General features: G+C 42.8%; 1 protein-coding gene across 1 annotated transcript; it reads right to left on the bottom strand.

The window, feature by feature from the left end:
* Positions 1-40,211: 40,211 nt before the first annotated feature.
* Positions 40,212-44,785, bottom strand: DMRTA2 (DMRT like family A2). Its single transcript, XM_060771559.2, has 2 exons — positions 43,574-44,785; positions 40,212-41,350 (listed from the first exon to the last, which is right to left on the bottom strand). Exons 1-2 carry the CDS (start codon positions 44,124-44,126, stop codon positions 40,269-40,271), a joined length of 1,635 nt encoding a protein of 544 aa, XP_060627542.2. The 5' UTR covers positions 44,127-44,785; the 3' UTR covers positions 40,212-40,268.
* Positions 44,786-72,089: the final 27,304 nt, after the last annotated feature.

Here is a 72,089-nt window from a genome sequence, read left to right as displayed (position 1 = left end):
TATATTTTAGCCAATAAAGATGTGCATGAATAAGTACATGTGTAGGTTGGAATATACACAAGTACACACACATCCCATTGTTCTCCAGACAGTAAACATCATTCCCTTCTTCACACCTGAGAGATGGATTGAGAAGAAAGCCCAATGAGCTTCATAGCTGAATGGGGATTTGAAAATGAGTCTTCTCATTTTGTGTCCAGTATTCTAAACATTGGACCACACTCAGTAATATCCATAGTCCTCCTGGTGTGATGTAATTCCAGTTTTCAGCAACCAAACTGGACAATGTGAAGTATGACATATTAGTTCATCATGCTCAGGAAGACCGAGTCTTCCTCGCGGCTGACATGGTGCCTCCAGTTTAGAAGGTAAAGATGTAGCCTGAAAGGAAACAACTGGAGCATGCTGTGATAAATTGGTTGAAGCCAATATTCTCTGTCACGACCTTAATCTTTTATTCTGTCGTTATTTGAAGCATCTCCACTTTTTTTTCCTGGAGTCTATATTGAGTAAACATGCACTTCTCGAGAGACAGGTCTTATGAAGCAGATGTTATGCTTCGCAGAACTGCAGTAAACAATATACATATTCAAGACAGCAAAAATACAGGGTGTTAAGCTGGATTTCATTGCAGGAGCATTTGAGCTCTTCTTAGTCCTGAACATTGCCTCAGATGTCTTGCTTTGGAGATTGGGGAAGGAAAAAAGTATGTTCAAAATAATTTCCTGCCTCTTATATTGGAAGAAAAGAGCACTAAAGCATGAATATGGCACTAAAGGTGAAAGCCATTTTCCAAATCATCTGGGCAGGCCCTGGCTTTCAGAAAATTCCAAAATGAAAATAGCTTCATTGTGAAGTAGCAATCTTCTCTTTTTAAAGTTGACCAATGTATGCCCCTGCCCTGAGTATAAATGTAAAGATAAAGACAGACTGATTGGGCGGATTTCACTATTACCCTAACCAGCACCTTTGGTTATATAAAGTGAGTGGCTTGTTTGTATGGGTACAACATCATTGATGTTTCCCAAATAAAACATAGATACAAGATTATTATCAAAATATTCATTGTCTAACTGTAGATTGGAAAGTAGACAATATTCATCCCTCTAGATTCTGTCAGACTGCAACTCCCAGCATTCTTCACCCTTTATGATTCTGGCTAGGACTTCTTGTGAGTTGCAATCAAACAACATCTTAATGCTTGGATTTTGTGCATACCAAGTGCAGGATCATATTTAAGCCAATCTATAATAATGCAATGCATCTCGGGAAATTTGCTTATTTTTAAATGACAAAAAAGAGAGGATGCTTATTGCATGAAACCAATTAATATACACATTTTTAAAATTATTTATTTATTTATTTATTTGCAGTATTTATATTCTGCCCTTCTCACCCTGAAGGGGATTCAGGGCGGATCACAATGCACACATACACGATAAACATTCAATGCCTTTTTTAGACATACAGGACAGACAGACAGAGGTATTTCGGCATTTTCCAGCATCTGGGATTACATTCAATTCCAGCCACAGGGGGTGCTGTCACTTCATCCATTATGACACCGAGCCCGACATTTTTATGTTGTCTTAAAATACCTCCCGACTTTAAGAGGTGCCTAATTTCTCTACTCACAGCTCAGCTGTTTTCGAACTACTTAGGTGGACAGTAAGTTCAATCCAACTTGGACTTTGAATGTACCACCTTCTGGTTAGCAGTGATCTATTGCTGCTGGCGATTAACCAGCTGTGCAACAGCCCGACCCAACTTGATGCGCACTTGGGGGGGGGGTGTAACCCTTCTACCAGCATCCTGTATCATTATTAGTGGCAAAAGGACTGTTCCTCCCATAGCGAATATCAGGTCAGAGGGAGTAGTGTTTGTTGGGACAATGGTATTGGAAAAGACTTAATTCTACTGTCCATGAATTATAGTCCCAGTCATGTTTTGTGAAGACTATCAAACATGGAGGAAGAAGAAGAAGAAGAAGAAGAAGAAGAAGAAGAAGAAGAAGAAGAAGAGGAGGAGGAGGAGGACTAATGATGGAAGGGACCAGGGTTGAAGGCAATGAAATAAATTCTGAGTCCAACATAGTCTGTGTTAAGATTTAGGAATGCCAAGATAGATTTTTCTTTTGAATAATAACACAGTTATGTTACACACAGAATTTCTTTGATGCATAAGAATTAAGTGCATGTGTGCGCGGATGCACATCAGCAGAGCTTGAAAGTTGCTTTAAAGAAGATAAATCATTAGACTGATCCAGCTGCACATTAGTCACTAGACTGATCCAGCTTGAAAAGATCTATATTTGCTTACATGGCAGCCCATCCTTCCTCCATAGAGCTCAAGAGGGTTCCCTAGTAGTAATTTTTACAGCTTTGGGGGGGGAGGGGGGACTGGAAATGTATCTCAAGATTTTTAGCATTTTAAGATGTGTCTCCAATTTCTCCTGTGGGTTACATTGGGCACTTTGATCTCCTTCATACCAGGTTGTCTTCATTTCAGCAGTACAGCTTAAGCTACATCTCTACATGTAGCCTAAAATCTGAGTAGTAACCGTCCTCAGGGGTGGTGCATTACCTGTTTTCATCTCACAGTGGTACTGGGTTGTAATCCAGACTTTCCAGCTGGGCCAAGATTGGTTTGACCTTGCCTTGGATGTCCCCTCTTGCTGCCCCTGGACCAAAATAAAGCTCCAGAGAGTTACTGCCTATTGCCAGACTCCTTTGATGACACCCCTCTTTGCTGATATCAGCAAAAATGCCCAGTGACAGCCAGGAGCTCTTGGGATCCATGACAGTCTGCTGCAATAATGGGAAGGAGGCATGGGCATGACCCATCCCTTTCTCCTTGCACTACTGGAGATGGCAGTACCTGAAGGTCTGGACAGTGTACCAGTTCAAATAGCTGTCCACACTAACCCTAGAGTGTGTGGTTGCTTCAGAGTTTTGCTGAAACAATGGAGCATTTCCTGACCTCTTAATGCTGTGTAAAATTGTGCTGGGCAGTTTTAGCCAGTGTTATGAACCAAAAGTTCCTGGACATCATGTGAATATCCAGGAGCAGCTTCTGTTATATGGCCAATGTAGACAATCCCTTGGTCCCGTTGCATCAGATATACCGGTGAATAGACTCTCTTAATCTGTAAACATGTGTTTCTTTGCTTATAAAAACATTTATATCTCTTTCTACCCCACATCAGAGATGTCTCAACCCTGCAGGCATAATAACAAATCATAAAATAATACTTTGAAAGAAAGGAAATGCCAACAGCAGAGCAGCATCAAGCCCCCAAAAGCAGCATGCATACAGAGACCAAGGAAGAAACACACACACACTCTCACATATACACATACACAAAGAGACAGAGAGATAGAGAGATCAGCTCTGTAAAAAGTGCACAAAGACAAAACTATAAATGCCTTCAGCAATTGCAGACTATTGGCTTTGATGTCATGGAGGAGTGAATTCATTCTGAGATAGTCCCAATTTTAAAGGAGCTAGTCCCAGTTTTAAAGGAGCATTGAGTCCTATTTCTAAAATAACTTCAGTACTTTGGCTTCAGAATATATTTACCACCCCACCAGCAACAAATTCACAAAAGTATTATCCTGGCAATGATTTCTAGAATCTACGTAATGCTATAAAAATGGAATTCCAGTCCTATATATGGCACTGAACAAAGAAACCAGATCTTCCCTAGAGAGTGCAAACTGCAGGAATTGTCCTTCAAACAGCAGTTTAGAACTTTGAAGGTAAGATGCAACACCTTGAAGCAGGTGTGGAAGCAAACCGACTTCCAGTTCAGTTGAGCTTACACCAGCATAATATGATGAAAGACTGAATTCCTTTCAACCCTGTCGCTGCTTTTTGCACCACTTGAAATTTCCAGATATATTATGCCATTTTCTTACATAGTGCCCCTTGAGAGTTGCTACAATTTGCTTTTGGTTTACTGAGGTTGCGATTCTACATTCACACAATTACACGGTGGTTGTGATACATCACCCTTCTGCTGAATACTGACATAATACAACTGATTGTCTAGCTGCCATTATTATCCCAATATGCAATGAGGAATGTATAGTAGAACTTTTTGCAATCACAGTGAATTGAAGGCACCTGTACTTAGTTACACACACCATCCTAGAATATATGACTCTATGCAAAATGGTTGCACTTGTAGAACTTTGCTCATGGAACCATGAACTGCATGCATGCATTGTACAACAGCCAAAAAAGTACGACCTTACTGTATGTGTAAGTAAACTTACACATCTACATGACAATAACAGGATCCCATCCTATGAGTCAGGGTGGCCATGTGTCCTGTTTTATAGAGAGCAATCCTGTATTTGAGGCCAGTCTTCCGTTTGGGGATGGGGTTCTCCGAGGTCAATTTTCCTTCTTGAAAATGTTCACTATTTGAAGACCTATCTGATCCAAGTGCAGTGAAAAGATAAGGAACGATATTACGAAGCAAAAGGAAAAGTCTGAAGTTGTCCATCATCGTAGACAGAAAATATAACAGCAAACATAGAAGTCTCCCCCACTATAGTGGCATATGCTGATGGAAGCTAATTATCTCCATCTACATATTAGCATATAAAATTGAATGCAACCAGGTGCCTTCTTTGTCCTCTTTTTTGAGATATAAGTATTTGTTTATTTCATACATTTTTATCCCGCCCTTCTCCCCACAGGGGGACTCAGAGCGGCTACCAATTGTTGTGAAACAATTCTGAATATAACATAAAAGGGGTGGAATAGTCAGAAGGCACTCCTACTTTATCTCAATTTGTAGAATGCCCAGTCAGTGGCAACCACTCATGTCCGAGTATGATTGCCTTCCAAGTGTAAGGTCTTGGAGGTAGGTTCGTAGGTAAAGACCTATTCTTGATCTGCATGTTCTTCTGCAGTGAGAACATCAATTTTCTGGTGGAAGGTGGACTTGGTCAGGGTTGACTTGTTGCACCTTCCTCTTGACACATTTTTTCCTTTCTCCATTTGTGCCTCTTCGAATTCCACATCACTGTTGGTCACAGCTGATCTCCAATCAGCATCTAGTATTGGTTGCCTGTTGTGATGGTTGTCTGCTGGTTTTTGGCAAGGTTAATTTGGAGGGTTGAGAGTATGCCGATGGGTGCTTCAGACAGATGCTTCACCAGTCATTTCTGATAGCAAAGCCAACTCTATGTATTCTTCGTTCTTCCTCAGGCAAACCCTTCCAGAAGAAGGTGTAGCCTCCTTTTTCTTCCTTCAGCTATCCCTCTCCTGCTCTCTGGGTCTCCTGAAGTGCTGCTATGTCGATGTTAAAGCATCTCAGTTCCCTTGCAATAATAGCAGTTCAGGGTGTTCACTGTCTTTGTTGTCCAACAGTGTCCATACATTCCGTAGTAGAATAGTATGTGACATGTGACTAGTCTGTAAGTGGATTAGGTAGGCAAAGTGGCACTAAATCCCACCATGGGCACATCTACACTGACCACCTAGGCTGATGTGACCTCAGATCAGCTCAGGGCTGATCTGTCAAAACCTGGGGAAGCCTGCCTTAACACAGCTTCCAGGTTAACTCAGGGGAGAAACCCAAATCTTGGGTCAGGATTCAGGTTCTCCCCAAAGTTAGAAAGTGTCAAAGTAGCTGGGCCAGTTCCTAATCAGAACCTGCCAAGGTCCCCAGAATCAGGCGGCCTGGAAAGGCAGGATGGCAATCCCCTCTCCCATGTCACGGCTAGTGACAGTCACTAAACACAACAGGGAGGGGGCTATTTAGAGTTGTTGCTGAGCCATGCAAAACTGTGTTCATCATGGCTGGGCAGTGGGGATTCCCTGCCACCTCTGAGGTGGTTGAAGAAGACCATATCGGGCCATCAAACAGACTAGATCCAGTGTCCAGGATGGCAGATCAAGCTTACTTGCTGGATCATTGTAGAAGGGGCCTCAGTCACCTTTCCTATTTTTTTTTATATGTCATGTCAGGAATGACTTGAGAAACTGCAAGTCGCTTCTGGTGTGAGAGAATGGCCGTCTGCAAGGACGTTGCCCAGGGGATACCCCGATGTTTTGATGTTTTATCATCCTAGTGGGAGGCTTCTCTCATATCCCTACATGGGCAGCCGGAGCTGACAGAGGGAGCTCATCTGCACTCTCCCCAGATTCAAACCTGCGACCTCTGGGTCTTCAGTCCTGCCAGCATAGGGGCTTAACCCACTGCACCACCAGGGGCTCCTTACCTCTCCTATGATGTGTGCCATATATATTAAGACTTGGTGAGCTTAGATGCCTTCACTTCATTTTCAGCTTTATAATTCTAAAAGGCAAAGGGCACAAAACAATCTGTTCTGAGTACAACATTTGGAGGTGAGGTTATAAGTGAACTGCTTTGCTTGTTTTATTTCTTCAAATAATTCTGAAAGGGGGAAAACAAAACCAGTTATGATGGCAGCAAGTAATTGAATTGTGAAGACAGAAGCACAGATGGATAACAACTCCCTTTTCTCATTTGTTCCTGAAACTTCCTAAATGAAATTCACATCAAAATGTGAAAATCTGCAAAGCATCATTAATTTCAAGGGATCAAAGTAAGATTTTAAACAGGAACTATGAAATAGTTTCAGAGTGTATGCTTCTGATGCCTTGCCTATTTCATCTAATTAACAATAAAACAGATGTCCCGTGACACAATCCATTTTTTTCCATCCCGTAATGCTTCTGACAATCTAAAAATGCCAGTCCCTTCACATATGTAACTTAAATGTCACTGCAGACAGTTGATGTGATTTGGAGATAAAAGCAAAGCAAATTATTAGCATTGCCTGGATAACTGCAGGGGTTCGTCAATTCAAGGTGTATGCCTCCAGAGGAGAAATGTTTTTTTCCACATGTTGTTGTTTTCCTGACAGAAAGCAAATTAAATTAGTGCCACTTTCTTTTTCTACTGTCATTGCTCTGCAAATCAAAAAAGAAACTCATTAGCCCTGTACAGCCATTTGGGGTATGTCCAAGTCAAGAGATTTCCCCAGAAAGGAGGCATATGCCTTCTGCAGATCTTGCTTGTCAAGGTAATCTGTACCAATTGAAAACCAAGTTTCTGGTTTTCAAAAAAATGTTTTGATGAAACAGATCTAATGCAGCTAGAAAAATATTCATCAACTTTCTTCTTAGGTGGCAGGTGAAGAGGGAAATCATGAAAATTGTAACTTCCAAGGCCTGATAGAGATGCCATCCCAGATGGAAATTTTGCAAAGCAGCCTTTAGACGTATCTCCAGAATCTTCTGTGGTTTACCAATATAAAAACAAAGGCCAGAGTCCTGTATCAGCTTAACTTATTACTTAACTAATTGCTTTTATTGACCTATCATGCCAACACCTGATAGAAACATCATTCAATCATCTACTGATCGTCAGCAAAATGAATGTTTTAATTAAGCAGAGGTGGAGAAACACTGTGGGCAAATGTAGTGATATTTACCAGGTGCCCTTTCTAAGGGGTTGAAACCTTGCTAAGTGGCAGAAAAAGCAAAGAAGTGATACTGGAATATCAAAATATGATACCTGGGAGTTTCCCTCCCAAAAGGCTTTGTTTGCCCTCTTGGGTTCTTGGTAGGCAATTGCAATGAAAATTACATATGGCTTCCTCCTGTTACCCCACCACCAATTTGAGAGTTTGTGTTGACAAACTCTCATACAATTGGTAAAAACCTGCAGCATTTCAGATAGGATCATCAGGCTTGCTCTCATGTAATTATGTTTAACTATGTTGATCAGCTTGTCCCCATGTAAGCCACCCCAAGTCCTTTCGGGGAGATGGAGGAAGGATATAAAAATAAAGTTGGTGGTGGTGGTGGTGGTGCAGAGGCGAGGGAGCTATGGTGAGTGAAAAATTGTTAACTGTCTTGTTTGCTACTCAATTGCTACCAAAGTCATAGAAAGGGCAGTAGGAATGGGAGTGGATGATGGAGATGACAAGAAAACAAATGAAGTGCAAGCCAACATAATAGACATTTTTCAAAACACCAAATACTAAATCTGCTATGTGTGTGCATGCACACTTTCACATCAACTGGGGTTTCTTAGGCAAGAAATACTCAAAGATGGTTTTGTCCAGTTCCTTCCTCTGAAAGATCAACACACAGATTTGTTGTTACTTCTACCATCCCTAGAAAGAGGCTAAATTTAAAGATGCTTTGATATAAGCGGCCTAGCACATTTTGTTTCCTGGTAGAGATGGGATCACTGCCCAGTGGTTTTGGATGGTATTGTTAGGTTTTAACTGAGCTGTAAACCTTCCCACTCTCTCCTCTCTCTATTGCTAACCCATAAACACTTTCATTGTTAAACCCTGAGACCTGTCCACAAGTAACTAAGAAGTAATCTTTGGCTTTAGAAAAGTGCAGCTGGTAAATTAGCTCTAGATATAAATTGCTGAGGAATAATTAAGGGATAATGTTTGAAACACTGGAGCATTTGAAGCAATAAGGCTTTTTTGTGATGAGATAAATGCTGAAAGGGAAGCATTTATTGCAAATGTATCTCTCTATGCTTGAGTGATCGTGTTTTGATGCAGTCAGATAAAGCGTGTAGTTTTCTTTTCATGTCTCATTCTCGTTTTCCTCAAATACAGGCTTCTTTTTAATGATTCTGTAAACACCCCGTCCCAATAAAAGCTGTTTTGTTTTAAGCACCGTTGAAAAATTCACATTAGTGCCTGAAACCATGGTTGTGAAAGCCAAGTAACTGAAGATTAGTAATACTAAGATTGTAGTGGTTTGAAGATAAAATAGAAGCCAAGCTCCTCAAATCATCTTGGGATTCTCCTTACTGAACTTCTTCTACTCTCCATAAACTGTATCTGAGGGCTGTAAAGTCATCCAGAGTAACTAACCTGGTTTTATCAGGGGAGGCAGAGAAATGAATAGGTAATTTTCATCATGTTGGCACTGCAGTGCCGGTACGATTATTGGATTTAAGCTATAATTTGACAAATATTGGTGTCTGGTAATATTTGATAGTTCACTTATTCAGTCAAGACATATATTATCAATAATTTATTATTGGAAAGTCCATAATCTATTGGAAATTCCAGTGCACCATATTGAACAGGTAAAAATGATGTCACCTGTTTGGCAAAATGTGAATCTCTATGAACATAGAGACCACTTGAAAACCACAAGTCAAGAATGGTGTGACATTGTTAGAAGTCAAACCTTAAGACAAGTGATATTCATAAAGTATTAATGTAGTAACACCACAGTTAGCTCAGCTGTTAGACATAAGGAACCATGTCCTTGAACAGCCAAGGATAGACAGGCCACTACAAAAATATATCTGGTTAGCAGAGGGTGATTGTTTGAAGTAGAATTTGCAGTTATAATTGCTATTGCCCAAAAAGATATACACTCCCTTAAAACAAAGTAGTCTTCTTTGAAAAATAACATATCTTGTTTACTAACAAACTTGTATATATTCAGTATACAGGCACATAGTCTTGAAATGTCTTTAAATATATCTGTACTCACTCAAGTCCATGAGCACACACATCCACCTCCAATGAAGTGGTAAGCAGACTTACAACATTGAAGTCCCTGAACACACATCTACCTAACTGAAGTTCAAAAGCAAACTGAACACAAAATTGAGTCCTGAGTTTGCACATGCTCAGTACAATCACATCTATAACTCCTCCGACACCAAAGAGATAAACCAAACTGGCAAATCAGCATATACATAGATTGCAGGCTAACAATTATATGCATTAACAAACAGTAGGCGGAGGCTTGGAAGGTTGCTCTTTCAAAAAATTATTACATTTGACAGTTCGTGTGAAATGCCATTATACTCCATAGTACATTTGGAATATCTGCAAATGTTGTGTTTTTTTTTTGTTTGTTTGTTTGAACACCCTGGCAAGTTATGACGGGATGAACCTGCAGAGAACTCCTACTTTTGGAGAGTATAACAACACACCCTATAGTAACTAGGTTAAAAGGTATGGGTAAAAGTTTAGCATGGTAAATAACATTAATTCTGAATTTTGATAGCCATTCTAAAAGAATGGTGTTCATGTAAGGATTTATCCCACCAAGCCAAACCAATACTCTCCATCTGGATATGATCAAGCCTGCAAGGCAGAAGCTCTAATCGGACATATTCCTGTTTCCTTGGGATTTATGCATGCAAATATCTATTCTTCCCTTGCGACATAATTCAGTGGAGTCATAGGATAACTGGGCTAGATGAATGGCCAAGACTGCTGTTCAATCAATGGTTCTATTAAGGATCAGAGAACATTTTGAGGCATTTTGAGTGGGTTCCTTCCACACAAATATGGGACCAGGATTCTTTGGCAAGCAGGTCTGTAATCTCTGTACCCACATAAACAGGAAAGCAGCCACCTATTTCATTAGTGCTGGGGTTAATGGATGCTAACAGCCAAGGCACTATAGGAGGAACAGCTTGGAAAATTGCCCATGCACATTGATGGAAAAGATAGCACTTCCGATCATTGCCACTCCCCAAGGTTTCTCCTGTTTGCCATCATCGTAACATGGTCAATTAAAACTTGGCTGAAAAATCACACTTCTCAGTTAAGGCTGATGGTTCTCCTTAATTGATCTATGCAGTCATATTATCAATTTCAAGTCTAAATAATGCAATTTGGCAATGGCTGATATACCTGTGCATGCAATATCTGCAAACAATTTATTTATATCAATTGGTTCTAATGTATACACTGGAGGTCTCCCATATGCAATTTGTCCTTATTATGTTAGGTAAATATGGTTAGAGGGAATAAAATGGAAGGGAATTGAGAAAAGCAATTGTGTAGTTCTAATTGGCTAGCTGATTCAAACAAACAAACAAAAGCATTTTAATCATGGAGAAATTCAGTTGAGATTATAAATAATCATGGCAACTTTGTTTTTATAAGTGCATGTAAACTGTGATGAGAAGATGTATTGTCGAAGGCTTTCATGGCTGGAATCACTAGGTTCTTGTGGGTTTTTCGGGCTATAGAGCCATGTTCTAGAGGCATTTCTCCTGACGTTTCGCCTGCATCTATGGCAAGCATCCTCAGAGGTATGAGGTCTGTTGGAATTAGGACAATGGGTTTATATGCTTGCCATAGATGCAGGCGAAACGTCAGGAGAAATGCCTCTAGAACATGGCTCTATAGCCCGAAAAAACCCACAAGAACCTTGTGATGAGAAGATTTAATCAGAGGATAAAGATGAATTGTAAAACAAACAATCTGAGAGTACAAAAACAGCACAACGAAAGGTAGTAGCTTTGATTTCTTGAAGATTGGCACATTGATGCAGATGAAAAGGACAGCTGCAACTAGTCCACATCAATGTTGGTAGAACACAATCTCACAGAATCAATGGACCAGAAGGTCAATTTATGTATTTTATCTCACTAGTGTACAACATGGTGTTATAACATGTGCCATTTATGATCACATGGGTTGCTGAAAGGCCTTTGGCATGATGTGAGGATGGAACAGTCCTAAGCATGAATGCTCACTTTAAAACAATGGCATTTAATCCATCCTTTTAGGTCAATTGGTTCCTGGTACCAGTGTGGCACAATTGGCCACAAGATTACATTGGAACTTGGTCACTGCTTCCCATGTAAGACTGTGTGATAAAACAGCAGGTGACAGCATAGATACCAGTATGATTTATCTTTTTTTAACAAGGCACACAACCGAACATCTCTTTTAGCACAGTCTCTGCTGCCCTCTAGTGCATCTATGGGATTTTCAGTAAAAATATATTTTACCTGCAGGCCTTGTTTAAAAATTACTTTGTTTTGGGTTGCTGTGAGTTTTCTGGGCTGTATGGCCATGTTCTAGAAGTATTCTCTCCTGATGTTTTACCCACATCTATGACAGGCATCCTCAAAGGTTAAGAGGTCTGTTGCATATTAGGCAAGTGAGGTTTATATTTCTTTATTTGTTTGCCAGTTGTTTCCTTTGGAGAGTCACAATTTTCCAACACCACCCAACCAAAGATAAAGTAAAGCAGGGTAAAGGGGAAGGGAAAAATTTGATAAAGCCTGCATTACTGTATAGGTTAGTACATTCATGAAAACTTTCTGCACCTCACAATATTTCTTCAAGTCAAACTATAATAAGAGCATGTGCCCTTTTACTACATATGTAAGCAAACCATTTTTTCTTTTAAAAATACAAAATAAATGGTAAAATGATTGAGTAGAGGTGCAAATAACAATGTTTTCTTACTTGTTTTGAAGTTTCTTCGGTGTAATATAAATATAGAGTATACCGTTGAAAGTTCCAAGATTTAAGTGACTTGCCCTTTTTCTAGCCTCGGGGCAGGGGAGGAAATAACAGAACAAGCCTTAAAAATGACTTTTATTGGCAAATAAAAGGAGTGGTCATGGGATTCAATATGGCCCCAGCATTGGCCAATTTATACATGGGGAAGAGCTGAAAGTGAACTCACCTGTCCTGGAATTACATTCCAAAAACAACTGTTATCTTGGTCCAGATTGTGTGTGTGCATGTGTGTGTGTGTGGAAAGGGAATGCAATCATCTCCTGAAATTCAGTGAGTGGGTATATTCTAGGAACACTTATATACAATTTTATATAGAAATCAATAATTCATATGTCACTTTTTGGATTTAAAAGTTTTTTTAAAAGCACAAGATCACCCTATAACTTATAGAAAACCTACAGACACCAACACATTTAAGATTTGACAGCTCACATTCCTTGCTCTCCTTCTCCCTCGTCCCATGCATGGTCACGGTGGCAGGGGCAGTGGTGGAAGAAGGCAGAAAAGCTGCACATGGGGCAAGGGGGAAGGGAAAGGTGTGCGCTTCCTCCCATCACTGCCTCCCATTTCTGCTTCCTCCTATCACTGCCCCCGCCTGGCTGTGCATGGGACAAGGGGGAAGGAGAGCAAGGCCATGGAAAAGCCTGCTGCTGGGGCTCCCTTCTCCTCTGCCGCTGCCACCGAGGAAGGCTTGCCTTTCCCTCCTCCTCCCTCGTTTCGTTCCGTGCAAGGTTTCCTCGGCGGAGGAGGGAGCCATGGCTATGGGGCTCGGAGGAGGGAAAGACACAGGGGGGGGGGGGGCGAGGGAGAAGGAGAGGTGAGAATCATGGTGGGAAGGCATGAGGAAAGGGTTCTTCTTTCAGCCCCACACACTCCCGCCAGGACCCTCACCCAAATATAAGCCGAGGGGAGGTTTTTTAGCCTGAAAAAAGGGCTGAAAAACTTGGCTTATAGTTGAATATATACGGTATTAGAAATAATTCACATCCCCCTGTTTTGCTCTGCAATTGGACAAAAGCACAGACATAACAAAGTGAACTTATTGTGCAACATTAGATAAGATCACAAGATTAAAAATTCTAAAACTTAGTGTTCATCTCATTGGTACACACTACAGGTGAATAAGTATTTTACATATTACATGAGTTTATATCTCATAACATGGATTGGTTGAAATACACTAGAATTACCACAAATGAGGCATGACCCATGTCTGAAAACCTTACTGCAGTTGTAGCACAGATTAAGGAAATCATACCATTGGTGACTTGGTGCCACTGCAAACTACATAAAGAAGCTGTCATTTCTAAGAAGATACCAGAAAAACTAAAACAGGCCTTAAATGCAACAGTCAAAATTGTTAGTTTATCAAAGTAAATCACTAAACGCAAGCCTTTTTGAGTAGATTTGCAAAAATATGGAGAATACCATCAGCTTTTGCTACTTTCTAGCGGTTGTAGGGACTTCTTTGCTACAGTGCCCTAGTTGTGGCCAGATTTAACACAGTGTTGCTACTGGTCTTGTTCCAATTTAATAAAAAAAAACTCTGGGTTCTGAAGATCCCCTCTAAATCTGCATAGGTATAATTCTTTGACTGAATTCTCATTTTTTAAAAACTGTATAGCCACTTATTAATATTTGGTGGATTCAATGATCAAGACTTGTGAATTGAAATTTGAATTGAGGCCCAAATCAACGGATGGCACTTGAACTGATCAAAGCCAAATCAGATCTAAATTACCAAATCAGGGTCCAGATGAAATCTGGTAGCAAGGTCAGACTTATAACTGCCATGCTGGTTTCCATTTTGGGGTGGGTTCTTTTCTTTTTTGTTGTGATGATTGTCATGTCCTGGGCAAGGTTATATGTTGCTTTTTAAGATGTGTTTTTGCTATGATTTAATCTGCTTTGAATCTTGTGAACAATCAGAAGAAAAATTAAATAAAACACAAACAAGGAAGTGAAACACAAACAATTATATGTTGGTTCACTGGTAATGTGTAGTGCCATCAGAATGATAGTGCATTAGTTCTAAGTAAAAGGCACAATATAGTTCTTTAAAAAGAACAAGTATTTTTAAATTAATGGTTGTCATGTGACATGCTAACCTCACTGAAAAGTAGGTCTTCATTGCTTGTGATAGAAGAAATAGAAGTATATGCAAATTTGCATTGTTACAGAATTCTCTTGAACCAAAGGATTTTGTCAACAAGTTCAAAACTCTGGGAGACACTGGACGTCTGCTTCTAGGCATTTGCTCTTTGAAACAAAGAAGAAAAGGCAGGGGGAGGGATTTTCTTTGCTTCTCCATAATATGAAATTCCCGTTATATTGGAAATCAGAGTGTTCCAGAAAGCCAGGTTTTACCTTTGCATGGGGAAACCTGTCTGATATACAGGAAGGGGTACTTCATGTCTTGGTGGAGTATTTATTGTTAATTTACAGACAGAGTCTTGAGCAAATCTAATTTAGGTGAGAAGTGCCATGTGTACAGCAGGGTACAACAGGATTAACATTTCATATGAGGGTGATAGAGAAGAGAATTCCAGGAAAGAAACACCTAGAAACAGAATCTATGAAATAGTTCCTGATACAGGCTGATCAGAGAAAAATACATGAGAGGTCTCCTCCTGTTTCTGTCACTCTGGAAGAGAGGTTCCCAACCTATAGTCCGTGGACCACCAGCAGTCCGCAAGAACAAAAATGGTCCACAATCTCACCATTACACCATTGCCTCGAAACCACACAACAATGAGAGCAACTGGTCTCACAAAACCCTCTTATAGTGCCGAGGCAACGGGAGTGTCGAGAGGGAGAAGCTGACTACCCACGAAAGATTACAACTACCTCATCAGCTCTAGATTATTAAATTCTGTATCAGAAACTACAGCTGGTGTGATCTATCCAATGCAGCACCTCAAATAACCAAACCAAATCTAAAGTTGACCAAAAACAGATTCATAACTCTTTTGGTACTGTTGGAGAGTCGTTCCTGGTCAAGTGGTCCCTGGTTTAAAAAAAACTTGGGAACCACTGCTCTAGAACACAGAAAGCAAATACAGTGCACTGACTGCAAAGAAAGTAAAGAAAAGAGCAAGTGAGGATCGCTCTTTATGAAGGATGTATGTTGATCAAGTCGTAAACTACCAAAGCAGGGTCACTTTGAACTTTTTCCCCAGCATCATTATCTTAAGAAGCACTATTATAGGAAGTAGGAAATACCCTTGACAGATATCTTTGTTAGATAAAAAGTGGCTGGATTTTTCAAAGAATGAGAGTATGTCTTCCCATCTCCATCCCACCCACAACATTGTCTTCTTTTCTGCTATGCTATAGATTTATCATCACTGTAGTGTAGTGGCCTGAGTGTTAGACCAGGACTCCTGCTCAGCCATGGAAACTCATTTGGTTGATCTTGGGCTTCTCTCTCAGATTTAGAGGAAGGCAATGGTAGGGTCATCATAAGTCAGAGTTGACTAGAAGGTATTTAAGGATAACAAAATCTCATATTCCTGCTGTGCACTTTATAAAAACCCAGATAAAAGTCAAATGGAATTTCTTGAAAAAAATGGATGATATAAAATGAATCTCAGATGCATGCACTCTGGATAGATAGAGAGGGTACGGGATGTACATTAAGGACTTGTAGTATATAAGTACATGAGTTTGAATTAAATTCTTATTATTCGTGCTAAGCTTGGCTGAATTTGCAGAAGTCAGCCACAGAGTGGCAGCAAAACCCAAAACTGTTGTAAAATCTTACCTCCATGCACATATGGATCCTATTGTAATTCTTGATAAACTGCATCTTATGATAAAACTGCCAGGCATATGTTATGGGAGCATTTTATTTTTTACACAAAAAGGGGCATTTACAACACTGTCTGGATCAGAGCTATGTGTACTACCTTGTAAGTAAAAAAAGAAAGAAATCCTATTAGACTTATTTGACATATTGGACCCAAAGATTGAAATAATTCAAGATTTTCTATATCTTGGTTTAGTCATTAATCAAAATTAGGTTTGCAGTCAAGACATAAGAAGACTGGGACTTGGAAAGGCAGCTGTGAAAGAACTAGACAAAATCCTTAAGTGTAAAAATTGCAACTGAATATTAAAGTTAGAATTGCCCATTATATTGTACAGCATTTTCCATTTCTATGCATATTTGTGAAAGCTAGACAATAAAGAAAGCTGATATGATATAATCAACTCATTTGAAATGTGATAGAGAAGATTTATATTGATACCACGGACTTCAAAAAAGACAAATAAATAGGTTCTAGAGCAAATCAAGCCTGAACTATCACCGAGATGAGATTGTCATATTTTGAACCTATCATAAGAAGGCATATCTCACTAGAAAAGTAATAATGCCTGGTAAAGTAGGACACAGTAGAAAAGGGGGAAACCTGCATTACAGATGGAATCAATCAATCAATCAAGGAAGCCACAACCCTAGAACTATCAGACTTGAGCTTAGTGACTTGGAGGTCTCTCATTCATAGGGTCACCATAAATCAACATTAAACGGATGGCAGTTAACAACAACAAATGGTTTATCATCAGGTCACAAAACTGTACCATATTATAATAAATCTAGTTTGTGCTAATGAGGTGGTGAATCTGTTCTGGTTCTCATTTCAAAGGTCTAGTTCCCATTTCAAAGGAGCTGTCCAAGGTGTGCACTGTTTTGAGCTTAAATTATTGTTTTAGATGCTGTTGGTTTTATCTTCTATTGTGTTATGTTTTTATTTTATGCATTGTTTTAGACACATTGTGCCAGATGTAAGTCACCCCGAGTCCCTTTGGGGAGATAAAGGAGGGATACAAAAATAAAGTTGTTGTTGTTGTTGTTGTTGTTCTTATTATTATTAGATAACACAATTAAAACTTGGAATAAAAGCTGATGTTACTTATCTATTCCACTGATATCAGAGCCACCACTGGTCATTGCTGCAAGCACAACCCTATCACGTGGGCCAGCTTGAGAATCCGAGATCATTCAGTGGATTGCATACCTTGCTGTATGCCAAGCTATAAGCAAATATGTTGGTGTTTGTCTGCTGCTTCCCACCCACTGCTCTTCAACAACCATGAAGTGTCTGGGTTTGGTAGGGCTTCAAGGTGAGAAAAGGTGGGGTTGCAGTGGGATTTGAAGGCTATTATAACTGTATCTTACTGCTATGTCTCCCAACACCAGACCATATATTTTGATTGTTCATTGACTGTATTGTATATTCACTTTTTTCAATCAATGCAGTATTGGAAAGGAAAGGAGGAAAAGACATTGGCAGGGGGTAGCAGCAGGAAAAAGAGGCCAAGCTTCCTGCTTCTCTAGTGCATTGTTTCTAGAGGGATCCTTGCAACCAAGGTAGTCTGAGAGAGGATGTCTGAACAGTCATCTGTACCATGAAACAGGGAATAATCCAAGCCACCCTATCCAAAGCACCTTGGATTCACCCCAAAATCAGTTGCATTGTAGAAATGGAGGCCACAGATGTATCAACCTTCTCTTCTCACCACCATACCACTGGTTTCACCTCCTTGCACAAGCTAGGAGTAATGGGTTATTAGATATGTAGTATATATACCAACAGGATTCTTGTCAATCTCTATAAGAGTTATGTCCTATACTTCAATATACTTATATGATCTAGTTGATATCCTCCCATAGTTATACATACTCCTATATCCTTCAATAGTTCCAATATAGTTAATGAAGCCATCCAAATTTCCTTCCCTAGCAACAGAAAACTTGTTCTTCTTTTTGTCAGGTTGCCTGTGACCCAGGGTGGCACGACTGAAACACCTCTCTCCCTCCTTCCCTTTCTCCCATAGTCGATAAGTTTATGTTAAATCCACCATCTTGCTTCATTAACAAGGGGCCCAAGATTATCTTAGGCAGTGTTCACTCTCTTTCACAAGCTATAATTTTAAAATGATTTTTAATAATTAATGTACTTAATGCATAATACATTTAATAATAATGATTAGAGTAGAGACGCATCTGATGATCCCTTGTTCATTTTAATGGCTTCAACAGTCTATTGAAGATTGACATCCAATTTATGTGTATGGGCCCAGTTATTTGTATATTTCTCCCATAAACCTAGCAGTGGATTCTGGCTTTCAGAATGTAGACTAAACTTCTAAACAAGGGGAAAGTTTTCAAGTCTTATGGCACTGACCAAAAAAAAAAAAAACATTCACATGGGCTGATTGCAGTGCTATTGGCACAAGGTAATGGTGTCACTTCAGAACTTCTCACATCACCAGACTAAAACCTTTTTAAACAGAAGATTAAACCATTGCAAACAAAACCATTTCTGCTCTCCCTTCAAGATGTTACAAAGAGCTTTCATACACTGCAAATTATTTTAAAACATGTGAAATATATTACACTCCTGCCATAAGTAAGTCCATCAATAATGAGGAATATCAGAATTTTAATGTAAATTTTAATTGACTGAATGGTATTAGGAGTTTAAATTCAAAAATTAACTTTTCTGAGCTCTGGAGAAGTTGCCAAAATGTTCCCAAGGACACCAAAATGATGACAAACCCCTCAGAGGACGTTATGAAGGAGAGGATACTTTCATGAAAATAACTAAACGTCACCTTACTGAGAAGTGATTGATTAATACTATTAAGCTAAGAGGGTATTGGGCATTAAGATATCAATGACAATAACATTCCCAGGAATAGGTAAAATGGCAAAATTGGCAGTACCCGTAATGACTACAATTCAAGCTAGAGAAACTTAAAAACTATGATTGTTGTTTCTATATTGACATCAGTAACATCCCAGAATGAATGAAGAGTTGAGCCTGGAACCACGGGTTTCAGCAGTGCCCAGGGGAGCTTTCACACAATTAAAACTTGTGCGCTAGTTGTGTACCTTGGGAAGTTAGACTTGGCCATGGTAGTCCATGCTCTCGGTAAATCTCACAGACTACTGCAATGCACTCTATCTAGGGCTGCCTTGAAGACGGCTCGGAAGCTTCAATTAGTCCAACGGGCAGCAGCCAGATTTCTAACCAGGGCAATGTAAAGCAAGTATATTACTTCTCTGTTACGTCAGCTCCATTGGCATCCAGTCTGCTACTGAGCCCAATTCAAAGTGCTGGTCTTGGCCTATAAAGCCCTGTACAGTTCTGGTCCAACTTACCTGTCCAAAAGTATCTCCCTCTATGAGCCTAAAAGAGCTTTAAGATTGGCTGGAGAGGCTCTGCTGTCCATTCCAACCTCTTTGCAAGCACAATTGGTTAGAACGAGAGACAGGGCCTTCTCAGTGGTGGCCCCTCAGCTGTGGAACTCCCTCCCCAGTGACATCAGGCGGGCCCCATCCTAGTTTTTAGAAAGAAACATAAGACCTGGCTTTTTACTCAGGTGTTTGGTGAATAGGAAACTACGGAATGAGACTTTAATAGCTTTAATAATGGATTATGGATTTTGGAAAATAATTTGGACATGAGATCATGACTCTGCATTTTATATGTGGTTTTTAATCTGTTTTGATAGGTTTTATGAGTTTTAATTGCTTATATGCGTAGATTATTTATATTTTTATTAGATAGGTTTTATTGTTTAGCTGTGTGGCATTGAATTTTTGCCGGATTTGTAAACTGCCTTGAGTCCCCTCTCGGGTCAAGAAAGGCAGGGTAGAAATGAAGTAAATAAATAAAATAATAAATAAGGGGAAAACAAGGAGAATGAAGATAAGGTAGAGTGTAAGATACTGGCCAGCTACTTGATGTTCGCTCATTAGATAAAGGGGAAACATTGAGACAGAATGTGATTAATGCCTTTGTGGGTGAGCAAGTGGTCCCAATCATTTTGAGAGATTCAACTGCTTCTTATGAACACTCTGGACAAGGTACTAAAGAACCTGGTGATTATTTTTCTTATTATCTAAACTCCTTTCAACCTGGAATCAAAGCTGGAATTTTAATTTGATTTTAATATAATATAATAAACAAACAAACAAACAAAGGAATGGCCCACAAGTGATGTTATTTATATCCAAATGGCCCTTAGAAGAAAAAAAAGGTTCTCCATCCCTGGAATGCACAGTCCTTGTGGTCTCTCCCAACTCTATGATTCTAAGACAATGTAGGATCTCAGCCATCATATTTTATGGATTTGCTTTGGGAATATTTATGCAGACTACATTGTACTCTAGGCACAAAATGTTTCTTCTAAAGCACCAATTTTAAAAGCTGGGCTGCTCTTATCCACCATTGTCTCTAATGGTTCTTACTAAATCTTCTGTGTAATTATGAAGCACAGTTCCCTAACCCATCCAAATGTATTAAAAAGTGTAGAGTACAATATAATCCTTCTTAATCCTTGTTTAATTGCCATCTATCTTTTTATAACAGCTACAACTAAGCACAATGTTATAATAGCAGGAGTCGCAAACATTAGAACCCCTGTCTGACATTTCATCAACAGCATTTGTAAAATAAACATCCTAGAAAATACAGAGAAGATGGACTCGCAATTAACACTTTGAAGTGTTAATTAGACAGAGCTTTTTATTATTATTACAAAAAGGTTTTATCATACTCTCATGTGGTCAGGAGTAAAGAACTTGTTCAACAGCAAGAACGGCATTAAAAATCATATCATTAGCTATAAACAATTTGTGGTAGCTTTCTCATTTACTATAAATAATTTTGACTGTTATAGACCACTAATTGTGATGGAGCCACTAGAAACTGACCAAGAAATCAGCAGAACTATTAATGGTGGATTAATCCCTGATAACTCAACTAATGTTTTTCACCTATATATTCTTAATTAGTAGGATGCAAAAATGTTAAAATTCACTACAACTCTGGTGTTTATAATTTCCAAACTCTCAGTTTCCATTCTCACCTGCCCCAGGATGCCAGGTCCAGGGTTGCGCAGAGCACAACTACTCAAAGTGGTGGTTCTTGGACCAGTGGCAGTCTGTTTGGAGTTTCCAGAAAAGAAAGGAATATTGCAACCAGTGGATACAAATGTGATGCCAGTTTATGGCATGTCAAAGAAAAGAATGCCAGTGCACATATCAGCATTTTAAGAAGCTCTAAAGTATTCATAAGCATTGGTGCCATTACGTCTGTTTGCACCAGTTTACCAGAACCTGTTGTTAAAATAATTAAAAGACTTAGAGACTGGGGAGTTAAAAGGGGAGCTAGGCATAGCAAAGGAGGAGCATGAGACCAGAGTGAATGGGGAGAACAGAAAGGTAAGATAACCAGAAGGAAGGGAGGCATGACTCCTCTGGAGTCTTGTGGAAGGGCTGGGGACAGGAATCAGTTGTTAATTATGTTGAATTGAACCGCTGTTCATAAGAAAGATGGAAAACAAAATGTTGTCTACAAATGTGCTGGTTAGTATCTATTAGAATCAATACCTGAATGGTGAGTCATAGGTAAATCTAATTCAATGGCTCCACTCCAGTCAGGACTAACTTATATCCAATGGCAATTTTTCGTGTTTTCCAATAAAAGAATTGGAAACTTTGAGGAACAATGGAAAAAATACTCTGATTACGTATTTTCTCTTTTTGAAATAAATAAATTATTTTTAGACAAATTTTTACATAATCAAAACACTATATTATATAGTGTAAAGCTTTCTGTAAGACATTAACATTATAAGCTAATCATTCCTGCAGACATATATGCCTTTCTTCATATATTTAGTTCATACGTTAACTGGGTTAATGCAAAAGCTGGGTTGCAGTTAAACATCAAAAAAACCAAGACCATGGCAACAAGACTGATTGACAACTGGGAAATAGAGGGAGAAAATGTGGAGGCTGTGACAGACATTGTATTTCTAGGAGCAAAGATTACTGCAGACGCAGACTGCAGCCAGGAAATCAGAAGACGTTTACTTTTTGGGAGGAGAGCAATGACCAATCTCAACAAAATGGTGAAGCATAGAAAACATGGTCATACAACCCAAAAAAACCTACAACAACCCAGTGATTCTGGCCATGAAAGCCTTCAACAATACTTTAAAACTTGCATTTATCTTGTAGGGGTTCTGATCCCGACACAACATATGTAACAATTAGTTTGCAATGCATTTCTTTGGGATTTAAGCCATTTTTAAACATTGTCTTTTACTGTATGCTTTTATAGAAAATCCAGAGTTTTAGTTGTGTGACAGCATCACATCACTGAGTCACTGAGAGGAGAAGTGAGTGGTGGGTGGAATTGGTTGGTAGGGGGTGAGCATTCCCATCTGGAAGTGGGCACTTTCCCGAGTTTAATTTTTTAATGTTTTTATTGAAGGTTTGTGTGTGCAGATGTTCATATACCAGTGTATTAATATTAGCACACCTCTACTAAACAAAAAAATATATGTATTTGCATGTGTGGTGGGAGGGTGGGAACTAAGCATCCACTGCCATATGGTCAAAAATAATGTGAAAATTGGAAGTGTAGACTTCCTCCTGACACTGAAGTGTTCATTGTGGGAAATATGTGGCCAATTATGGCAATCTCATGATGTGTGTCATGTTTGGTGTTCACAAGTTTACTGCAAGGCTAATGCAGACTGGGAAAATAGGATGCCAAATAGATGTTTTTCCCCATCACTGTATACAATTCTTTCATCTAATAGTCACTGATGCCTTTATGGGGGGATGTACAGTGGATACTTCATTGCTTATGGTAACACTGTACTGGAGAATACAGCATTTTCAGTGTTGAGTTAAACATATTATCAACATATACTGCTAGTTCACTTTCAAGGACTGTAATTATGAGACTCTTCCTCTCCCCACAGAGCACATTATCCCATTTATTGCGAAAGCTATCTCTTTCTTGTCACATGCTAACATCAGTGTCCCCCTGTATAGGGCATATTTAGCATTTCACTCTGCAAAACTACAGGTTTATTTTTTTTAATTTCATAAACATGCCAGATAAAATAAATTTAAATACTAGGTTATGAATTCAGCCATTTCCCCTGCTGAAAGCAAGAGCATAAGCTCAGTTTGATATATAAAAGATCATTCTATATGTTTCCAGTTTTCTCGATGTTTATTTTTCCCAAGTAGAGGAATGTGGCCCTTCCCATAAACCATAGCTTCAGAATTTCCAGAAATTTCCACCATTAATCTATAGGTCCCCCTCAAATAATCAAATCAGAAATAGGCATCAATCCTAATAATGTCATATTAATAATTAATCTACATCACAGTAATGAATCAACTGGAGATGGAAATAACAATGACCAGACTAGTTGGGCATTTAAGAATGTGTAACCTGGAGTTGCACACTCATGATTGTTTCATATTCACAATCGATATGTAGTCCTCAGTTTAGGACAGATGATATGTAATCACCATGAAAATTCTCCAAACCCCACTTAACAGACAACATCTGTACCCCTGTCAATCAAACAGCAACTGGCCAATGTTTGCAACTATCCCACTTGTGTGTTCAATCTCTGGAATGAAGTGGAATTACAACAGTTGTCCTGCTTCTTTCTGTTGCACCAAATATCACTCACGGAAGGGAATAGGAGAGTCAGCAAGGAGTTTCCTGAGCAACAAAGGCGCAGAACTCCATGAAGCACAGCTGCTGCCGCCGAGTAATTCGTTGCATAGCACCTGAACTATGATATATTGCTTATACATTTGCCTATTGCATCACTAAGGGTATGTATAAGAGGGCCAACCACACCAAGTGACATCATCAATGGGAATTATACCAAAATGACTGTCTATATAATGTTTGTATAGTGTTTAAGTGGGAATTATTAATGTTTATTTTTAAATATCCCTGTAGTTAGATATAACCTCAAAAATCTTTTTGTAAACCCAGTTTACATGTACTATACCAATATACCCACAAAGCTAAAATACTATGTTCATTTACTTTTTGAACCTTCTGATGGGCAAGTCTGGTTGGAGTTGTCATTATTATGCAATTACAATGATGCTACAAATCAAATGATTTTGTCTGTACATACTAGAAGCAGGTGCCGTTGTTTTCATTACTGCTGATTATGTCAAATTTTCACAAATTTTATCTACAATATTTTGATAACTTTTCATCGTTTCATCTAACTTTTAATTTTTCGTCTTACCCCATATCCAGTTTTTTATCCCACTGTGTTATTTTTCTTTTATTGTTTGTATTTTATTTGAGTTATTATCTTCTGTATATATTTTATATTGTTATTGTATTTGCTGGGCTTGGGCTCATATTAGCTGCCCCAAGTCCCTGAGGGGAGATGGTGGTGGGGTATAAATAAAGTTTAATAATAATAATAATTGTTCCGTCTCCCAGGAGCCTGATTTGCCTTACTTTATAGTTGCTTGAGGTTGCTTCCTCTTGCATTTTCTCCCAGGGCTACTGCAGCTTTGCAAGAGTCCTAAAAGTTAATAGTGTTAGAGTCTACAGGCCTCTTTGCAACTATTGGCTTAGATAGCAGCTCTTTGAGTTTAGGGACCGCCTTTTCTCCCAGGGAAAGATCTCCATTTTAGTTTCTCCCCTGCCTTTTCAGTTTGAGGAAAGACTTCAGACGTGCTGACGGCTAGGCAGTTAGCTCTGGGAAAACCATTGCAAAAACTAAACTGAGTAAGCTATATTGAGTTAATATAGATAGTATATTGTGTATTGAGCTGTATTGAGATATTTTAGACAGATAAGCTTAGTTGAGAAGATTGAGTTATAGTTATAGAAAGTCGTGACTACTTTGTCTCCAGGACTGACCTTAAGTTATAGATAGGGAAAAAACCTGCCTTTTTCTAAACCACAACAGTTTAAGGCTAGGGTGTTAAGATTTCAGGATCTTATCTGCCATCTGGAGAAAGGGTTGCCTCTGTAACTAAAGAAAAGAAAGAATATTTGTAGCTTCATCTATTGACAGTTTGTTTGCAACTTTGATGAACTGCGATGAACTGTGCCAAGTCTTCAAGGACTTTGAATAAATAAATATCCTTTTTTGATGTTTAAACCAGTCTGAGTATCTCAAGCTTCTCAATATAGACACCTGCAGTTCGCTCAGACATAGAGAGAAGCACATCGCAGTTCTATTTTTTATATTGTTTGGGCGGATGGCATAATAATAATAATAATAATAATAATAATAATAATAATAATAATAATACAGGAGGAAGTCCATGACGGGACACCATGAGTTACCACACTGTATGACACCAATCTTAGTTATGCTAGTGGCACTTGCAACTGTCTAGCACAGTTCCAGCTCCTGTCTTGAAACAGCAATCTAGTAATATGCTATTATTATTATAACAACAACAATCTCCCAGAGGGACTTAGGCTGGCTCACAAAGCACTCAAAGGGGCAGCCACACAAAACTATACAGTATTCTATAATCAAGATAAATAAATGTCAATTGATGATCAATCAGTAATCATTCATGTGTGCACACACATGCATACACATACTTATCTTGAAGATGTTCAAAGAACACAACCTTAATTAGATCACAAATACAAACCAAACACAAATAGCTTTAGCCTCCTCCATGCAATATATCGTAGAAGAATATGAAGGGGGCCTGCTCTGTTGTGGCACCTAGTTTTGAATGCCTTACTTTCAGAGGCACAGTTGGTACCAATGCCGGTGTCACTCCAGCTTTAAGTCACAATGTGGCTTTCTGTTAAAGGTTTCAGGGGTTTATTGATTTTACCCCTACACATATATAGTCAGCATCATTTTAATTGTTTTAACTGGTTTTAAATTGTCTGGTTTTAAATGATATGCTGTTTAGTCTTTTAAAAATATTGATATGGTATTTATTTTGTTAAATTGATTATATTGTTCACTGCCCTGAGTTCCTCGGTTATAGTGTGAGATATATGTATTGAGAGCCAGCATTGTGTCATGGACAGAGCATTGAACTATGGCTTTGGAGGTAAGGATTTGATTCTCTGCTTAACTATAGAAACTTACGTCCGTAGCCCCAAAAAGACCTTAGGGTCACCTTAGGTCAGAAATTACTTAAAGACACAAAAAAAAATATTTTAATCGATTAACAAATAAGTTGCAATTAATTATAAATAAAACAACTTACCGGAGTATCTGTCCTTTTGTTCTCTTCCAGGGGACATGCCATCTAGGAGAGGCCTTTTAATTCTGGATTCTTGGAATCTTAAACTGACCTCCAGAAAATACTTGAGACGTGTCCCTCGTCTGCACAACAGGTAACCAAAGTCTTTGGACTGCCATGCCTTTATTAGAGTCACTGTGCAGCAGCCCAGGAAGACCAATGAATGTTGCAGGATGCAGTCATTCACCAGGCTTCCCTAGAAGGTTACTGTCTAGGGCTCCCTTCCAAGCCTAGTAACCTCTAGGATTTCTATGCCCCTCATTCCTCACCACAATACTGCTTTCGTAATGGTTGTTTTATTACATGTTATTAAATGCTTACTTAGAATCATAGAATCAAAGAGTTGGAAGAGACCTCAAAGAGTTGGAAGTGACCCTAAGATCTTTTTGGGGCTACGGACGTAAATTTCTATAGTTAAGCAGAGAATCAAATCCTTACCTCCAAAGTACAACCCCCTGCCAAGAAGCAGGAATATTGCATTCAAATCACCTCTGACAGATGGCCATCCAGCCTCTGTTTAAAAGCTTCCAAAATACAGGCATATTTCAGTTAACAACACCTCTGATAAAGAAGCTACTTTTTACAAAGTCTTATTATAGCAAACCAACCCTTCATAAAGGTCAGCATTCTCCATAAAGAAATTTCAGAGCTAAAATGTGTGTATCTATTGTTCTAAATTATTTTCTTCATTTTTCCTGCTGTTTATGTCATGCTTCATTTGTACTTTGTATGTTAATAAATAAGTGTACTCAGTTCCAGAGATTCGGGAGTGTAGGACTCCCTTTGCATTACTCATGTTCATTTCATGAGGTAGCCTTGATCTACATATGCAAAAAATATGCGCACAATTCTTCTCTTTCCATTTAATGTAAGGAGTAGTTCCTTCTGTGCTAACTACTTTGACTTCACACATGTAACAAAAACTTTGAAGGTATGCAGAAATGTCCCTGTCACTACTGAGAAACTACCATTAATCCCTAAAATCTGGAATTTTAAGATTCTTAAAGTTTATGTTAGGAATGAGAAACATTTGACCCTTTACAACTAGGCCTACAGCTCCCATTGGCTCCAGGCAGCATGGCCACAGAGTTACCCTAGTGTAGCTGTTTGTGTTTTAGGACAGCAAAGAGAAAGAGGTTTAAATTCTTACTAGGTGACCTTGTGCAAGTCACAAACTTTTCACCTCAGAAGAAGGAAATGGGAAACCTCCTCTGAAGAAAATTTGCCAAGGAAACACTAGGACAGCATCACCATAAATTGGAGTCAACTTGAAGTCATGTAAAAACAATGGCACACAATTCTATAGCATTGGTATAGTATTATGTAAGAGATAGTCAAAAATGTTGGGGAGGGGGGCTAAAGTTTCCTCACTTTTTCTTTAGCTCAGTGGTTCCCAACCTTTTTTTTTTCAGGGACCACTTGACCAAGGACCACTCTGACCAGGGACCACTTTGACCAGGGACCACTTTCCACCATTAATACCAAAAGAGTTACGAAGAGTTTTTGGTCAACCTTAGAGTTTGAAAAAAATACAAAAAGTGGAGCACAGGACCCAGTAAACTGTCCCCAACAGCTTGAAGAAGAAGAAGAAGAAGAAGAAGAAGAAGAGGAGGAGGAGGAGGAGGAGGAGGAGGAGGAGGACGAGGAGGACGAGGAGGACGAGGAGGACGAGGAGGACGAGGAAGAAAGTAGTTTGGAAAGTGTTTGACTTGTGATTTTGTGATATGAAATCCAGCATATATATCTTGTTTGCTGTGACATACTGTGTTTTTGTGTCAGTAAAATTATTATTATTATTATTATTATTATTATTATTATTATTACTACAAAGTAGTAGTCTTACAAAGGGCTGCTTTCATATTGCAACTCTTGTGTTTGGCAATGGGAGCTAATCATCATCATCATCATCAGCCGTTATCAAAATCGAACTGCAAAGGCTCTGGCCTAAACCAGTACAGGTGGTCCCAGTGGTAATCAGCACACTGGGTGCCGTGCCAAAAGATGTCAGCTGGCATTTGAAAACAATAAACATTGACAAAATCGCAATCTATCAACTACAAAAGGCCACCTTATTTGGATATGCACAAATCATTCGAAAATACATCACACAGTCCTAAACACTTGGAAAGTGTACTTATGATTTTGTCATATGAAATCCAACATATATATCTCGTTTGCTGTGACATACTGTGTTTTTGTGTCATTTTTTTGTGTGTCAGGGGCAACCTTTTTTGTGTCAAGAGCAACTGCAAGTTGCTTCTGGTGTGAGAGAATTGGCTGTCTGCAAGGACGTTGCCCAGGGGACGCCCGGATGATTTAATGTTTTATCATCCTTGTGGGAGGCTTCTCTCATGTCCCCGCATGAGGAGCTGGAGTTAATAGAGGGAGCTCATCTGCCTCTCCCCGGATTCGAACCTGCGACCTGTCAGTCTTCAGTCCTGCCAGCACAGGGATTTAACCCACTGCGCCACCGGGGGCTCTATTATTATTATTATTGTGTCATAATAATAATAACAACAACAACAGCAACAACAACTTTGGGGCCACTGACCTTATTTTAGGTCTTGTGGCCCATCAGTGAGCCATGACCCATTAGTTGGGAATCACTGCTTTAGCTCAAGACCCAGTGAATCCATACAGCCCTGTAAGTATCTGCAAACCAAACATTGTAGCAATTAAACTCTCAGCGAGTCTCTTTCCTTGGCTATTCCATGTCCTTTCCTCTTTTGAAGACCCTGTAGGTGAGGAAGGAAAAGGTCCATTTGGAATGAAGAATGCCATGTTGCTACTAAACTGTTAGTATAATTTTATCTTTATTATGTTGTGGATTATGACTGATTTCTATTAAACACCAGGGCAGCTAATAAACCTCCTGGACTTGCCCTGTTCTCAGTACACAGCCAAATACTGAAAATGCAACTGAACGGATTAAGATTTAATTAACAGGAAAGTTTGCAAATGCTGGCACTCTGCCTCTCTACTTTACAAATTATTTATACTCGCTTTGTTGAATTGGATTCAACTGCCAACAATTTTATTGTAGTTGTTGTTAAATTTATGTAGGGGTGGAAGAAGCAGAGAGGAAGCCTAATGGCTTTTAGATTTCCTCTTTGGGTGGAAAGTTCTGCCCTTCTCACCAGGGAGTCTTTCTGATTCCACCAAAAGGGAAACCAAAAAGAAAACTACACTGTATTACAAGCTTAACTCGGACTACACTGCAATATTGCCTATGCTGTATTATTCCGTTATATTATATCATATTATATTTACACATATACAGATAGGTAAAAAGATGATCCAGAAGGCCTACACAGTAAAATTTAAGCTATCAATTTAAACAGTAAATTTTAAACCACTTTATTAGTCTGAATAATTTTAATGTGTTTTAAACTTAGATTTATGTGTTTTAATTATTTTATGTTTCATCTATGTCTTTTAATTACTTTTTCAGCCTTGAGGCAGAGAATAAATAAAATGTATTATTTGTATTATTATTATGCAATATCATGTATATTATATTATGTAAAATTTCACAAGACTAAAGAGGACAACTCTTGTCATAAGAATTTGAAGGAGAACAGATCAGTAATTTTCCTTATAATATAGATGAGGCATGGGTAAACTTCAGCCCTCCAGGTGTTTTGGACTTCAACTCCCACAGGAATGGAAGTTCAGAACAACTGGAGGGCTGAAGTTTGCCCATGCCTGATATAGTTTAAAAATGCTTCCCAACTAGTCAATTTGACACCATCAGAGTGTCCAAATCTGTTTTATTTGACTGTCTTTAAGCAAATATTACATGAGGATGGAGAATTTCTTTTTGCTCTGATTCAAATTGATCACAAAGCCTGTGGTTGGATCCAGTCACATGCACCCACCACTGAGAGGTTCCCTGCTCACTTTCAGAGAGAGCTTGGAAAAGTTCACTTTGGGACTACAACTCCCAGAATCTCCTAGAGGCCATGTTGGCTAGACAATACTGGGAATTCTTGTTATTGTTGTTGTTGTTGTATTTATTTGTACCCTGTTTTTCTCTCAGGACCCAGACCCAATGCAGCTACAAAAAGCTGTAGTCAGAATAGTCCAAGCTTTGCTTTTTTACTCCCTCAGAAGAAGAATTGTTTCTCTGGAAATTGCTCCTGATCACCATACAGGATAGTGGTGCTTGTACAAACTGGAGGATTCTGCTTAGCTTGCAAGACAAAAGGGGAGGTGGAGGAGGAGGCCATTTGTCTACCTGCGTGACCGCATCTCTGTGTACGAACCCACACGATCTCTTCATTCATCTGGAGAGGCCCTGCTCACGATCCCACCTGCATCGCCAGCACAATTGGTGGGGACGAGAGATAGGGCTTTCTCTGTGGTGGCCCCTTGACTCTGGGACTCTCTCCCCAAAGACATCAGGCAGGCCCCGTAGCTAGCAATCTTTAGGAGGAGCTTGAAAACATGGTTGTTCCAGTGTGCCTTCCCAGAATAGGAAACTCCTAGCATTATGTCCCAACGCACTTTATCAGAGATCTAGGATATCTGCATGCCCATCCCCTCCAAACACTCCACCTAGTCATGCCCAGCACTTTTAATTTTAATTATTACATTTGGCCCTGCCATTGTTTTTAATTGTGTCATTGTGTGTTGTCAATGTTATTGCTTTGTTTTCTGAGTTATTTTGCTGTCTGTTGTTGCTGTTGTTTTTACTATTGTATTTGGGCTCAGCCTCTTGTAAGTCGCACCGAGTCCTTCGGGAGATGGTAGCGGGGTACAAATAAAGGTTTATTATTATTATTATTATTATTATTATTATTATTATTATTGTCTCTCTGGACTTCGTGAACCTGAAGACCATTTCATTTATGATTTTGATTATGGTTATGACTATGATTAAGATTATGATTATGTTGCCTCAGAGAAATCCCAAGGAGGTAAAGCAAGGAAAAGAGTGGACTGAGGAGGCCATTGTGTCTTGTGTCGCTAGAAAACTGGACTTGGTGAACCTGAAGACCATTTTATTTATTATTAATGATTATGGTTGTGATTATGATGCCTCAAGGAAATCACAGAGAGGGGAAGCGAGGGGAAGGGTGGGCTGAGGAAGCCATTTTCTCTCTCAAAGGCTAGACCTAGTGGACCTGAAGACCATTTTATTTATCACTAGCTGTCCCCTGCCACATGTTGCTGTGGCCCAGTCTGTGTATATGTGTTTTGTGTGTGTATTTGTGTGTGCATATATTTGTGTATGTGTGTGTGTGTGTGTGTGTGTCGTTTTGTGCATGAGTTGTAATTTTTTATTTTTGGCTTTTTAAGCCTCTTCTGCTGTGTTTTTTCAGTGTTTTATGAGTGATGGCCACTCGTTGGCCTGATAGGTGTATTGTGTCCAAATTTGGTGTCAATTCATCCACTGATTTTTGAGTTACGCTAATCCCGCAAACAAACATTACATTTTTATTTATATAGATTGTGATTGTAATTATAGTGTGTCAAGGTAATTCCAAGGAGGTGAACTGAGAAGGAATGTGTTGAAGAGGCCATTTTGTCTCTCGAAGGATGTATCTGGTGAACCTGGAGATCATTTTATTTATGACTATTATTATGGTTATGTTTTATGGTTTTTATTTACAATACCTTGGGGTAATCCCAAGATGAAGAGAAGAGAAGTGGGCTGAACAGGCCATTTTGTCTTTGGAAAGCTGAACTTGATGAAGCTGGAGAATATTTTGCGATTGTCATTGTGATTGTGGTGCCTCAGGGAAATCTCAAGGAGGTGAAGTGAGAAGATTGTGTTTAGGAGGAAGGAGAAGATTGGGTTCAGGATGCCATTTTGTCTCTTGAGGCTGGACTTGGTAAACTTGGAAACCATTTTATTTATTAATATTATTGTGATTATGATTACTATTATGATTATGATTACTATGTTTGGGGAAAACACAAGAAAGTGAAGCAAGGAGAAGAGCGAACTGAGGGAGGCCTTTTTCTCTGTGGAAAACTGGACTTGAAGAATCTGGAGACCATTTTATTTATTACTAGCTGTCCCCTGACATGTGTTGCTGTGGCCCAATCTGTGTATATGTGTTCTGTGTGTGTATATATGTATGGGTATATGTGTGTGTATTTATTTGTGTATATGTGTATATATGTGGTTTTGCGCATGCATTGTTTTTTGTTTTGTTTTGTTTTTTGTTTTTTTGTTTTTTGCTTTTTTAAGTCTTTTTTGCTGTGTTTATGAATGATGGTCACTTGTTGGCCTGATAGGTGTATTGTGTCCAAATTTGGTGTCGATTCTCCCAGTGGTTTTTGAATTATGTTAATCCCACAAACTAACATTACATTTTATTTATATAGATTATGATTGTGATTATGAATACTATTATGAATACGATTATGATTATTATGTTTGGGGGAAACCCAAGGAAGTGATGCAAGGAGAAGAGTGAGCTGAGAAGGCCTTTTTCTCTGTGGAAGACTGGATTTTATGGACCTGGAGAAAGCTTTCAAAACATGGAGTCTTCACTGAGGCCCCTTCTACGCTGCCATATAAAATCCAGTGTATCTTCACTTAGGCCAGTGGGTCCCCAGATGTTTTGGCCTTCAACTCCCAGAAATCCTAACAGTTGGGGGGACGCACATGTTGGGAGTAGGATTTTCTGGGGACGCACATGTTGGGAGTATATGCAATCTCATACACATTTCTAAAGAGACATACTTCCTGTTTGTACCTGCTGTAATGTGAACTCTTCACATTCCAAAGTTTATGGCACCTGATTTAAATATGCATGTAAGCTAATAAGTTGACCACCATCTGATATGTGTCCTAAGTCACTTAGGCTATCTGGGCACATGTTTGGAAGGGTATATAAAGGGGATTTATTCCTTTGTTCCCCCCATTTTTGCCATTTGCCATTTTGCTGTTTTGTTCTTCTTTGCTGCTTTTTGAGATGTAACCTTTTTGGAGAAGAGAGGCCTGCTTACCATCTTAAGGCCCGACTCATTGCTCTGAATGTAACCAAGGATGATTTGTTACGTGTGTGTGTGTGTGTGTGTGTGTGTGTGTGTGAGAGAGAGAGAGAGAGAGAGAGAGAGAGATTTACATCATGCATGCTCTTTTCTTAGTAAGTAAAGCCTTTTATCTTTAACTCTGTGTCTGAACTAGTTATTTGCATTTCTAATAAGGGAGAAAGCTGGTGGTTGTGTATTTGTTGGTCTCAACCTTCTTTAAGCCCTAGGCATTCACTACCTAGCTCTGGTCCCCAAGTTTCTTGCTTTGTGCATTTAAGGCTATTGATAAGCCAGCATTGATCTGATGTTGTAATGATCATCAGTGTCATGCAAATATATTTTTTCTATTACCACAGGTTGAGAACCACTGACTTAGGCGATCCCTCTGAGTATGATGGCCTTCCAAGGGTTGTATTTTTCTTGGAAGACACCTGACCGACTCCTGACTGTGAGTTTTTTTTTAATGTGTGGAGATCCGATCAACACAAAGTCTTCATATAGTGAGGGTCTCAACCAATGGCATGGTTCATAGGTGGCTTCCCAATCTGTTGCATCTGCTTCTTGAGGTCTTCAGGTCTTTGGGTTGTGCTTGGTCTGCTTTGAACTGGATTATATGGCAATGTAGATTCATATAATCCAATTCAAAGCAGATAATGTGGATTATCTGATTTAATAATCTGGATTATATAGCAGTGTAGAAGAGGCCAGAGAGAGAGGAGTTCATTCTTCCTGCCTGGCCTCTCATCCTTCATGGCCCTGTCCACACTCTCGCCCAAGAGACACCAACCCTCCCACTCTTTTTGCTTTCTTTCCAATTAAAGTGGAATTAGGCAAGGCAATCAAATTAGCTCACTCTCCCAGCCCTTCCTTATTAAACTGTTTTATTGTCGTTATATTACATTTCAACCACTGTCGGAACCTGAGAAGAAAGAAACGTTTCCCTCACAGTATTGATTCGGGGTTGAGGCTCGGGTCAAAGAATTACCTCAAAGTGTGGTCTGTAATCTTGAGCACATGGGGGATGTCACCCGATACAAGAAAGAGAGAGAGAGAGAGAGAGAGAGAGAAATAACATTGGATTTCAATGGGGTTATTTTTGAGGAGCATTATAGGGCGGATCTACACCAGGCCTGGGCAAGCTTTGACCCTCCTTCTAGGTGTTTTGGACTCCAACTCCCATCATTCCTATCAGCCTCAGACCCCTTTCTTTTCCCCCTCAGCCGCTTAAGCCGCTAAAGAAAGGGGTCTGAGGCTGTTTCTTTTCTCCCTCAGCTGCTAAAGAAAGGGGCCTGAGGCTGTTAGGAATGATGGGAGTTGGAGTCCAAAACACCTAGAAGGAGGGTCAAAGCTTGCCCAGGCCTGATCTACTCTGTAGAATTACAGAATGGCAATTGAGCCTCCTCTTCTTGTCCCTCTATTAGTAATAGTATTTATTATTCTTTCTTCTGCCTTTCCCCCCAATAACCACGCAGGAATCCACCTCTTAGCCCCCCCCCCCCCGCTCCCCATCCACCCCAATATATTAACTGGTTGGAGCAGAGCTGTCAGATCCAAGGCAATGTTTACACAGTTATATTTGAAGTGAGAAAGTAAACAGTCCAGCTGCGCTACAGAACAGTTGGGTGGGATTAGGTTTCCATACCAACCAATTTTAGGAGCTTTTGCCGTCTTAATTCAACCATGCACTGAACTTGTTCTTTGTGAGTAATAGTTTTCCCGGGCCAAACACTCCCCGGGATCCAGGGCGACATTCCTCCTCCCAGCTTTGTTGCCCGTCTTCGGTCCCTTCCACCAAAAGGAGGAGGAGGAGGAGGAGGAGGAGCAGAAAAGAAAAGGATCCCTGTTCTTACTTCTCCACCCCTAGGCTTTATTTTTCAACCCTTGAGGCTTGCTTCTCTGTGTATATATTTCCAGAAAATCCTTAGTCCTGAAAAATTCACACTCCGAAGGAAGGATGCCTTACACTAAGTTTGTTTTCGGCTAAAGGACTTGAATAAACTTCTCACTAAGAGTGTGCTTTGTTTGGAAGGGCTGGTCGATTTTACTCCCTAGAAATAAGGAGTCGGTGTGTCAAAAAGATGGAACTGTGTTCCTTCTGGAGATGGGAGTTGTCGTTTTCCCCTGAGAGAGATAAAGGACGGAAATGTCAACGATAGTTATATAGAGAGAGCGCGAGAAAAGACAAGAGAGAGAGACAGAGACAGAGAGATACAGAGATAGAGATAGAGACGGAGACAAAGATATATAGCTATAGAGAGATAGAGATAGACAGAGACATAGATATATAGAGAGAAAGAGAAATAGAGATGGAAATGGAGAGAGAGAGCCAGACAGAGAGATAGATATAGAGGCAGAGGCAGAGAGACAGAGACTGAGACGGAGATGGAGATGGAGACAGATAGAGAAAGAGAGAGAGACAGAGAGAGAGAGATGGATAGATAGATAGATAGACAGACAGACAGACAGACAGACAGACAGACGGAGACAGAGACAGAGATATAGAGACAGAGGCAGACAGAGATAGATAGATAGATAGATAGATAGATGATAGATAGATAGATAGATAGATAGATAGATAGATAGATAGATAGAAATAGAGACAGAGAGAGTGAGGCAGAGGCAGAGAGATATAGAGACAGACAGAGAGAGGCAGAGGCAGAGGCAGACATAGATAAATAGATAGATAGATAGATAGATAGATAGAGACAGAAATAGAGATGGAGATGGAAAGAGATAGAGACAGAGACAGACAGAGAGATAGATATAGAGACAGAGAGACAGAGACAGAGAAAGATAGAGAGACAGAGACAGAAATAGAGATAGAGCTAGAGATAGATAGAGATGAGACAGAGATATAGAGAGACAGAGACAGAGAGATAGATATAGAGACAGAGAAAAAGAGGGAGACAGACAGATACAGAGATAATAGAGATGATAGAGATTAGATACATAGAGATATAGCAACAACTGCTATATCAGTCCTAACATTTAACTATGGTTTTGTACACTATGTATAATTTTTGTATAGGCATTGAATTGTGCCTTTTGTAAGCCGCCCTGAGTCCCCCCTGGGGGTTGAGGAGGGCGGGGTAAAAGTACCCAAAACAAATAAATTCAACATTTTGGTTTTTAGCCAGTAGAAGTTGCTCATCTTGGTCACAAGCTACTTCGGAAACCTCCAGGGGAGTGATTGCGGCAACAACAATTATTATTATTGTTGTAGTAGTAGTTACTATTATGTTCTTAGTGTCTTGATTTTAGGCCTGTTCCTGGGGTTATTTGGGGCGCTGATTCATAGACCTGTCAGAAGCCAATTGAGAATATACTGCAAGTCGCTTTTGTTGTGAGAGAATTGGCCGTCTGCAAGGACATTCCCCAGGGGACTCATGGGAAGTTGGGGATGACAGTCGGGTTCCCTCTGACAGACCTTCAGGTCTTCAGGTCAGCAGTTCAGTGGGCACAAGAGTTTAACGCTATTGCGCAACAGCGGCTCAGTTTCTCATATGTGGCTATCATGATTTTTCTATGGGCGAGTAGATGAGGACTGGTGTGTATAGCATATGTTCTATATCTCAAAAGCTACAGCTGATTGAGGAAAACAGGTGCCATTTTTGGAACCAGCAGGTCAAATGTACAGGGCAAAAGTTGGAGGCACCAAAACGTGTAAGAATAATAAAGTAGCAACGACAATAATAATAGCATCTCGGTCTTGACAAACACGGTCCAATTAGCATTTTGTTTTTTAACTAACAGAAGTTATTCTCATCTTGCTCATGGGCTTCTCCAGTAATCGCCAAGGGGATAATTACAAACTATTATTATTATTTAATGTGAGGGGTCATTATAGCTGCACATGTTGATACAACCTGAAAGCAGATCCCTTTTTTAATTTTTTTATTGTGTCTGAAGCGACTTGAGAAACTGCAAGTCCCTTCTGGTGTTAGAGAATTGGCCGACAGCAAAGACGCTGCCCAGGGGACGCCCAGATGTTTGATATGTTACCATCCTGTGGGAGGCTTCTCTCACGTCCCCACATGGGAAGCTGGGGCTGACAGATGGAAGCTCGCCCATCAGGTCAGCAATTCAGCCGACCCATTGTGCCACCTCGACTCAGATCACATTTAATTGGGTGGGATTCAGTTCTGAGAAGACATTCAGTCTGAAATGGCCTGAGGAGGATCCATAAGGACATCATAAACAATCCACACAAAATACCTGGAGAGAACAATCCTACAGGATCCTGCTCAGAAACAAGCCCCATTGAGTTCAACCCGGTTTTTAAAAGCTTGATTGGCAGAGTTCTTCTCAGGACCAAGCGTCCAAAGCGAAGAAGTCCAACCAATACTGGAAATTTAAGCAGACAAGAGTTCTTTCTCCCACTCAGGACATTATTCCACAGATATATAAACCTCACTTGCCTAGTTTCTAACAGACCTTACAACCTCTGAGGATGCCATCCATAGATGTGGGCAAAACGTCAGGAGAGAATGCTACTGGAACATGGCCATACAGCCCGGAAAACTCGCAGCAACTCCCAGTGATTCCAGGAAAAACAAATTATTTCTTAAAATAATTTATTTCCAAAATCATTTTGGAAAGCTTGCTCAGAGAAGAAAGCATTTCTTGTTGTGGGGTTGTATGTGTTTTCCACTCCCAGTAAACAATTGTGTTGTTAACAGTGGCTTTTAAGTAGCAAGTCAAAGAGCACAATTAGAATCCAGAGGAATGCCTATCCAGTATTTCTCCACCTTCGCACTGCTTTGCCAAGACCCAAACACAAAGACCACAATAAAAACAGCGGGGGAAGTTAGTGATAAATCGGGTATTTTTTTTAATACAAAATAACATTTATTTCTAGGATTTCTATGAAATGAAAACAGAGGGGGAGAAAAGACAAAAACGGCTTCAAACAACAAGAAGTTTGCCTCACTGGGGAACCAAGCAGCGCTTCTCTTTTGGTTTCTCCCATTCCTGGAAACGGCGTCACTCACAGGCTTTGGAGAGAATCCAAAGAACAATGACAAATATAGCTACTCTTCAAACGTATTTACAGGTGGAATCTTTCCCCGTCAAGCGGGAGAATAAAAAGAAGCATATTCGCTTTATTTACAAATATTTTGTCATTTCTGCGAGGGTTTTTTTAAACCGACTAATCTTTTTAGTTTCCTGTTAATGCTAAATTTCACCTACCAATTACATTAATAACTTAAAAGAGGTTCGTTTCATAACATGATGACTGTACATTGGCTGGTCAAGACATATATACAGATGTGTGGATTGAGATTTCATATATAGAGATAGATACAGTATATATAGAGAGAGATATAGTATATATAGAGAGATACATACTATATATATAGTGTATATATAGATTATACATATATTATATATGTAGTGTATCTATAGTATATATAAAGATTATATACATACACATACATAGTATATAGACTATATATCGCTTTGAATGCAATTTTCCTGCTTCTTGGAAGGAGGTTGGACTGGATGGCCCACGAGGTGTCTTCCAACTCAATGGTTCTATGATTCTATATAGATATAGTGTATGTGTGTGTAGTTATATAGATTTTTTTCGTGTCAGGAGCGACTTGTGAAACTGAAAGTCGCTTCTGTTATGAGAGAATTGGCTGTCTGCAAGGATATTGCCCAAGGGATGCTTGAATGTTTTACCATCCTGTGGGAAGCTACTCTCATGTTCCTGCATGGGAAGCTGGAGCTGACAGGTGGGAGCTCACCTTGCTCCCCAGATTCAAACCGCCGACGTTGGCGGGGGGGGGGGGGGGACGCCACTTTCACGAAACACAGCAAATGTTTCCAGGACCCAAATTAAATATAGATCAAACAAGGAGGAAAAAAGTTGTTAGCAATAAAACATGATTTTAATGCTTAACTAGTATAATATTGCTTTTAGTGAACCAGATTGTAAGCAAAGCCCATTGATGCAAATTATCTCTTCTAGGGTTTGTTTTTTTTCATGTCAGGAGCGACTTGAGAAACTGAAAGTCGCTTCTGGTGTGAGAGAATTGGCAGTCTGCAAGGACATTGCCCAGGGGACGCTTAGATGTTTTGATGTTTTACCATCCTTGTGTGAGGCTTTTCTCCAGCATGGAGAGCTGGAACTGACAGAGGGAGCTCACCCATTCCATTAGATTCCAACCTGCGACCAGTCCGTCTTCAGTCCTGCCCGCACAAGGATTTATATATAAATATAGATAGATAGATTAGATATATAGTATATATATAATATAATATACATACCATATATACTATATATACACACTATATACAATAGATTATATATATATATTATATACTATACATACTCTATATAAAATATAATATATATATATATACACACTATATATATATATATATATATATATATATATATATATATGCTATATCTCTATATATTCTCTCTATGCTATATCTCTATATATTCTCTCTCTCTCTCTCTCTCTCTATATATATATATACACACACACTGTGTGTGTGTGTGTATGTGTGTGTGTGTGTGATCTCAGGACGCACCAAAAGAATATCCATGCTTATTTAACTTCTTCCAACAACAAAGTGAAATGACATCTTGATAGTTGTACCTCACGGTTAAAGTCAGGGAGAAAGTCAAACTTCCAGGGCTGCCCATTGTTATGTCAGGCATGGGGAAGCTTTGGCTTTCCTTCCAGGTGTTGTGGACTCCAACTCCGACGATTCCTAACAGCCTCAGGCTCCTTCCTTTTCGCTTAAGCGGCTGAGGGAGAAAAGGAAAGGGCCTGAGCCTGTTAGGAATGCTGGGAGTTGGAGTGCCAAACCCTGAAGGGCCCAAGTTTGCCCCTGCCTGCGAGGCAAGGCCGTGGGCTGCTTCAGGGCTGCTTCTCGGGGGCGCTGCTGACCCCCAGGGGCCCGTACAGCCCGTTGGGATAAGCCGTCTCCTTGGAGGCGGAGGAAGCGGCTGCGGCGGCGGCGGCTGCAGCGGCTGCGGCGGCGGATCTGTCGCGCATGAGGTCGCTGAAGGCGTACTCGACGGGCGGGCGGAAGCCGAGGGTGGGCATGAGCCCGGCGGTGGAGTAGGGCGCCATGAAGGCCAGGCCGGCTCGGCTGTGCGCCGCCGCGGCCGCGGAGTAAGCCAGGCGGAGCGGGCTGAGTCCCAAGTGCGTGCCCAAGGGGTAGGCGCTGGCTTCGGCTGCCGCGGCCGCCCCGAAGTGCGTGGCGTTGGGCTGCAAGGGAGAGAAGGCGGAGCGGCTCCCCAGCGCGCCGATGGCGGGGGTCATGGCCCCGGTGAGCAGCGGGCGGTGGTGGGGCTGCGGAGGGGCGCCCAAGGGCTGTCCCGAGGCCCAGCCTTCTTCTCCCGCTTTGTCCGAGGAGGAGGAAGAGGAGGAGGAAGAGGAGGAGAGATGCGGGTGGTGATGGTGGTGGTGGTGATGGTGGTGGTTGTTGAGAATCTGCTCAATGGCTTGCACCACGTCTCCTCCGCATCCGGCCAAGACCAGCTCCAGGACGCTGCGCTTGTGCGCCGGGAAAACCCGCGACAGGATGTCCAGCGGCGTCCGCTGCTGTTGCTGGTGGCTCCGCGCCGCCGCCGCTGCCAGCCCCGCCGAGGCGACTCCGGGGTCTTCTCTCTCGGCCTCGGAGCAGCCCGAGTCGGAGCCCAGAGGGCTGATGGACCCCAAGGGGCTCTGCTCCTCCGGGCCCCCCGCCGAGGCCCCGTCCTTGGCGCCCTTGGAAAGAGGGGAGCCGAGGGAAGAGTCGCCGCCAGCGCCGTCGCCGTTCTCCGAGCCCGAGCGAGGAGGCTCCGGGGAGGAGGAGGAGGTGGGGCCCGCAGCGCCGTCCGCGCCGTCGGGGGACAAGGGCTTGCCCTGCTGCTGCTGCAGCTGCTGCTGAGGGGTCGCCGAGCGGGGGGGCAGCAGCGCCTTGGGGAAGAGGTCGAACTTCTGCAGCTTGACCTCTGGAGAGAGAAAGGAGGGAGGGAAAGAGGGAAGGGGGAAAGAAAGAGAGAAAGACGCGTCAGCAACGCAGCGCCAGACTGGCCCGACGCCTCGGACCCACAAGCAAAAAAAGATAAATAAATAAATAAATAAATAAATAAATAAATAAATAAATAAAAAAGAGGGGGGGGGGGCTTAAAGATTCTTAACCAAGTCAGAATATGGGATGGGTTGGCCGAAGCTATTAAGGAGCTTGGTTCAACACAACACCCATCCCTCTGCAGTTGGAACCATTCATTCTCGACACAACCCTAAACCCTCAAAGTTTTTCTCCCGCGTGTCAATGGGGTTGGACCGAATGGCCCCTTGGAGCACTATGACTCTGTGAGCCACTAGCACCCAAAGGCTCCCCCGTGTTGTTGTTTCCAATCAGCTTGGGAAAGTTCTTCTTACCCCTTCTGACCCCTTTGGACAAGTAAGAAACATACAAAGAGATCTGGGGTGTTGTGTGGTTTCTGGGCTGAATGGCCCTATTCCAGCAGCATTTTCTCCTGACGTTTGGCCTGCATTTGTGGTTGGCATCTTCCTTCCTTCTTTCTTTCTTTCTTTCCTTCCTTTCTTCCTTCTCTTCTTTCTTCCTTCCTTCCTTCCATCCCTCCTTTCTTTCTTTCCTTCCTTCTTTCTATCCTTCCCTCCTTCCTTCTTTCCTTCTTTCCATCCTTCCTTCTTTCCTTCCTTCCTTTCTTCTTTCCTTTTTCTTCTTTCCTTCTTTCTTTCTTTCCTTCCTTCTTTCTATCCTCCCTTCCTTACTTATTTCCTTCCTTCCTTCTTTCCTTCTTTCCATCCTTCTTTCCTTCCTTTCTTTCTTCTTTCCTTTTTCTTCTTTCCTTCCTTCTTTCTATCCTATCTTCCTGCTTTCCTTCCTTCCATCCTTCATTCCTTCTTTCCTTCCTTCTTTCTATTTTTCCTTCCTTAATTCTTTCCTTCCTTCTTTCCTCCCTTCCTCCCTTCCTCCCTTCCTCCTTTCCTTCTTTCCTTCCTTCCTTCCTTCCTTTCTTTCTTTCCTTCCGTCTTCAGATGTCAGCCACAGATGCAGGCCAAATGCTGCTAGAAGGGGGCCATACAGCCCGGAAACTACGAACACCGCAGCCTTCATTCGAGGGAAACCCATACAAGAAGGTCGCCATCCTTTCTTGCTGCAACAAAAGGGGGGGCCTGTCCTTCAAAAGCATGGCCCCAACAAAGTGGAGTAGCTGCCTGACTGCCCCACCCCTTTCCCTGTCCAGTTTTCTTGACTTTCCTGCCCCATCTTCCTCTATCCCCATCTTATTCTCCAGTCTATCCCTGGAGACTCAGGAGGAGCCTATTCAGCAAGCACACAAGGTCACAGGACCAGGCCTCAGGGGTCGGCAGGGGGCGCCCTTTCCCTCCCAAACCAGACGGAGGGGAGACGGGAGGGGCGCCCCCAAGACGCCCCTTAGGGAGTGAGGGCCCCTCAGGTGTGAGTTTGGGGAGGAGGTTGAAAGCTTCCCGCTGACACCGGAGGCGACACTGACTTACCTGGGAGGTAGATCCACGGCTCCGAGGGATAAAATGGCCCCACAAGAGGAACCCTAAAACCTGGGCGCACGTGGGGTGTACAAAGAGGAGGGGAAAGAAGGAATTGCGGATGGGGTGAACAACATTGGCACAGCTGGAGAGAAAGAGAGAGTTGGGCAGGAAGAGTGGAGTGGGGTATTATGATAATAGGGCCTTCGGGACCCCTCAGTTTGGTAAACAACAAACTTGGGCCCTCCAGGTGTTTTGGACTTCAACTCCCACCATTCCTAACAGCCTCAGGCCACTTCCTTTCCGCTTAAGCGGCTGGGGGGGGGGGGAGGAAAGGTCCTGAGGCTGTTAGGAATGGTGGGAGTTGGAGTCCAAAACACCTGGAGGGCCCAAGTTTGCCCAATCCTGCAGTAGATACAAAACCTGGGGGCCACAGACTTCAAATTCAAACTCTCCTGAGCTGTCTCAGAGGGGACACTTTGGAAAGAAAGTGGAACAATGTGTTGTCGAAGGCTTTCATGGCCGGAAGCATTCTCTCCTGACGTTTCGCCTGCATCTACGGCAGGCATCCTCAGAGGTTGAGGCGCCACTGGGTTGAAAGGAGAGCCCCCTCCCTCCCACTCACGAATACGGGCCCATGGAAGGTGAATTTCGGAGAGATGGGGGTGGGCGCTCACAAGGGGGAGGTTGCTCACCTGTAGGTCCTGCGCCTCCTGCTCCTCCGTTGCCTCCTCCTCCTCCTGCTGCTGCTGCTGCTTCGGGCGCTGTGGAGGCGGTGGCGGCGCAGACGGATCCGAAGACCTCGTAGGCCGGGCGCGGCGGGAGGATGCCGTTGGCGGCGGCGAGGGCGAGCCCCTCGGCGGTGCCGTAGAGGAGCTGGAGCTCGCGGGCCTCGTTCTCCTCCTGGGCCTGCTGCCGTCGGAGCGCCACCTGGGCGGCCATGACGCGCTGCCGCTCGGCGATGAGGGTGCACTTGGCGCAGAGGCAGTCCTTCCAGCGGCAGTAGCGCTTGTGGCCCTTCAGCGCCGAGACCACGCCGTGGTTGCGGCAGCGCGCGCACTTGGGCGTCCGCGGGTACTTCTCGGCCGCGCGCAGGAGCAGCGGAGGGCCACGCAGCAGGCCCCCGGCCACGCTCACCGGGAGGCTGGCCGCCGCCGCCGCAGCAGCCGCCGCCGCCGCAGACACCGAGCCCGGGGGCCCCGGGGCCTGTCCAGGCGGCACGGGCGGCATCTCGGAGCGCAGCTCCATCCCCGGCTGGAAAACTCGCTCCTCGCCCCTTCTCTCCCCCAGAGCGGTCTGGATGGAACTCACAGTTAGGGCCGCGCCACTGGCTCTCTGGCACCAGCGCCCCAAAACTCTATCCGAAGTCTGTCCGAATTAAGCGCTTGGTGGAGGGCCCACGCTCAGTAACGCCCTCCCCAGGATCTCCCTGATCTCCCAAGGCCTTGCAAAGTGGACCCTTCCCCGTTTGCCCCACGCTACACCCTTCCTCAAAACTTTTGAAGAGTTTATTCCTCCCAAGTCTCTCTCCAAATACAGGCAATCAACAACCTACCTTCTTTCTTTCCTTCGCCTTTCCTCCCTCCTTTCCTTCCTTCCTTTCCTCTCTCCCTCACTCCTTCCTTCTCTCCTTCCTTCCTTCCTTCTTTCCTCACTCCCTCCCTTCCTTTCCTCTCTCTCTCCTTCCTTCTTTCTTTCCTTCTTCTTCCCTCCCTTCCTTTCCCTTCCCTTCCCTTCCTTTCCTCTCTCTCTCTCCTTCCTTCCCTCCTTCTTTCCTTCCTCACTCTCTCCCTCTCCCCTTTCCTTCCTTCCCTTGCCTGCCCTCTTCCCTAACAGGTCTTCCCCTTTTCCTCCAAATCCTAGCGGAAGTGAACCCGGTCTCCTTTCCAAAGAGGTAGACGTACTTTACTCCCTTTACGGGCCCTTGTAAGAAAGGAGCAGGGGTGAAAATGATCGGTTACTTCCTTCCTTCGCCTTTCCTTCCTCTCTTCCTTCCTTCGCCTGCCCTCTTCCTTAGCAGGCCCCTCTTCCCTTCTTCCTCCAAATCCTGACGCAAGTGAACCCTCTCCAAAGAGTCAGGTGCGTTTCACTCCCACGATACGGGCCCTTGTAAGAAAAGGACTGGGGTGGAAATGATCGATTACCGCCTCCAAGTCCCCCGTCTTCCCCACGAGACCCGACCCATCCGCCCGGAGAGACCACTTCCTAAGCGCTGTCCGTAAGTTAGAAACTCAACTCAGAAGGGGAGCCGCGCCTTGGGACTCGCGGGGGTCTCAGAACACCCCACGCAGGCCTGTCCCTCCCGGAAAGAGTCCTGCGCCTCGGAAAGACGGGAACAGCCCAGAGAGCCCCGCGAACGCCTCACAGGATTCCGAGCGCGGCCCCGTCGCCTCCCCGTGCCATTCCTGACCCCCTTCCTTCCTTCCTTCCTTCCTTCCTTCCTCCACAAAACCGACCGAGCAGCCAGGCGAAGGCGCTCGCCTTCCTTCCCCTTCCCTTCTCCTTCCTTCCTTCTTCCTTTCCTCCTCTCTCTCTCTCTCTCTCTCTCTCTCTCTCTGCCTCTCTGTCTCTGAGCCCAACTTCGGCCCCGGAGGCTGGAGCGGGAGCGGCCGAGAGGGAGCCAACCTCCGCCAGCGCCGCGCTCTATTGTTGCGCCTCACGTTGCCATTAGACAACATTGGACAACAATGTGGCGCTTCTTATTGGCCAGGGGAGGAGAGCGGCGCGCTGATTGGCCGCCCGGGTGTCTACAGTGTCCACCCGAAGCCTCTTTCAAATAAACTGTTTTAAGAAAGAGAAAGAGGGAGGGAGGGAGGGAAAGAAGGGGCCAAAAGAGGGGAGGGGGAAAAAGGAGGGGAGGGGGGCAATCGGAGGGGAAACACATAGTTTCCATTTCTCCCAGTCGCGCGCTCTCCCTCTCCCTTCTTTCCTCTGTGTGTGTGTGTATGTGTGCAATTTATCCCGATTCGTGAAAAATCCCCGCGAAACCCTTGCTCGCTTTTGCCCCTTGATCCTTGGCTTTCGCCTTTTTCATGGTTCTTTGGCTCACTTACTTTCGGTTTTCTCTCTTTCGTTTCCCAGCTCGGAAGGTGGTTTCCCTCCCTGACATCATTCCCTGAAAGTTAGGACTCCAGAGGTAGGATTTCTACTCGAAAGAGGTATGTATTTGCTAGCTGGGAAAAAAGAGCCAAAGCTGGAGTCGGGAACGAGTTCAGATTTCCTGAGTCCTTCTTCCAAGCTGCCTAAGCTACCTTATTAGTTGTTGGTTTAACTTTTGGGGGGACAATTATTATTATCGCATGGACAATTGCCTTGGCGATGACTGGGTTCATTGGTGTGTTGCTTGTTGTCCTTGTGACACTTTCCTTTCTTTCTTTCTTACTTCCCTCCTTCCTTTCCTCTCTCTCTCCTTCCTTTTCTCCTTCCCTCCTTCCTTCCGTCCTTCCTTCCTTCCTTTCCCCTCTCTCTCCTTCCTTCCTTCCCTCCTTCCTTCCTTCCTTCCTTCCTTCCTTCCTTCTTTCCCTTCTTTCCTTTCCTCTCTCCTTCTTTCCTTCCCACCTTCCATCCTTTTCCTTTCCCTTCCTTCCTTTCCTCTCCCCTTCCTTCCTTCCCTCCTTCCTTCCTTCCTTCTTTCCTTCCTTCCTTTGGTCGCAAGGGAGGCCCTCCAAGGCCAGATCTACACCAACTATATATTGAGCTCGAACTGCATTATTTGGTCGGTGCAGATCCAGCAAAAGGTGCTTAATGGGGAGAAAAGGCGAATTATAATTATTATTGGCGGCAACTCCGCTCTGTCTTCCGGCTTGTGTTACCACCAACAAATGGCCACCTTTTGAGACAATTAAAACCTCTTGGGGAGGAGATTTGGGGATATTTACAAATTTGGAAGGGATGGATACCTTCAATTGGGTGTTTTGGAACAAGGTTGGCTCTCTTACCACCTCTCTTAGAAAACTTTCCGCGCCCTCTAAGGTAGGAAGCACAGGGTGCCAATTATGACTTCTGGTCTTGCCTGTGAATGTGTTTATGTTTTCACCACGGAAGGATTCCTGTTTGACCCAAGAATATGCTTTCATGACGGGTGATTTGTATTGTATCTATTCATGTGTTTGCACTTCGAATGACTTCTGTTTTCTCCATGAATTATGTTTTGTATTTTCACCACAGAATGGTTTCTATTTGACCCGAGAAAACCCTATCTTGGGTCTACATTAGGCATGAGCAAACTTGGTGTTTTGGACTCCAACTCCCACCATTCATAACAGCCTCGGGCCCCTTCCTTTCCCCCCTCAGCCACTTAAGCGGAAAAGGAAAGGGCCTGAGGCTGTTAGGAATGGTGGGAGTTGGAGTCCAAAACACCTGGAGGGAGGGCCCAAGTTTGCCCCTGCCTGGTCTACATTGACCATATAACATAGTCCAAACTGCATTGTTTGGCAGTGTTGATTCAGCCTCTTTTGCCAGGCAAAGAGAAGAGTGACAGCCGGCCCTCCTCTCCCCAAGGAAAAGACACAACGCCTTCCAGTTCCCTTGACCGCCTTCGGGCGCGTCACAACACAACGTCCTCGGCATTTGGGGCCGGGTCAGGCATTTCCTTCACAAGTTCGGACAAGAGGAGCCAGATTGTGGGTCGGTTATGTTTTCCCTCCAGCGGGACAAGAAGTGGGAGAGAGAGGTCTCCCCCATTCAAACACATAGAGCAAGGCTGCTGTCCCATTCGTTTCTTTTCCTGGCCTTGACTTGTCACTCCCGTTTTCTTCCTTCCTTCCCTCCTTCTTTTCTTTCTTCTTTCCTTCCTTCCCTTCTTCCTTCCTTCCTTTTTTCTTTCCTTCCTTCCTTCCTTCTTTCTTTCCTCCCTTCTTTCTTTCCTTCCCTCCTTCCTTCCTTCTTTCCTTCTTTCGTTTCTTCGTGCCTTCCTTCCCTCCTTCCTTTTTTCTTTCCTTCCTTCTGTCCTTCCTTCTTTCCTTCTTTCTTTCATTCGTTCCTTCCTTCCTTCTTTCCTTCCTTCCTTCCTTCCTTCTTTCCTTCCTTCCCTCCTTCCCTCCTTCCCTCCTTCCCTCCTTCCTTCTTTCTTAACTTCTTTCTTTCCTTCGTTCCTTCCTTCCTTCCTTCTTTCTTTCCTTCCTTCCTTCCTTCCTTCCTTCCTTCCTTCCTTCCCTCCCTCCCTCCCTTTTTTTCTTCCGTCTTTCCTTCCTTGCTTGCTTGTTCCCTTCTTTCTTTCTTTCTTTCCTTCTTTCCTTCCTTCTTCCCTCTCTCCCTCCCTCCCTCCTTCCCTTCCCTTCCTTCCTTCCTTCCTTCCTTCCTTCCTTCCTTCCTTCCTTCCTTCCTTCCTTCCTTCCTTCCCTCCTTCTCCGATCAATGGAAGGAAGGAGACCCCCCTCCCCCTTTTTGGGTTACTGTTACAAGGAACGAAGTTGTACGGCAATTACCCCCAAATTGCTGTCTTCTTTCGGGGAAGGTGAGGACAAAACTTGGCACGAATAAAGTGGCCTTTTTGGAAAATGGTAAACAACAGAGGAGGCCGTTAAGCAACCCTTTCCGACTCCAGGCTATTGTATAACACGATTTTTGTTTCTGGGTTATAAATGTCATTTCCTAATGGGTCTATCATAAAAACATGGGGAAAGTTTATTAAACTGCAGACGCCCTATAGCACATTTTGCTCTTGTTTTTCAATTAATATCTCATTGAGTCTCAACCAATTCAATATAATTTGTGGCAACCACAAAAACGAAGTTTCTGAGTTTTAACAACTATTTTCAAAGTAAATACCGCACCATTAAACATGAATAATACCTTCAAGCCAGGAACAGGTTTTTTTTTCTCCAGCGGGTTGTTTTGAGTTTTCCGGGATATATGGCCATGTTCCAGGAGCATTCTCTCCTGACGTTTCACCTGCATCTATGGCAGGCATCCTCAGAGGTTGTGAGGTCTGTTGAAAACTAGGAAAATTGGGTTTATATATCTGTAGAATGTCCAGGGTGGGAGAAAGAACTCATGTCTGTTGGAGGCAGGTGTGAATGTTTCAATTGGCCACCTTGATTAACATTCAATGGCCTAGCAGTTTCACAGTCTGGCTTCTTACTGCCTGAGGGAATCCTTTGTTGGGAGGTGATTAGCTAGCCCTGGTTGTTTCTTGTCTGGAATTCCCCTGTTTGTGAATGTTGTTCTTTATTTAGTGTTATGATTAAGTTTTTTTCTTTCGAATTTTGTTACATAGTATTATTAACAATAGTGGATACGATGATTGTGTTATTTCCCCCAACAATCTTTGGCTAATGCTTGGGGTTTGAAAGGAAGAACTTCTCTGGAAACCTCGTATTTAAAACCGCTTCTTTTCCTTAACGATAAGAGATAAACAATCTGGAGTTAGTAAAAGTTTAGGTAGGCTTTTGAGAAGAAATCGCACACACAAAGGACACATGAAGTGTAGTAATATAATATAACATATAATATAAGAGTAGGATGAATAACGTTTACTGGTTTCCTATGAGCAATATCAAGTTGCTGGCTTGCTAACACGGTTTCCTGGAATACAACAACGTCAACAAATTGTATTTGAGACAAATATCCATAATATGAATGCGTGTGTTTACTGATTGTGACCGTGAGCATGGTGTGTAGTCAGTCCTCACTCTTGGCTTCATTCAAGGTGACATCTCCCTGATTTAAATATACATTTCAGATCGCAAGGAGTAGCTATCGCCTCTGTCACCGATCCAACACCAACATCTGAGAAACCTTGGCTTCTGATAGTCTTAATTTCGACAAGAACGGATTGAAATTGCTGACGGGCCGAGTGGCGTAAGTCTGTGGTTGCGCTCCCACTCCTTCTAGGCTCTCGGGCCCCATCCCCGTCCCACCCAGGTCCCCGTTCGTTTCCCTACAGGCTCATTTCGTTGCAATGGAGCCTGAAAAGCGAGGAGGAGCTGGGTTTCTCCAGGAAGGACAGGGTTCGGGAAGGACGAAATATTTCCGACTTCTGTTCGGTTTCCAGAGAAAGCAACGTCGCCGGAGGCAGTTTCTCGCTTGTCGAATCTGTCGCGGAGACTCAGAGAGGAGGCGGGAAGGAAAGATCCCCGGTCAAGGTGTGTGCGTGTTTGTATGTGTAGACTTGTCACACAACCCAAAACCTTGGGCACTGCAGAGGACGCGGAGGAAGGTTGGATGGAGTGATATTCTCTCCTTTTGTGTTGTATTTTGTTTCTTTTCAAAGGAATATCCGCCGAGAAGCCTTCGAGAGGCGACTGGGGTGCAGCCTTAGCGAGGAAACGGCCTCCATCGACTCAAGGTTCTTCCTTCCTTTTCCTTCCTTCCTTCCTTTCTTCTCTTCCCTTGTTTGTCTCCTTTTTTTCTTTCTCTGCCTTCTCTCTCTATTCCCTCACTCTCCTCCTTCCTTCCTCCCATCCTTCCTTCCACCTTTCATTTCTTCCTCTCTCTCGTCCTTCCTTTCTTCCTGTCTCTTTCCCTTCCCGGTTTTCCTTCTTTCTTCCCTTTCCTTCCTTCTTTTCACTCCTTTCGTCCCACTTCAATCTTCTTCCTTCCTTCCTTCCTTCCTTCCTTCCTTCCTTCCTTCCTTCCTTCCTTCTCTTCCCCTGTCTGTCTCCTTCTTCTCTTTCTCTGACTTCACCCTCTATTCCCTCACTCTCCCCTTTCTTTCCTCCCTCCCTCCTTCCTTCCTTCTTTTCCCCTTTCATTTCTTCCTCCCTCTCTTCCTTTCTTTCTGTCCCTTCCCTTCCCGGTTTTCCTTCTTTCTTCCCTTTCCTTCCTTCTTTTCACTCCTTCCGTCCCACTTCAATCTTCTTCCTCCCTTCCTTCCTTCTCTTCCCCTGTCTGTCTCCTTCTTCTCTTTCTCTGACTTCTCCCTCTATTCCCTCACTCTCCCCTTTCTTTCCTCCCTCCCTTCCTTCCTTCCTTCCTTCCTTCTTTTCCCCTTTCATTTCTTCCTCCCTCTCTTCCTTCCTTTCTGTCCCCTTCCCTTCCCGGTTTTCCTTCTTTCTTCCCTTCCCTTCCTTTCACTCCTTCCTTCCCACTACAATCGACTTCCTTTCTTCCTTTCCTCCCTTTTTTCATTTCTTCCTCCCTCTCTATCCTTCTTTCCTTCACATTTCCTTTCTCGATTTTCCTTCTTTCCTCCTTCTCTCTTTCCCTTCTTGGTTTCCAATACCATTTCCACTCCTTTCTCTTCTTCTTCTTCCCTCCTGAGGCCCCAAAAGCCCTCCCAACCGCATCTTGGTCCTCGAAGGAGTGGTCTGTGGCTTTCCTTTCCTGCGGGATGAATTGTTTTAATTTCCCACACACTTACTGATATATATATATATCCAGTCCAGGCCCAGTTTAAGGATCGGTCCCGGAGCCTTTGGGCGCCTTTATACTGGGAGGAAACCGGCACAGAAGGAACCCTTTTTCACTCGGGGCCGATTCCACGCGGCGCCCCTCCATTCACATAAAGTAGTACTTGTAGCGGCGCCTTTTGCCTTTCCCCAGCATCCCGAATGGAGCGATCACACAGGCATCCCAGTGTGGAGCTGTGGTTCCTGTTGTCGTTATTGTTAGTATTTTTCCCCCTTTCTAGACCCAAATAACATAATCTCAGTCTCAAGAGACCATTGCAATCCTGGACGAGGGAGGGGACGAATTGCGAGAGGCCAGGCGGTGATAGACAATCCAATACCAGGATTCCCGAGGCCATTAGGACCCTGCTCACTTAGATACATACACAAACAGGCGGAGATCACTGTCACGGAGTTCCTGCGTGGGAGGTCCGTGGAGTTAGGATTTTTCTGCGTGGGAAAACGCTTCCCATCTCTCCCTATTCCATATCAGGCCCAGCCAACTCCATTCTCGACGGAGTGACGATCCCGACACCTCCCACGCAAAAAAGGTGCGTGGGTGAGTAGGAGTAGTTCGCGTGGGATGGCAGAGAGGCGGGCAGAGGGAACGACCACTTCGTCGTCCCACGGCTGCTTTCCTCCCTCCCCTTGCTCCTTTGCTCTCAGAGGCCGCCTTGGGGTTCCACGGAAAACGCGAGTGGGGGAAAGAAGGTCTCTCGGGACCCTCTGGACCTCCCCGGATCGGATGAAAACCACATCCCCCAAGGCAATCGCCTTTTGCCAAGAGGAAAGGTCGGGAGGGGAGGTGGAGGTTGGAGTCCACGCGTGAAGCCACGTCAGTCTCAGGTCTCCTAGGGGCAGCCCTTTGAGGCTATTAGTCGCCATAACTGAGGAGGGAGGGAGCCGCAAAAGGCCTTCAGGGGCCTTCAACTCAACTTGGGCTTCATCTTCCTCTGTCTCCTCCTCCTCTTCCTCTTCTTATTTGTGATGCTCTTAATATGTATTTTTCTTTCACGCAGGACCATGTCCAAAGGTGCGCCCAATTATCACGCTTTTTATATTTGAGAAATGCACACAGTCTTTTGAAAATAAACATCATAAACGTGTCTAATTATTACCGCCTCTAAAGGTATATTTCACACCCCGTTAGGCAGAGCCAGCGCCCGTCTACACGGAAGAATTCATACATTTTACATCACTTTCAGGTGCTTTGAATGCGATTTTCCTGCTTCTTGGCGGGTGTGGACTAGATGGGCCACCAGGTCTCTTCCAACTCTATGATTTTATTATTTTCTACCAAAGAGTGCCTCACCAAACTGCAAATCCCAGCATTCCATAGAATTGAGCCGTGGCAGTCAAAGTGGTATCAAAGTGCATTTATTCTACAGTGTAGATGCGCCCAAAATATGTTTCCTATTGGGGGTGGCGGTGTAAACAGGTTTGCGTGGAAGGAAATCTCTTATAAGAGAGGGAAAGTGCCATATAAATAAATACCATCCTCATCATCACCTTGTTGGGCGTTTGCGTCCAAGTGGCAAAACACACGTGGACACATAATAACACCCGCGGATTCTTGTCAATCTGGCTTTTCCCGCCCGTCACTGCTCTCAGCCTCCAAGGATTTTCTCACTGAGCAAAGAGGAGACATTCTTGAAGGAAACAGTAAAGATAAACTCTCGTAAAGATGATAGACATACACACCAGTGCATGATTTGTGCATGCCTATGTGTTTAAAGAATATATAATAGCTGTGTATTTGTATGCGTATGTATGTATTTGTGTATATATGTGTTTAGTGCATATGTATATGTGTGTTTATGTTTCCGTAGATATGTATATGTGTATATATACATATCACACACATACACACACACATATATATACGTATATATATGTATATCTGTGTGTAGTGTAGCTATGCGTATGTATATATGTGTTTATGTTTCTGTAGATATGTATATGTGTATATACATATATACACATATACACACATATATGTATATGCACACTATATATGCATATATGTATATATATTTATATGTGTGTGTTGTTTTTATATATATGTATGTAGTGTATCTGTATACATATGTATGTTCCTATAGATATGTATGTGTGTGTACATATATATACATATACATATACACACATATATACACATTCACATATATACATACTAGATGTGTGTACATATGTATATTTATATGTATATATGTATATGCATACATATATATTTATATATGTGTATATGTTTATGTGTGTAGTATATCTGTATGCACATATATGTATGTATTTATGTGTGTATATGTGCATATACACATATACATACACATATGTACACACATATATATATGTACACACACACACATATATATGCCTGATTTATATTTGAATATTGACATTTATATTCTTTTTATCCCTTATAGAAAACCAAATTAAAACCAATAATAACTCAAAAAAGGGTCTACATACACACATTTATTATTATTATTATTATTATTATTATTATTATTATTATTATTATTATAATTTCTGGGCCTTATAGAAAACTAAAGGGATGTAGTATTCAAATAATAACTCCAAAAGCGTCAATTAACGTTTTTGCCAGAGTTTCCGTTCATGGGATCCAACTCCTATTTGCAAGAAGAAAATCTTAATTAAAAGATTATTTCGCCCCTCCCTGCCTGCCTGCCTGCCTGCCTGCTTCGTGGAAGGGGAAGAGGTGGGAGTGGGAGCCCAGCGGCGCCTCCTTTCTTTCTTGCTTTCCCCCTTCTCCCTCCCAGGGAAAAATATAGTTCTCCTTGGGTGCCTGTCTAGAGAGATCTTCCTTCCTCCCCTCTCCCCTGCAAGGGAGCCCTTTTGCAAGGGCTTCCAATAACGTTAGTGATCTTTAAGGTTTCAATTGTTCGAGGGGGTTTTGCCACTGACTTTTTCATTATTTACCTACTGAATCAAAGTAAGCAAATCCCATCTGTTTTCCCTCCTGCTATCAGCTTCACTTTTAATTATCCGCCCAGCAGCCTAATAGAGATGATATTAAACTAAATCTTTTTGACATTAAAAGTAATTATCCCCAAACCAATATTACAAGAATGAAAATTACCTTCCCAACACACTCCCCTTCCTTCCGAGCGCCTTCTTTCCCCTGCTAAATAACACACACACACAGATGTATGTATATATATATATATATATATATACACACACACACATACACAACATCCCCGTTCACTTTTCTAACCTTGAAGGTTGGGTTAATTTGACACACAGGCGAGACTGGAAACATTTTTTATTAAAAACGCAGGGCATTAATCCGTGTTGTTAGTTCCGCCTGCAGGTTTAGGGAGCTCCCCGTCTTTCTTCGAGCTCAAAACGTGTTGTTATTTTGAAAGCAGGTCCAGAAAAGCACGTGGGAACGCGCGGCAAGGAGTCGTGTCATCGCCGCCTTGGGCACTTCATCCTTGCAGGAATCTCCTGGCTCACAAAAAAGACAAAACAACAAAAATCGCCCCCAGAATAAGAATTCCGCCTCCCCAATTGCCCTTCAGCGTTGCAATCATCTAACATTCAAGGGGGGTGCACACGGTGGAATTAATGCGGTTGAGCTGTCACGGCTCTTGGGAGTTGTAGTTTGGCGAGGTCCCAGCACTCTTTGGTAGAGAAGGTTTGTCAAAATTATAACTCCCTGAAATCCAGCCATTTTGAGTATCCAAAGGACAGGCGGAATGATGTGTTTCTCTCTGTTTTCAAGTCTTCTTTGGAAGTTGTAGTTTGGCGAGGCCAGGGCTCTTTTTGGTAGAGAAGACTTGTCAAAATTGTAACTCCCTTAAATCCAGCCATTTTGAGTACCCAAAGGGCAGGCGGAATGCTATGTTTCTGCCTATCTGTTTTCAAGTCTCCTTTGGAAGTTGTAGTTTGGCGTGGCCCCAGCACTCTTTGATAGAGGAGGCTCGTCAAAAATTAACTCCCTGAAATCCAGCCATTTTGAGTATCCAAAGGACAGGCGGAATGATGTGTTTCTCCCTGTTTTCAAGTTTTCTGCCTATCTGCTTTCAAGTCCCCCTTGGAAGTTGTAGTTTGGCGAGGCCAGGGCTCTTTTTGGTAGAGAAGGCTTATCAAAATTGTAACTCCCTGAAATCCAGCCATTTTGAGTATCCAAAGGGCAGGCGAATTGCTGTGTTTCTGCCTATCTACTTTCAAGTGTCCTTTGGAAGTTGTAGTTTGGCGAGACCCCAGCACTCTTTGGTAGAGAAGACTTGTCAAAATGGTAACCCCCTAAAATCCAGACATTTTGAGTATCCAAAGGACAGGCGGAATGGTTTGTTTCTGCCTATCTGTTTTCAAGTCTCCTTTGGAAGTTGTAGTTTGGCGAGGCTCCAGCACTCTTTGCTAGAGGAGGCTTGTCAAAATTGTAACTCCCTAAAATCCAGCCATTTGAGTATCCAAAGGGCAGACGGAATGTTGTGTTTCTGCCTACCTGTTTTCAAGATGAATTAATGGAATGGAACAAGAAGACATAGTTTTATAATAGTTTTATAATTTTTTATTGTTTTTATTGTTTTTACATGTATTATGATGTGATGTATTTGCTTTTAACCCATAGATTGTACACCGCCCTGAGTCGCCTTCGGGCTGAAATGGGCGGGATACAAGTGAAGGAAATAATAACTAAATAATAATGGTAACCCATTCATTTCATAGGATTTTCTTTGACAAGGAAGACGGAAGAGGTAGTTCTGCCCTCGGAAATGCAGCCATGCGTATAGAAAATGATAGGGATATAGCATAGCATAGTCGAAGGCTTTCATGACCGGAATCACTGGCTTGTTGCAGGCTTTTCTGGGTGTATAGCCATGTTCTAGAAGCATTCTCTCCTGACCTTTCGCCTGCATCTGTGGCAAGCATCCTCAGAGGTTGTAAGGTTTGTGGAAACACAGTTCTCATCACACTAGAGCAGTGGTTCTCAACCTATGGGTCTCCAGGTGTTTTGGCCTACAACTCCCAGAAATCCCAGCTGGTGGGATTTCTGGGAGTTGTAGGCCAAAACATCTGGGGACCCACAGGTTGAGAACCACTGCACTAGAGCGTGGATCCACTTTAAATCTGGTTTCTGCCTCCTGCAGAATTCTGGGGCTTGTCGTTCAGGGAGAGTACTGGGCACCACGATTGAAGAGAGATATTGACAAGCTGGAATGTGGCGACTAAAATGATCAAGGGTCTGGAGAGGAGCGGCTTAAAGAGCTGGGCATGTTTAGCCTGAAGAAAAGAAGGCTGAGGGGAGACATGATAGCCATGTATAAATGTGTGAGAGGAAGTCATAGGGAGATTCCACCTGAACATTAGGAAGAACTTCCTGACTGTGAGAACTGTTCAGCAGTGGAACTCTCCACCCCGGAGTGGGGTGGAGGCTCCTTCTTTCGAGGCTTTTAAACAGAAGCTGGATGGCCATCTGTCAAGGGTGTTTTGAATGCAATTTTTCAGCTTCTTGGCACGGAGTTGGACTGGATGGCCCAAGAGGTCTCTTCCAACTCTATGATTCTTACAGGGCCCTTTCACAACCATATAACCCAGAATATCAAGGCAGAAAATTCCTCAATATCTGCTTTGAACTGGATTATCTGAGTCCGCACAACCATATATTCCAGTTCAATGCAGAAAACGTGGGATTTTATTCAGCTGTGCAGAAGGGGCCCCAGACAAATATGACCGTGCCTATTAGACTCGCATTTAAATCGGCTTGGAGTGGGTACAATTAAAGAATTAAAACAGTTTGACACCACTTTTGCTGCCATGGCTCAATGCTGTGGAATCATAGGGAAGGCAACAGTACTCTTGGGCAGAGAAGGGTCAAGAACATGTAAAACTACAGCTGCCATGATTCCATAACATTAAGCCATGGCAGTTCAAGTGGTGTCAAACTGCAGTAAATTCAACTGTGTAGGTGCTCCTCTTGATTTCAGGGCATCACAAGCTGGATTTCCACTGCCTTATATCCCTGTAACTGATATTAGGTTATCTGGCAGGGTAGGAGATCCCCCCCCCCCCCAGCAATTTTTATTTCTATCTCACCCAGGGTTTAAACATGTGCATTTGCCCCGCCCTTTGTGTTTGATTTTTATTATGTTATTTTGCACTGTTTATTTTATTCTGTTATTTTGTTGTGATGTATTTTTTCTGTTGTTTTGTGTCTAACTTTGCTGTATTATTTTTGGGCTTGGCCTGTTAGCTTCCCCGAGTTTCCTTGGGGGGATGGTGGAGAGTATAAATAAAGATTATTATTATTATTATTATTATTATTATTATTATTATTATTATTATTATTTTACTGACACAAAAACACAGTATGTCATAGCAAATGAGATCTATATGCTGGATTTCGAATCACAAAATCACAAGTCGAACACTTTCCAAGCGTCTATATTATTATTATTATCATCATCATCATCATCATCATCATCATTATTATTATGTGGGCAGGACTGCTGAAGGTCTGTGGTCCGGGGAGCCGGGTGAGCTCCAATCTGTCAGCTCCAGCTTCTCATGAGGGGTCATGAGAGAAACCTCCCACAGGATGGTAAAAAAAAAAAATCCAAATCCTTGCAGACGGCCAATTCTCTTACACTAGAAGCGACTTGCAGTTTCTCAAGTCGCTGAGACTCATACTATCCAGTTCAAAGGAACTTCACACAAAGAATGTTGGTGTCTCCTCAAACTAGAAGCTGCATTAATTCTGCAGAATAGACACATTTCCCAAAGAGAAGGCTTCCAGCTTTCTGGTTTTTCTCCCAGAGGTGGGGAAATGGTGACGCAAGCTTTGGGCGTGATTAGTAGTAGTTGTTGTTTTAAACTCCTGGTAGGGAGGGGCAGAGTTAGCCGACCCAGAACTGTTTCAAATGGGGTGGATTTCCGCTCCCGCCCTCCTCCACTTCCTTTGACCCTGTGCCATCCAGACTTGTGTCTACCTGTAAACTACACATATTTGCCTAAACGCATCCCACTAAGTAGTTGTATTGGGACTCATAGGCGGAAATCTGGGTCCTAGGATGTATCTACCCAAGGCATGGGCAAACTTGGGCCCTCCGGGTGTTTTGGACTCCAACTCCCACCATTCCTAACAGCCTCAGGCCCCTTCCTTCCCCTTCCGCTTAAGCGGCTGAGAGGGAAAAGGAAAGGGCCTGAGGCTGTTAGGAATGGTGGGAGTTGGAGTCCAAAACACCCGGAGGGCCTAGGTTTGCCCATGCCTGATCGACTCCATCGAATGAATGCAGACCTCATAACCTGTTAACAGACTGCACCACCCCTGAGGATGCCTGCCATAGATGTGGGAGAAACATCAGGAGAGAATGCTTCTAGAACATGGCCATACAGCCCGGAAAACTCATAACAACTCAGAGATTGTTATATGAAGTTACAAGAGTATAACTTCCTGAGTATAACTTCGTTATATGAAGTTACAAGAGTATAACTTCCTGGAAATTTCCTTTTCAGCCTGTTTCTTGAAAACTTCCAAAATGGAAATTATATATATACTAGCCGTCCCCTGCCACGCGTTGCTGTGGCCCAGTCTGTGTATGTGTTTTGTGTGTTTGTTGTTGTTGTTGTTGTTATTATTATTATTATTATTATTATTATTATTATTATTGTGTGGGCAGGACTGCTGAAGGTCTGCGGTTTGGGGAGCCGGGTGAGCTACAGTCTGTCAGCTCCAGCAGGTTTTGCACATGCGTTCTAATGTATTTTTGTTTTTTGGCCTTTTAAGTCTCTTCTGTTGTGTTTTTCAGTGTTTTTATGAGTGATGGTCACTCGTTGACCTGATAGGTGTATTGTGTTCAAATTTGGTGTCAATTCGCCGAGTGGTTTTTGAGTTATGTTAATCCCACAAACGAACATTACATTTTTATATAGATATACATATATTCCAGCCCCAAGATTAGCCCCTTGGTCGCTTCAGATCCTATCAGTCGGGACTTTGGACTCATTTTACAGAGTTGGCTGTATAATTCTATTTTTTTTTCCGTGGCAGGAGCAACCTGAAAACTGCAAGTGGCTTCTGGTGTGAGAGAATTGGCCTTCTGCAAGGATGTTGCCCATGGGACGCCCGGATGTTTTGATGTTTTACCATCTCTCAAGTTCCCATTACCATCTTAGTGAGAGGGTCCTCTCATTTCCCCGCATGGGAAGCTGGAGCTGACAGAGGGAGCTCATCTGCGCTCTCCCTGGATGTTTCCCAGGGGACGCTCGGATGTTTTGATGTTTTACCATCCTAGTGGGAGGCTTCTCTCATGTTCCTATTACCATCTTTGTGAGAGGCTCCTCTCATGTTCCCATTACCATACTTTTGGGAGGCATCTCTCATGTCCCTGCATGGGGAGCTGGAGCTGACAGAGGGAGCTCATCCACGCTCTCCGCAGACATTTCCCAGGGGACGCCCGGATGTTTTGATGTTTTACCATCCTGGTGGGAGGCTTCTCTCATGTCCCCGCATGGGGAGCTAGAGCTGACAGATGGAGCTCATCCGCGCTCTCCCCGGATTCGAACCACCGGGGGTTCCTTGGGTTTTATAATTCTATGCAAACCCCTTTGTTGTCCCTTCTTCCACTCTTTCAACCTTCATTATTATTCAGGATATATTTCATTATCCACCACTAATGGCGGGATAATTTATTAATAAAATAATACAACTGCAATAATTCCCTGGAGGAAAAAAATGGGGAGATCCTCTTTGCGAAATACATCAACTCCCTTCTTAGATTTCTGACCTTTAACCAGCCCACAAGAATACTTCTCCTCTTCTCAACTGAGTTGTTAAATCAGTCAGCGACATTTGGTTACTAGGAAACTGAGACCTTTGCATGGAGGCCTCAATACTTAACGCTTTATTAGATACTTGGAGAAAGACACAATTAATGTTTGAAAGGTGGATAACAACACAAAATTGTTCTTGCTGTAGGAAAGGGTCTAAATACCCTAAAGCAGGTCTGGGCAAACTTCGGCCCTCCAGGTGTTTTGGACTTCAACTCCCACCATTCCCAACAGCCTACCGGCTGTTAGGAATGGTGGGAGTTGAAGTCCAAAACACCTGGAGGGCCGAAGTTTGCCTATGCCTGTCCTAAAGGCACCAGATCCCACCTGGCGTTGGAAGCTAAGTAGGGTCAGTCCTGGTTAGTTCTTAGATGGAAGACTCCCAACGAATTCCAAACGCCCTGGGCTATATTTCAGAGGAAGGACTGGGCAAAAGCAGTATTCAGTATTCCTTGCCTAAGAAAACCCAAATCGATAGACGACTTGAAGACGACACATACATACACAAAGCCACGCTTGTTTCCTCCTTAACTGGTTTGTCTTTCTGTTTCTTCAATGCCGATTTCACCCATTTACTAAGGATGGATACTAGTGATTTCGAGGAAAACTTGCGTGATATATTCCTTACTCCCTCTTGGTATTATTAAATTCGTAGTGTCTTGGCTTTTAGGCCTCTTCCTGGAGTTGTTTGGATTCAAACAATTGCATTGGAGAGACTACATCAGTTGCAGTGTAGGAGCCCCTGAAGACTGACAGGTCGGAGGTTCGAATCCCTGGATGAGCTCCCTCTGTCAGCTCCGGCTCCCCGTGCGGGGACATGTGAGAAGCCTCCCACAAGGATGGTAAAACATCAAAACATCCAGGCATCCCCTGGGCAATGTCCTTGCAGACCGCCAATTCTCTCACACCAGAAGCGGCTTGCAGTTTCCTGACATAATAAAATAAAATAAAATAAAATAAAATAAAATAAAATAAAATAAAATAAAATAAAATAAAATAAAATAAAATAAAATATATATATTTTTTAAAAAAAACAGTATTTCAGTGGAAGATGGCAGCGACCATCCAGCCCAACCCCTGTCTGCCATGCAGGAAAAGCACTATTCAAGCACCCCCATAAACAGTGGGAGGGAAATAGGATTTTGGAAGCAAGGAGGTAAAAAGGAAAGGATCTGGGTGGCAAGGGGGTCGGAAAAAAAGCTTTTGGGGGTGAGGAAAGCAGGGGAGGGGGGAGCAGTTTCTCAAGTCGCTCCTGCCACACACACACACACAAATCAGCTCTAGTTTCTTATATATGGTTATCATAATTTTCTCTGATTTGTGTGTGAGTGTTTCAGAAGCCACCTGGGAAACTGCAAGTCGCTTCTGGTGTGAGAGAATTGGCCGTCTGCAAGGACGTTGCCCGGGGACGCCTTTTCTCATGTCCCCCGTATGGGAAGTTTTTCTCTGGGTGAGCAGATGAAAACTAGCACATGGCCTGTGTTCTAAACACTAGATCAGGTAGGGGAAAATTGCTGCCATTTTTTTGAGTCAGCAGGTCAAACATACCCAGAAATAAGGCTAACATTTGAGGCACTAAAATGTGTCTTGGCCCGTGTATTAGTAGTAGCAGCAGCAGCAGGCCAGTAGCCAGGATTTTGATGGGGGGGGGGGCTGAGTTTGATGGGTGGGGGGCTGAGGATCTACCCTAGCAAACCTTTTGTATCGTTTCCCCAATAGCCCCATGCATATCGGATATATTGAGCATGATGATCAGATCATGATATGAATAAACATAACAGTTTAAATAATGTACCAGTAAGGCCTTCTGGGGGACCATCCTGAGAATTTCGGGGGGAGGGTGAGGACTGAAGCCCCTCAAGCTTCCCCCCCCCCCACATACCTGAGCAGCACAACTGTGGTATTTTAACAAGTTCTACACCAGACATGGGCAAACTTCGGCCCTCCGTGTGTTTTGGACTTAAGCGGTTGAGGGAGAAAAGGAAAGGGCCTGAGGCTGTTAGGAATGGTGGGAGTTGAAGTCCAAAACGCCTGGAGGGAGAGCCCAAGTTTGCCCATGCCTGTTTATTTATTTATTACGTTCTACACTGTATGATATGATCAGGGTAGAACCCGCCTTAAACTACTCAAAGCTGCTCCTTCCCGTCTGTAGGAGTTGAGTTACTACGGCTCATCACACTAGAGGAAAAACACCCCACTTAGAATCCGGTTTCTGTCTTCTGCAGAATTCTGGGGTTTGTAGTTTAGTGAGGCTGTTAAAGCCTTCCCCCCTAAACTACAAACCCCACAATTCTACAGGAGGCAGAAACCGGATTTTAAGTAGATTTTTTTTCTCTAGTGTGATGAGGTAGAAAGTCCATGTCGATGACCAGGCACTCGTTTCGAATCCGAACCCTTTCTCTCCAACACATTTCGGAAAAGTTCTCTCAAAGAAAGTGATGAATAATAGGCGTCGCCTAAGCCAAAGACCTACTCAAGGGCCCGTTATGTCAAGGGCTTCATCTTTCCGTCTCCATCAGTGGCTTCCTGAAACGCTTTCTGCCAACCAAGAGCCCTTCCACACAGCCCTCTATCCCAGAATATCAAGGCAGAAAATCCCACACGATCTGCTTTGAGCTGGGTTACCTGACTCCACACTCAGATATTGTGGGATTTCCTGCCTTGATATTCTGGGATAGAGGGCTGTGTGGAAGGGCCCTAACTTCAAGGCAGGCTTCCGACAAGAGCCCAGAAGCTCCCGCAGGTCCTGAGGAAGGGAGGAAGTCAGGCAGGCAGGCAGGCAGGCGGGAGAGGAAAGGGAGGAGGAAGAGAAGGAGGAGGAGGAAGAGAAGGAGGAAGCGCCGGATGAGCGCTCTTCCCCGCCGCGCTCCCTCCCTCCTTCCCTCCCTCTTCCCTGGCCTCCCTTCCCCAGGACCTGCTAAACTGAGCTAATTTTAATTGCATGTTTCAACTTGGCTAATTAAATCGAAGGGGCTAATTAAAAGTGACTAAGGAACAGTTTTAATTCAACCAGCTCCCCTCCCTTGCAGTCCTCCCCCTCCTGCGCTTCTTTCCGAGTTTGTCTTTCCCCAATGTCCTTCTTCCTCTCCCTCCCTCCCTCCCTCTCTCCCCGGTTACTGGGGGCTGGTCGGTCTCTCCCCCCCCCCCCTCAGTCTTTAACCCTTCTTTCTTCTTGGATAAGGGGTCTTCCTGTCCTGTCTGTCTGTGTGTCTTCCTTCCTTCCCTGTAGATGAGACCTTCAGAGGGTGAGGGACACATTGTCCCCCCCTGGAACTCCTTTCCTGATGAAATAAGATCGCCCCGCCCCACCCCCCTGTCCTTCAGAAGGATGGTAAAAACTTAGCTGTGGGACTAAGCTTTCAGGACAGGGCTGCTAAAGCAGAGATAGGAAACATTACCAGGCCAATTAGATTTGATGCGGATTATCAAGACGGTTTTGAATAGTGTATTTTAATATTGGAACATTTTTTTATGTTTATGTATGCATACAACGAATTATTGTCCCTGCATTTGATGTGAGAAGGGCGGAATAGAAATGTTTTAAATGAAGAAATAAATAAGCCGTGCTTCCTAGCTTTTGGGAATTGTTAGGGGAAAGAATCCAAAACAAAACTACCCATATCATAACGTCCTCCTGGTGTAATATTACATTTTGCCATAATTATTTTGGAAACCGCTTTGAGTCCTCCACTGGGGGAGAAAAGCGGTATACAAGTGAAGTAAACAAACAAATAAATAACATTATCCTGCATAGAGAGATGTAGGACCTAGAATAACTTTGGGTAAATCTATGCAATTCATGTAGTCTGTCATGTTGCAATGCTATGGAATCATGGGATTTGTAGATTTGCAAGGTCTTTAGCTTTGTCTGCCAAAGACAACCAGTGCTCCGCCAAACCCCCAGGATTTTATAATATGAGCCAAGCAGGCCCCTAGCCAGGATTTTGATTGGGGAGGGAGGGCTGAGTTTGATTGGGGGGGGGGGGGCTGAGTCTGAGTGAAAGAGGGTCTACCCTAACAAACCTTTTGTATCGTTACCCCAATACCCCCATGCATATGGGATATATTGAGCATGGTGATCAGATCATGATATGAATAAACATAACAGTCTAAATAATGTACCAGTAAAGCCTTTACGCGGACCACCATGAGAATTTCGGGGGGGGGGGGCTGAAGCCCCCCAAACCCCTCCCCCCCCCCCCACATGCCTGGAGCCGAGTTAAAGTGGTGAAACACTGCATTGATTCTACAGTTTAGATGTACTCTGAGGGCCCTTCAACACAGCCCTATCTCCAATAATATCAAGGCAGAAAACCCCACAACTGGTTTATCTGAGTCCACACTGCTATATATTCCAGTTTAAAGCAAAAATGTAGGATTTTATTCAGCTGTGTGGATATAGGGCTCTGTGGAAGGGCTCTGTGAGAATGGAGTTGGTTGCACCTGCCTTTTGTAGACTTAGGGCCCTTCCACACAGTCATATCACCCAGAATATCAAGGCAGAAAATCCCCCAATATCTGCTTTGAACTGGGTTATCTGAGTCCACACTGCCATATATCCCAGTTCAAAGCAGAAAATTTGGGATTTTATTCAACTGTGTGGAAGGAGCCTCAGTCAGCTTCCTCATCTATTTCATACAAGAGTGCTTTTTAGCTGAGGGTTGTGGAGGTCTTGGTACAAGATGATAGAGGTGTATAGAATAATAATAATAATAATAATAATAATACACTTTATTTATATCCCACCCCTCTCCCCAGGGGACTCCTGGCAGCTCACAACATATAGCAATAAACAATGTAACATAATGAACAAAATAGAATGGACAATAACATAAAACAATTTAAATTAAATAAACAAGACAATAAACAAGCAAAAAATTAAAACAGCCATATTAGAGGTGAACAGAAAAGTCATAAACTATAGATTAATGAATATAAAAACAATACTTACACCATAAAACTATTTAAAATTACACAGTCACTGTTTTAGTTAGGTCCACTGTAACATTCCCATTAAGTCCTACATCCATTGGACAATAAAATGTCTAACCATTTTCTAAAGCTTGCTTCCATAGCCAAGTTTTCGGGTCTTTCGACTTATCCCTGATATGGAAGAAGTGGAGAGGATTTAAGATTCTGGACTAAATAATACAAGATTCTGGACAGATAAAAGGAAGAACTTTACAAAGCCAGTAGTAGACGCTCTCTGGTATTTGGTTTCACAAGATGTGGTCGAGACATTGGAGAGCCAAAGGTGCACAATAGGACTCCAGCTCCCAGAATTCTTGGCTATTGGACAAGCTGGCCAGAGCTTCTGGAAGCCAACACATCTGGAGGGCCACACGTTTAACACCTCTGCCTTAAGGAGACATGAGCAATAACCCACAAAGGTGAAAAGCAGAGAGATCTTCTCCTCCATCTCTCTACTCCTGTTAAAAGAGCTGTATCCATGAAAAAAAACAGCAGGCACAATGCCTAGGCCTCCACTTTCCCAGACTTGAGTGGGTCTCCTTTCCAGTCACCCTCTTCCTTCCCTATCTCATACAGATATCTCCTTGCATCTCACAAACCCCAAAATGTGGTGTTTCAAAGCCTTCTGACCCCACAAACATCGGGTGAGGCAGGTGGAATGCAAACTGCAGGAGTGTTGCTGTTGGTGGCCTGAAGTCATTTCAAGCATAAACCAACCATTGGATTTTCTTAGGGGCGGGGGGGGGGGGGGGAGTTGTTCAAAAGAGGTTTGTCTTTGCCTTCCACCAAGGCTGAAAAAATGTGACACCCAGTAGAACACCCAGTGGTTCCCTAATTTATCTCCCTGGTGCAATTCTTCTTTCTCTCCTCCTGACCTTCACAATTCATGTTTTACAGTCAAACCCATACAGCTCCCAAACCCAATCACACTGCCAACCTAGATTCAGTTTGTTGGGTTTCATCCCTGGACTGCACAAGTATCTTGTGTCATCAAGTCACCAGTCCTCAATGAGTAGCTAGGCTACTCAATGAGTAGCTAGAGTGAGGGACCCCCCCCCCCCACATTCCTATGCATGCTTATCCCAGAAGATACTTTGTATTTACTTTTCTTGCTTGCCACTATCTCCTCCCCCTTTGAAGATGCAGCAATGGAATCTCTGTGAGGGATGAGGTAACTTCCTCTTTAAATGCATTTTTATTCCCCTGGCTTGGCCATGTAGTCATTCTCCATTGCCTTCTCTCTGCCTTTGTCTCCCTTCCAGTGAGGACACATTTTGCCTTTCTCCTGGCAAAATGTAGCTGCATGGATACTTTTGACATTTTATCATCTTCCTTAGAAGATGAGCTTAGCAAGCTAGCTAGCTAGCTCCAAAACCTTTTCTATCTAGAATGGATTTCTTTTTACTTCAATAAATATTTTTGTTGGGTTTAATCACTGACTTCATAAATCTCCAGCTCTCAATGAGTAGTTAGCCTAGATAGATTAGAGTGAGGGATTCCTTCCCCAGTTTCTTCTAGCGAGCTTATTTTAAGAAGGAGTTTAGAAGAGGGTTGTGTTACTCATCTTTGCATGCCACTATCTCCTCCTCCTTTGAATACTTAGCAGTATAATCCCTTCAGGGAAAACGTAACTTCCTCTTTAAAGGTATTTTTTCCCTGGCAAAGCCATGTGGTCAGAGTTCACCATATTGGCTCTCTTCTCATTTTGTCTTCTCTAGAGTGTGGAGGCATGTTGCCATTGTTCAGGCAAGATGCAGTAGACATAGCTACTTTTGTCTTTAATAAACATATTAAGTTGTGGATCTGCAATCCTGTTCCATCCTGTTGAATGGAAGCCAATCCTTTCTCACTACATGTTGGTTTCTGCTGCTTATGAACTGTGCATCTAGCACTCTGCTATATTTTTGGTGGAATCACCCCGAGTGAGGGTTATTTTTGATCCTAACAGCTTTGATTCCCAACACATTTTTTAAAAACACACCTCTAACCCTCTATAGTTGCATAATGTTGCACATTTAAAATGGTTGCCCTCTTTTGCTGCTCATTGATTTGGAAACCATCAGTTTCTCATAGAAATGGAGAATAGATTCTCTCCCCCCCCCCCCCCCTTCAGTTCCCAGGTCCAATCCTGCCAAAGTGAGGATCTTCCATAAAGTATCTTCTAATCAGGCATGTAGCTGCTGGAATGAGGAAGCAAAATGATGACCTTTCTGTCCCAAATGGGAATTCTGCCCTCTCCAGTGACATTTTCCCACAAGCCCCACATTTCCAGCATAGCAGTAAGGTAAGACTTCAGTTGAACATTTAGTTCCGGAATGAAAACACTGTCAAGATTAGAACCACTTTCAACGTCTCTTTCAGTCTCTGTGGAAAATATAACGGGAGTGGACATTATTATTATTGTTGTTGTTGTTGTTGTTGTTATTATTATTATATATTATTATTATTATTATATATTATTATTACTATTATTATTATTATTATCTCCTTCCTGTGTCCCACAGCTAAAATTCTGCTCCTAACTAGTATTTGCCCCTTTCTTCTCTTCTTGGGTGCCTTCAAATGTTTGTGACTTATGGAAACCCTAAGGAGAATTCTGCATTGTAGACCATCTTCTTTCGTAGTTTTCAAAAATATTGTTCTGTCTTCAAAACCTTTCCTTAAATTGGGGTCCATTCTACCAGCATATATCTGAAAAACTAGAAGTGACCCTCCTTAATTCTGCCCAAGCTTTTGCTTCTGGGCTCTTCCCCCTCTCCTTCTCCCAACTGTTGATTTGTAAATTCCCCACCATCCTTTTGATCAGCTCAGATAATTCATAAAGCACCCTGCTACAGGCAAAATGCTTCGTTCTTTGTAATGCAACTAGCTCTGACTCATTATTTAGCAGCAACAATTCATTTATTACATGAAGAAGCACCTCAGTGCATACCTCCAAAGCCAAGCCACATGGATGGCTTCCCACATCACCATAAATGCTTCATTCAGCCATTCACAGAAGGCAGCTCTGGTTAAAATCTATTTAATGCCCAGTGAACAAACGAACTGATTAGCTACATCAGTTAATTAGCCTGCTTTGCCCTGCCTGCGACTCCCTTCTACATACAAGTCCACGGCCAGTAGTACAAAAACAGACATTAAGCCCTCCAAACACAGCAGGTGTATAGAAATCATCCCTGTCTCAAAAACAGTCAGCAGCAAAATCCCCTTGGGTTGGAATCACCTCAAATTAGTCCCAGGATCCCCCATTTCATGAGGGACCTCTTAAGACCAGGCGTTGGAGATTCAGAAGAGAAGGCCCAGAGCCTTTGCTTTGCCGCCATTATGATGTCCCACCTGCCATGGCGGGTTTGGAGGGCCCACTTTGCTTGGCGCCCCCAAATTCCCTTTCAGGCCTTACAGTCTCCAGGCTGCCTTGGCTTTCTCTGGGGGGCAACTCTGTAAATATGAAAAGAGCTCCCTCAGACAAACAGGCTCACCTTGAAAGACAAGTGCGCCTATAGAACCAGGCCCTGCGTGCTAATTGAGGGATCACCAGGGAGGCAGGGGCTAGGAAAGGGCCTGACCAGCATTCCCACAGCTATTGTATGGAATTTTTAGGCTCTTAAAGAACCCATTCCTTTTCTCTCTCTTTCTTGTTTTATTTCCCAGCCCCTCAGGCCTGGATTAAAGTGACAGACAATTTTCCCTTCGCACCTTATTGATGCTTAAATGCACTTTGAGGTAATGTGAATAGGGCGGAGTGGGGAGGAGGAGGAGAGGGGAGAGAAAGCTGCGAGAGAGAACACAATGTAGTGTGTGTTTTGGGGGGGGGGGGCAACTACAAAGCCATCCACGCTTGAAGGTGGAACAGAAGCAACAGTTTGGGTACAAAGTATTACAGCAATGACTGGGAATTGGCTGTGGGCTTTGCTGCCCTCTCCTCCACACCCCCTTCCTTTTATTCCAGGAAGGCCTCAGATGCATCCAAAGCAGCTGGAGTAGTAGCATTAAGAACAATTTCCTTGGGCCAAACCAAACGCCCACCGTGCTACAGCTTCTGATGGAAACGGTGACCTTGGCACGAAGGCAATGACCCTTCCATCCCCCTTGTTCTACCCTGAAATTGTTCAAACTAGTATCTAGGTGACTCTCAAGAGGAAGAGGAGAGGAAGAGGTTGATACCTGCATTGCAGGCTGAAAGGCTCTGGGTTGTTGTAGGTTTTTCGGGCTGTATGGCCATGTTCTAGAAGCATTCTCTCCTGATGTTTCACCTGCATCTGTGGCAGGCATCCTCAGAGGTTGTGAGGTCAGACCTCACGACCAGACCTCACAACCTCTGAGGATGCCTGCCAGAGATGCAGGTGAAACGTCAGGAGAGAATGCCCAAAAAACCTACAACAACCCAGTGATTCCAGCCATGAAAGCCTTCGACAATACTCTGAAAGGTTCTATTTTCAGCCCTTTGCTGACAGGAGTTGAAGTGGGATTGCTGGGAAGATGCATTGGTATGGTCAAGAGCTTAGAGGGAAAGATGGGTTTTAGACAGTATAAGGGAGGGCAATTCTTCACAAAACCCATTTATATCACATTACAAGCACGTTGCACTTGATGCGAGTTGAATGAGTGTTTGAACACATTCATGGGAAATGGGGACAAAAGGCCTGGGGGATTCCAGCCTTCAACTGGTAACAGTGCACATTAACTGAGCTCTTTCAGCTAAATCCACATTCTCCAACATCACTTCTTACCTCAGTCATTTCATTACATACTTAACAATGTCTTTTTTTCCACATGCTGGATGAATACATTCTAATGTTCCATTTAATCTTTTTGACATCAAGTAGAGAGAGGTCTGTCTTTGGCTTATTTTGCATCTAGCTGAATTTATCGTAATTTCTTCTTATTGCAGCATGTGTGAAACACACTAGGAGAAAGGAAGGCTGTAAATAAAGAGGCGAAGGTCTCTTACATCACACATACAGATAGCATCCATTGGGCTTGATCCACTTCCACAGGTGACTGGAAGTAGACCTCGTGGGCCATCCAGTCCAATCCCCTGCCAAGAACCAGGAAATTTGCATTCAAAGAACCCCCAACAGATGGCCATCCAGCCTCTGTCTAAAAACCTCCAGAGAAGGAGCCTCCACCACAGTCTGAGGCAGGAAATTCCACTGCTGGACAGCTCTCACAGTTAGAAAGTTCTTCCTAATGTCCAGATGGAATCTCCTTTCCTGTAGTTTGAAGCCGCTGTTCCGCATCCTAGTCTCCAGGGCAGCAGAAAACAAGCTTGCTCCCTCCTCCCTATGACCTCCTCTCACATATTTATACATAGCCCTCATCATGTCTCCTCTCAGCCTTCTCTTCTGCAGGCTAAACATGCCCAGCTCTTTAAGCCACTCCTCATAGGGTTTGTTCTCCAGGCCCTTGATCATTTTAGTCGCCCTCCTCTGGACACATTTCAGCTTGTCAAACTCCCTTAAATTGTGGTGCCCAGAATTGGACACAGTATTTCAAGTGTGGTCTGACCAAGAGTAACATGACTTCCCTGGATCTAGACCCTATATTCCTATTTATGTAGACCAAAATCCCACTGGCTTTTAAAACTGCAGCATCACATTGTTGGCTCATGTCCAACTTGCTGTCCACAAAGACTCCAAGGTCTTTTTCATATGTACTGCTAACAAGCCAGGCATCCCCCATTTTGTATCTTTGCATTTTATTTTTCTGCCTAGGGCCTCATCACACTAGAGAAAAAATCCACTTTCTGCAGAATTCTGGGGTTTGTAGTTTAGGGAGAAGCCTTTAACAGCCTCACTAAACTACAAATCCCAGAATTCTGCAGGAGGCAGAAACTGGATTTTAAGCGGTTTTTTTTCTAGTGTGATGAAAGTGTCTTGCATTTTCCCTGTTGCATTTCATTTTGTCACTTTTGGCTCGTCTCTCTAGACTTCCCTTCCCTCCTCACAGCAGTCTCTCAAGACCCTTGGAAATGGTGCACATCCCTGCTGGATGGGGAGAAGGATGGTGCAAGGAGGGAAATCCTTATCCCGTAAATGTGTTTGAGGGACTGTGATTCAATAGGTATCTTCTGTACACGGAAGAAAAGCTCTGGACCCAACCGAATTCCTTCATGTTCTCCCCCAACATAATTCCTAAGCATTTTAGCTTTCCTGTTACTGATACAGACCAATGTGTTGCCTGTTTAAGATGGACCAGACCAGATCAATAGATTTTATCCAATGTGTGTATGGTTTACAGAAAGTGAATGCAGATTTCTCTCTCTCTTTCTTTAACTGTGTTAAAGGATTGGGGTTTTTTTTTTTTGCTTTTGTTTTGTTTTTGTTTTGGTTTGTTTCATTTAGTTTTTGTTCGGTTTTGTTTTTCTTTTTTGCTTTTCTTCATTGGGATTCCAGTATAGCGAAAACTCCCTGACTATCTCAGCTGTTTGAACAAAAGAGTTCCCAATTTTGTCAAGAGAAGGATATGTATTGTATGTATAGTATGGCATTGAATTGTGCCTTTATGTGTGCCGCTCTCAGTCCTCTTCGGAATGAGAAGGGTGGGATATAAATATGGCAAATAAATAAACAAATTCTACTAAAGATATTATGTGAGCCAAGAGTTCTTTATTTATAAGAGGGTCTCCTTAATTATGTTCTTTTTTTCCAAACAGGAAAAGTGTTCCACAATGATGAGACAAAGCGAGTATGTGCAAACTCTGAGTTGCATATTAGTTGCCATAGTCTAGGCCTATATATTAATTTAAAAATAAAGTCTGAGAGAACAGGGATGATCCGAGCCACCTACACCCTGGATGTCTGTTTTCCATAGAGGCGCACATCCGTAGCATGCAGGGGCGGCTCAACCCATTACGCAAAGTAAGCATTTGCAGTATAGTTGATTTTGCCCAGGGGCGCTCTTGAGGTGCTCTTGGGGGAAAAGAGACCTTGACATATGCGAGTTGTAGTTACTGGGATGTATAGTTCACCTACAATCAAAGAGCATTCTGAACTCCACCAATGATGGAATTGAACCAAATATGGCACACAGAACTCCCACGATGAACAGAAAATATATATCAGTGATTGGTTGGGGGGGGGGGGATACTGTTTGCTTACCGTTGAAAATT

This window comes from Anolis sagrei, chromosome 4, assembly GCF_037176765.1.
Source record: "Anolis sagrei isolate rAnoSag1 chromosome 4, rAnoSag1.mat, whole genome shotgun sequence".
In the NCBI taxonomy this organism is placed as follows: domain Eukaryota; kingdom Metazoa; phylum Chordata; class Lepidosauria; order Squamata; family Dactyloidae; genus Anolis; species Anolis sagrei.
The sequence above is the reverse complement of the archived record's forward strand: the minus strand, read 5'-3'. Positions and strand labels throughout refer to the sequence as shown.

Coding starts and splice junctions, on each gene's coding strand:
- DMRTA2 (XM_060771559.2), bottom strand. CDS start 44,126: ATGGAGCTGCGCTCCGAGATGCCGCCCGTGCCGCCTGGACAGGCCCCG. Junction 41,351..43,573: donor AGGAGGCGCAGGACCTACAG/GTGAGCAACCTC, acceptor TTCTCTCTCCAG/AGGTCAAGCTGCAGAAGTTC.